This window comes from Salmo salar, chromosome ssa20 (genome assembly GCF_905237065.1).
Source record: "Salmo salar chromosome ssa20, Ssal_v3.1, whole genome shotgun sequence".
Taxonomy (NCBI): Eukaryota; Metazoa; Chordata; class Actinopteri; order Salmoniformes; family Salmonidae; genus Salmo; species Salmo salar.
The window spans coordinates 36,445,279-36,517,367 of NC_059461.1; the positions used below are offsets into that span (position 1 = coordinate 36,445,279).

At 42.1% G+C, this 72,089-nt stretch overlaps 1 protein-coding gene across 2 annotated transcripts; it reads right to left on the reverse strand.

Annotated features, from left to right (window-relative positions):
* Window positions 1-14,699: 14,699 nt before the first annotated feature.
* On the reverse strand, window positions 14,700-51,149 carry sfrp1 (Secreted frizzled-related protein 1). 2 transcript variants are annotated; one of them, NM_001140519.1, is given in 3 exon segments: window positions 14,700-16,345; window positions 38,577-38,657; window positions 50,361-51,089. In NM_001140519.1, coding segments are annotated over 3 exon segments (933 nt in total). In that variant the 5' UTR covers window positions 50,887-51,089; the 3' UTR covers window positions 14,700-16,019.
* Window positions 51,150-72,089: the final 20,940 nt, after the last annotated feature.

A 72,089-nucleotide genomic window follows, 5' to 3' on the forward strand; every position in this document is an offset into this window, starting at 1 on the left:
TAATTATATGCATATTCTAGTTACTGGGCAGGAGTAGTAACCAGATTAAATCGGGTACATTTTTTATCCGGCCGTGCAAATACTGCCCCCTAGCCCCAACAGGTTAACTGAACCAGGAACTGATTCGGGCCAGACTCCTGAGCCCTCCCAACCTTCAACTGGGCTACCTCCGCTACCAGTCTGCGGTTTTGTTGGTGCTGCTCCTCCAGTGCTTGCTCCTGGAGAGCCTGTTGCTTCTGCTGGCTGAGTAGGAACTGAGCCACCAGCTCCTCCATGGTAATCTCCGTACACTCGACCCCATGGTACCCAAAGCTACCGAGATGCCTGCATTCTCCAACATATGTGGTAAACCGTGGGGTGTTGGGTTGAGCGTGCAGAGATTGACACAGAGACAGGGAGGCTTTAGTCCGCAAAAACAACTTTACTAAGACAGAAAATAAACATAACAAAGAAAATCACTGAGGTTTGGCTCGGTCCTTCTTCTCTCCTTTTTCTTGGTGTCGATCTCTTCCCGTTCTCCCTCGCAGTGTGCCACCGTGCTCCTTTTATTTGGCCTAAACGGCTGGTTGGCACTTTCCTCTAATTACCTCCACTTGTCGGTGTCAGTGTGCCCAGCTCCCGTATTCCCAGCAGAGGGATCCAATGTCGCCTCACGTACCTCCCCTTTATTACCATCCCCCGGGGTAGACCTCCTGGGATACCACAACACCTATGTAGATATTCCATTAAAAATCAGCCGTTTCCAGCTAAAATAGTCATTTACAAAATTAACAATGTCTACCCTGTATTTCTGATCAATTTTATGTTATTTTAATGGACAAAAAATGTGCTTTTCTTTGAAAAACAAGGACATTTCGAACGGTAGTGTACATCATTTTTGTCCTGTGTGAATCTGCCAACAGATTACAAATGGCTAGAACAAATCACTTTGGTGTCATATGTTAACAGAATGTATAATATAGCCTATTAAACACATGTTTCAAGTGAGAATTAGACAGGTCTGAAGCCTTCTTCAACAAAATGTTATTTTGTCATAAAAGCAGCGTGTAGTTCCAGTAGTTAGCTAGACCGCTACATGGCTAAACAGGTAATTAACAAGTGAAAACACTACCTAGATCTGAATGTTGCTCAACTACCACCAAGCTACTGTAGAATGAAGTTAAACTACTAGTTGAACTACATCTAGTTCACTAGTCCCCAACACTGATAATAACACACAAAGACATACTAGTGAATGTTAACTTTCTGAAATAATGTATCAACAGAATTGACACATAACAGGAAATAATCCAAATAAGATTAAGTCAATGACCAATCTGACAATAAACTATGCTACAGTATGGTACAGGGCAACATTTCAAGTTGAAGTATACATTTGTGATGAAATGGTGAAGTGCTTTGAATTTAAACTTCAGTTCATGAGTGGTCTATGATACAATAACCTACATATAGTTCATGACTGGTCTATGGTATAGCCTACATATAGTTCATGACTGGTCTATGGTATAGCTACATATAGTTCATGACTGGTATATGGTATAGCCTACATGTAGTTTATGACTGGGCTATGGTATAGCCTACATACAGTGAGGTAATTTTTCATTTGGGGTACCTGCGAATCATCTCTGTGTCATGTACACTCTTCACTGCTGCCTATGGAAATTCTACATCATGCCCTTTCATGATTACAGCTACTGATTCTGTTAATGTTTTTAAAGACCACCTATAACTTTGTCCTGTTCCAAAGAGACGCTGCCAAGATAGAAAAGTAAATATGTAATGTGCTGAATGTTCATTTCAGATGGAAAAAAACTATAAAGCTGTCTTTTTTTTCATAAATATATCAAGATAACAAAGCAACCAGGCAGCTGAAGTTCAAAGCTGTTTTGGAAGGTGAAGGTAGAGTAGACATGGAGACGAATCACTGTGCAGAGCAGAGCAGCCCTGCAGATGTGATGTTAGGAGAAGTAGACCTCTCAGTGTAGCTACCTCTCAGGAACAGAAAACTGAAACAAGAGAAAACATGGTATGCGTCCCAAATTGGATCCTATTCTCTATTTACTGCACAACAGCCCTGGTTAAAAGTAGTGCACTAAATATGGAATAGGGTGCAATTTGAGACACATCCATGGATATAAATCAGCACTGTTTCTGGAAACAGGAAATATACTGCTCAAAAAAATGAAGGGAACACTTAAACAACACATCCTAGATCTGAATGAAAGAAAAAATCTTATTAAATACTTTTTTCTTTACATAGTTGAATGTGGTGACAACAAAATCACACAAAAATAATCAATGGAAATCCAATTTATCAACCCATGGAGGTCTGGATTTGGAGTCACACTCAAAATTAAAGTGGAAAACCACACTACAGGCTGATCCAACTTTGATGTAATGTCCTTAAAACAAGTCAAAATGAAGCTCAGTAGTGTGTGTGGCCTCCACGTGCCTGTATGACCTCCCTACAATGCCTGGGCATGCTCCTGATGAGGTGGCGGATGGTCTCCTGAGGGATCTCCTCCCAGACCTGGACTAAAGCATCCGCTAACTCCTGGACAGTCTGTGGTGCAACGTGGCGTTGGTGGATGGAGTGAGACATGATGTCCCAGATGTGCTCAATTGGATTCAGGTCTGGGGAACAGGCGGGCCAGTCCATAGCATCAATGCCTTCCTCTTGCAGGAACTGCTGACACACTCCAGCCACATGAGGTCTAGCATTGTCTTGCATTAGGAGGAACCCAGGGCCAACCGCACCAGCATATGCTCTCACAAGGGGTCTGAGGAGCTCATCTCGGTACCTAATGGCAGTCAGGCTACCTCTGGCGAGCACATGGAGGGCTGTGCGGCCCCCCAAAGAAATGCCACCCCACACCATGAGTGACCCACCGCCAAACCGGTCATGCTGGAGGATGTTGCAGGCAGCAGAACGTTCTCCACGGCATCTCCAGACTCTGTCACGTCTGTCACGTGCTCAGTGTGAACCTCCTTTCATCTGTGAAGAGCACAGGGCGCCAGTGGCGAATTTGCCAATCTTGGTGTTCTCTGGCAAATGCCAAACGTCCTGCACGGTGTTGGGCTGTAAGCACAACCCCCACCTGTGGACATCGGGCCCTCATACCACCCTCATGGAGTCTGTTTCTGACCGTTTGAGCAGACACATGCACATTTGTGGCCTGATGGAGGTCATTTTGCAGGGCTCTGGCAGTGCTTCTCCTGCTCCTCCTTGCACAAAGGCGGAGGTAGCGGTCCTGCTGCTGGGTTGTTGCCCTCCTACGGCCTCCTCCACGTCTCCTGACACTACGCTGACAGACACAGACACACACTACGCTGACAGACACAGCAAACCTTCTTGCCACAATTCGCATTGATGTGCCATCCTGGATGAGCTGCACTACCTGAGCCACTTGTGTGGGTTGTAGACTCCGTCTCATGCTACCACTAGAGTGAAAGCACCGCCAGCATTCAAAAGTGACCAAAATATCAGCCAGGAAGCATAGGAACTGAGAAGTGGTCTGTGGTCCCCACCTTCAGAACCACTCCTTTATTGGGGGTGTCTTGCTAATTGCCTATAATTTCCACCTGTTGTCTATTCCATTTGCACAACAGCATGTGAAATTTATTGTCAATCAGTGTTGCTTCCTAAGTGGACAGTTTGATTTCACAGAAGTGTGATTGACTTGGAGTTACATTGTGTTGTTTAAGTGTTCCCTTTATTTTTTTGAGCAGTGTATATGCAAAGTAACACTAAAGTTACGGATGAATGAAAGACTGCACATCGAACTACTCCCATAGAAATGCACTTTTTATCTTCACTTTTGTATGAGTATTAGGTTTAGTATCAATAAAGATGTAAGATGGCTCTGCTCACCCCATAATGCAACAGCTGTTGGTGGTTTCTCTGTTGGAAGATTGTTTAGGAAATTCCCTTAAAATTGTTGACATGCAAAGCTGCGGAACACATTTGAGCAATAACTGAACTTTATGATGTCAACATGGGGTAGGCTGCTTGAACGTAATGAATCTGTCCTCATGTGGCTACTGTGCTCTCTGGACAAAACATAGAAGACTTATAGGAGATTATAAACATGTCTTCTACTTGTAGCTGCATTCATCAACTTCATGTGGGCTGTATGGTCTAATGTAATATGAAATAACTGGCTATATGTAAGGCAATAGCGTGGTGTGGTCAAAGTGTCTGCTGTGTCCCTGAACACAATAAGTGATAATGCAAAATGTGAAGGAATTAATTTATCTAGTGTGTAAAATGAACATGCCTACTCGGGAATACAGTACTTATTGAAAAATAAAAGATTTCAGATTCCAGAATACAAAAGTGATCCTTGAATTCTATCACCTGCTATGTAATATGCTACAGCTATCAGAATTTAGTTTTGCCTACAATGCCTCAACCTACCCAGTCCTTTTCAGATTAGTGGTCATTGAAGACAACACACACTCAGGTGTGCTAGACTCAAGTCTAGGTCTTGAGTCATGTTGGCTGCAGCAATGTTTACATTTGAAGCCTGGATAGCAGTCTGTTTCTGCTCTCTTGCAAACTCCTAATGGAATTGTCACACCAAACGCATGACAAGGAGTGACAAGGAGTGACAAGGAGTGACAACAGAGAAGAAATAGACTGGCATCCAGAATAATAAAAAAATTGCGTAAACAGATCTGGGACCAGGCTATTAAATTTGCACACAATTACATAAATAGAATCTCCCACCAACATCATATCATCTGACACTGCAGCTGCAAAGGAATTATTCAGATTTTCATTGCTGTAGTTTAGACAGGTTTGATGCATTTTTCACTGACAAATTATTCAGTCTCATATTTTTACTCAAATATTTGAATAAGTCAGTCTGGAATTTTGGGGGTGGTTGGTCACACTGGTGACAAATATAGAAGAGCTTCCAAAAATAAAATGACTCTGTTGACATTGGCATCACCGCACTTTACTCAGAGGTGCTTATTTGCATTTGCCTTGCCCAGTGCTCAGTGACAGTGAGGAAAATAATCACTGAGAGACTGTTACAGGTAACTTAATGTTGAAAGCTGACAAAGAGGAGTTCTATAAATTAATCAAACTTCACAGTGTCGAAAAATGAGGTGCTAATGTTTTACTTCACGAGGATACAGATTCTTCAGAGCCAACCATTTTAAATTGAACTGGAAGGGTGGAGTGTGTAGCTTACACTGACCTAATGTTTTATATTTTTACTGCTAATATTTCCTTCCCTGTAAATGACATGGCAATGTAACAATCTTTCATGTATTTCGGGAATCCTATCATGTGAGAGAGCAGAAACAGGATGGAATGAAGGAATATAGTTACTGGAACAGCAAACCTACCATGACATCATACTCTTAAACTGAACGGCTATTACTCAAAAACACATGGCAGTTGGTGCAGTGAGTTTGCTTCAACATCCCCCTTCTCGCTGTGAACCATCTCAAATGCTAGCCTCATGTTTGAGAAAAACACCTCCCGTGTTTTAACAGAGGGCCATTCGTTGCTGTCTGCTTGAGCAAATGCAGAAGTTTAAAGGCATGATTAGATGCTGCTGAGAACAACAAGGAAACATTTAAAACTATTACAAGTCCAGAAAAGAAAGTGCCTTGGAGGCCTGAGTTGGTCAAAAGTAGTGAGATTAATATGAATGATCTGCCAAATTGACTCCATTCCAAGAATTCTACGGTTGGACCCAAATGCAGCCTGTATTAACCCATTCCTCCCATGTTAGAATGCTGTAGACAATCCCAGGAAAACAACATCAGAATAGCTGTTTTGAAATTAGGATACAGATACTACCTATTACATATCTATTACATTGTGTTTGTATGACAATGTTTTGGATTGTGTAACATGGTTCTCGTGAGAGGTTTGCATGCCAGATGGGCAAAGCAGAGTACACAGCGGAGAGCAGACCACCTCTATTGAAGCTTCATTGTTCATTGGAACATGTATATCGTATACGGTCGGTTCATGGCTGTAAAAGGTGTTGTTCAACTGCAAGAAAAGAACACAAAAAGCTTACTGGGTGGCAGGTAGACTAGCGGTTAGAGCATTGGGCCAGTAACCCAAAGGTCGCTAGTTCATATCCTCGAGCTGACAAGGTGAAAAATGTGTCTATTTTCCCTTAGAGCAAGGCACTTAATCCTAATTGCTCCAAGGTTGCCATTTAAAATGGCTGGCTGTGACCGCACTCTCTGAGGGTGTCTCAGGAAGAGTTGTGATATACAAACAAACTCAGTTCACATACAGTTGAAGTCGGAAGTTTACATACACTTAGGTTGGAGTCATTAAAACTTGTTTTTCAACCACTCCACACATTTCTTGTTAACAAACAATAGTTTTGCAATAGTAAGTCGGTTAGGACATCTACGTTTCTACATCTACAATTGTTTACAGACAAATTATTTCACTTATAATTCACTGTATCACAGTTCCAGTGGGTCAGAAGTTTACATACACTAAATTGACTCTGCCTTTATACAGCTTGGAAAACTACAGAAAATTATGTCATGGCTTTAGAAGCTTCTGATAGGCTAATTGATATAATTTGAGTCAATTGGAGGTGTACCTGTGGATGTATTTCAAGACCTACCTTCAAACTCAGTGCCTCTTTGCTTGACATCATGGGAAAATCAAAATAAATCAGCCAAGACATCAGAAAAACAATTGTAGACCTCCACAAGTCTTGTTCATCCTTGGGAGCAATTTCCAAACGCCTGAAGGTACCACGTTCATCTGTACAAACAATAGTACGCAAGTATGAACACCGTGGGACCACGCAGCTGTCATACCGCTCAGGAAGGAGACGCGTTCTGTCTCCTAGAGATGAACGTACTTTGGTGCGAAAAGTGCAAATCAATTCCAGAACTACAGCAAAGGACCTTGTGAAGATGCTGGAGGAAACAGGTGCAAAAGTATCTATATCCACAGTAAAATAAGTCCTATATCGACATAACTTGAAAGGCCGCTCAGCAAGGAAGAAGCCACTCTTCCAAAACCGCCATAAAAAAGCCAGACTACGGTTTGCAACTAAACATGGGGACAAAGATCAAACTTTTTGGAGAAATGTCCTCTGGTCTGATGAAACAAAAATAGAACTGTTTGGCCATAATGACCATCGTTATGTTTGGAGGAGAAAGGGGGAGGCTTGCAAGCCGAAGAACACCATCCCAACCGTGAAGCACGGGGTGGCAGCATCATGTTGTGGGGGTGCTTTGCTGCAGGAGGGACTGGTGCAATTCACAAAATAGATAGCATCATGAGGGAGGAAAATGATGTGGATATATTGAAGCAACATCTCAAGACATAAGTCAGGAAGTTAAAGCTTGGTCGCAAATGGGTCTTCCAAATGGACAATGACCCCAAGCATACCTTCCAAAGTTGTGGCAAAATGGCTAAATGACAACAAAGTCAAGGTATTGGAGTGGCCATCACAAAGCCCTGACCTCAATTTGTATTTGGTAGCATTGCCTTTAAATTGTTTAACTTGGGTCAAACGTTTCAGGTAGCCTTCCACAGGCTTCCCACAATAAGTTGGATGATTTTGGCCCATTCCTCCTGACAGAGCTGGTGTAACTGAGTCAGGTTTGTAGGCCTCCTTGCTCGCACACGCTTTTTCAGTTCTGCCCACTAATGTTCTATGGGATTGAGTGTATGTAAACTTCTGACCCACTAGGAATGTGATGAAAAAAATAAAAGGTGAAATAAATCATTCTCTCTACTATTATCCTGACATTTCACATTCTTAAAATAAAGTGGTAATCCTAACTGACCTAACAGGGAATTATTACTAGGATTAAATGTCAGGAATTGTGAAAAACTGAATTTAAATGTATTTGGCTAAGGTGTATGTAAACTTCCGACTTCAACCGAATGTGTATTAATACACACTAGAACATTTGTGAAAAAAAGAAAGATATGAGCACCAAATTAATACTACTAACCAACATTTATTTGAAATGGAAGTACTGTGGAAGTCATGTGCATGATTTACCGTTCAGCATGATTCCCTCTCTTGTCTCACATGTCTTGGTGTAGTTTATTTTACGGCTGCTTATATCATGGATGGGTGCCTACTCCAAACACCTAAAATGACCCTTTTATGTTGTTGGTTACTGATGGGGCTCCATAAAACAAGAGAATACAGCTATACCATTAAACACAAAGAATGTTTTTTACTGGAGTTCGAGGAATGGTTTTGATGCCTTTGAAGGCCCTTACGTGGATTAAGAACAGAGAACTAACTGCCTTACTTTTAAAAACCTGCAGGCTCAGCCCTGGTAAAGAAAAGAGAAAACACTCTTTAGGTTACAACGACACATTTGCTGCCAAAAAAAGTCTAAATAACACTTTACGGTTTCCTCCAGTTAATGTAAGGGCGTGGAGTTGCATCCTGAAAACAACAGATAGTAATTACCATAAGGATACAGATGTGGCGAGGAGGGCAGATTGTCTCCCAAATGTGCAGCATGGGCACCTCTCTAAACGGAACAATTCCATACCATGAAAAATACATTCTTCCCCAGCCTTTAATTTATTTCACAGTGGATATATCTGTAAGACTCATCTAACACACGTCACGTCTTAGCGTGAAGATAACATTTAGATTTTAGTCATTTAGCAAACGCCCTTATCCAGAGCGACTTACAATAGAGACCGCATGCATTTCCATACTTTTTTTCTTCACCTGTCTTATTTTTATAATCTATGCAGCCTACTCACTCACTTTTTATAGCTACTGTTTACAGGCCTCCTGGGCCATATGCAGTGTTCCTCACCGAGTTCCCTGAATTCCTATCGGATCTTGTAGTCATAGCAGATAATATTCTAATTTTTGGTGACTTTAACTTTCACATGGAAAAGTCCACAGACCCACTCCAAAAGGCTTTCGGAGCCATCATCGACTCAGTGGGTTTTGTCCAACATGTCTCTGGACCTACTCACTGCCACAGTCATACTCTGGACCTAGTTTTGTCCCATGGAATAAATGTTGTGGATCTAAATGTTTTTCCTCATAATCCTGGACTATCGGACCACCATTTTATTACGTTTGCAATTGCAACAAATAATCTGCTCAGACACCAACCAAGGAGCATTAAAAGTTGTGCTATAAATTCTCAGACAACCCAAAGATTCCTTGATGCCCTTCCAGACTGCCTCTGCCTACCCAAGGACATCAGAGGACAAAAATCAGTTAACCACCTAACCGAGGAACTCAATTTAACCTTGCGCAATACACTAGATGCAGTTGCACACCTAAAAACTAAAAACATCTGTCATAAGAAACTAGCTCCCTGGTATACAGAAAATACACGAGCTCTGAAGCAAGCTTCCAGAAAATTGGAACGGAAATGGCGCCACACCAAACTGGAAGTCTTCCGACTAGCTTGGAAAGACAGTACCGTGCAGTATCGAAGAGCCCTCACTGCTGCTCGATCATCCTATTTTTCCAACTTAATTGAGGAAAATAAGAACAACCCGAAATTTATTTTTGATACTGTCGCAAAGCTAACTAAAAAGCAGCCTTCGCAAATGGAGGATGGCTTTCACTTCAGCAGTAATACATTTATGAACTTCTTTGAGGAAAAGATCATGATCATTAGAAAGCAAATTACAGACTCCTCTTTAAATCTGGGTATTCCTCCAAAGCTCCATTGTCCTGAGTCTACACAACTCTGCCAGGACCTAGGATCAAGGGAGATACTAAAGTGTTTTAGTACTATATCTCTTGACGCAATGATGAAAATAATCATGGCCTCCAAACCCTCAAGCTGCATACTGGACCCTATTCCAACTAAACTACTGAAAGAGCTGCTTCCTGTGCTTGGCCCTCCTATGTTGAACATAATAAACGGCTCTCTATCCACCGGATGTGTACCAAGCTCACTAAAAGTGGCAGTAATAAAGCCTCTCTTGAAAAAGCCGAATCTTGATCCAGAAATTATAAAAAAACTATCGGCCTATATCGAATCTTCCATTCCTCTCAAAAATTTTAGAAAAAGCTGTTGCACATCAACTCACTGCCTTCCTGAAGACGAACAATGTATACGAAACGCTTCAGTCTGGTTTTAGACCCCATCATAGCACTGAGACTGCACTTGTGAAGGTGGTAAATGACCTTTTAATGACGTCAGACCGAGGCTCTGCATCTGTCCTCGTGCTCCTAGATCTTAGTGCCGCTTTTGATACCATCGATCACCACATTCTTTTGGAGAGATTGGAAACCCAAATTGGTCTACATGGACAAGTTCTGGCCTGGTTTAGATCTTATCTGTCGGAAAGATATCAGTTTGTCTCTGTGAATGGTTTGTCCTCTGACAAATCAATTGTAAATTTCGGTGTTCCTCAAGGTTCCGTTTTAGGACCACTATTGTTTTCACTATATATTTTACCTCTTGGGGATGTCATTCGAAAACATAATGTTAAATTTCACTGCTATGCGGACGACACACAGCTGTACATTTCAATGAAACATGGTGAAGCCCCAAAATTGCCCTCGCTAGAAGCCTGTGTTTCAGACATAAAGAAGTGGATGGCTGCAAACTTTCTACTTTTAAACTCGGACAAAACAGAGATGCTTGTTCTAGGTCCCAAGAAACAAAGAGATCTTCTGTTGAATCTGACAATTAATCTGGATGGTTGTACAGTCGTCTCAAATAAAACTGTGAAGGACCTTGGCGTTACGCTGGACCCTGATCTCTCTTTTGAAGAACATATCAAGACTGTTTCAAGGACAGCTTTTTTCCATCTACGTAACATTGCAAAAATCAGAAATTTTCTGTCCAAAAATGACGCAGAAAAATTAATCCATGCTTTTGTTACTTCTAGGCTGGACTACTGCAATGCTCTACTTTCCGGCTACCCGGATAAAGCACTAAATAAACTTCAGTTAGTGCTAAATACGGCTGCTAGAATCCTGACTAGAACCAAAAAATTTGATCATATTACTCCAGTGCTAGCCTCCCTACACTGGCTTCCTGTTAAGGCAAGGGCTGATTTCAAGGTTTTTACTGCTAACCTACAAAGCATTACATGGGCTTGCTCCTACCTATCTTTCCGATTTGGTCCTGCCGTACATACCTACACGTACGCTACGGTCACAAGACGCAGGCCTCCTAATTGTCCCTAGAATTTCTAAGCAAACGGCTGGAGGTAGGGCTTTCTCCTATAGAGCTCCATTTTTTATGGAATGGTCTGCCTACCAATGTGAGAGACGCAGACTCAGTCTCAACCTTTAAGTCTTTACTGAAGACTTATCTCTTCAGTAGGTCCTATGATTAAGTATAGTCTGGCCCAGGAGTGTGAAGGTGAACGGAAAGGCTGGAGCAACGAACCGCCCTTGCTGTCTCTGCCTTGCCGGTTCCCCTCTTTCCACTGGGATTCTCTGCCTCTAACCCTTTTACAGGGGCTGAGTCACTGGCCTACTGGTGTTCTTCAATGCCGTCCATGGGAGGGGTGCGTCACTTGAGTGGGTTGAGTCACTGACGTGGTCTTCCTGTCTGGGTTGGCGCCCCCCCCCTTGGGTTGTGCCATGGCGGAGATCGTTGTGGGCTATACTCGGCCTTGTCTTAGGACGGTAAGTTGGTGGTTGGAGACATCCCTCTAGTGGTGTGGGGGCTGTGCTTTGGCAAAGTGGGTGGGGTTATATCCTTCCTGTTTGGCCCTGTCCGGGGGTATCATCGGATGGGGCCACAGTGTCTTCTGATCCCTCCTGTCTCAGCCTCCAGTATTTATGCTGCAGTAGTTTATGTGTCGGGGGGCTAGGGTCAGTCTGTTACATCTGTTACATTCTCTTGTCTTATCCGGTGTCCTGTGTGTATTTAAATATGCTCTCTCTAATTCTCTCTTTCTCTCTTTCTGTCTTTCTCTCGGAGGACCTGAGCCCTAGGACCATGCCTCAGGACTACCTGGTATGATGACTCCTTGCTGTCCCCAGTCCACCTGGCCGTGCTGCTGCTCCAGTTTCAACTGTTCTGCCTGCGGCTATGGAACCCTGACCTGTTCACCGGACGTGCTTGTTGCACCCTCGACAACTACTATGATTATTATTATTTGACCATGCTGGTCATTTATGAACATTTTAACATTTTAACATCTTGACCATGTTCTGTTATAATATCCACCCTGCACAGCCAGAAGAGGACTGGCCACCCCTCATAGCCTGGTTCCTCTCTAGGTTTCTTCCTATGTTTTTGGCCTTTCTAGGGAGTTTTTCCTAGGGAGTTTTTCCTAGCCACCGTGCTTCTGTTTGGGGTTTTAGGCTGGGTTTCTGTACAGCACTTTGAGAATATCAGCTGATGTACGAAGGGCTATATAAAAATAAATTTGATTTGATTTGATTTATATTGACAGTGTAGTGTGTATGTGTAAAGATGTTATGTTATTGTTCCAGTGTTGAGTGGAATGATCTCGCCCATTTTAAAACCTTGTGCACCACGGGAAACATGCAAAATCTGCACAATTTTCTGCAAACAAATAATTTCATTTTGACAATTGATTAGACAGTGTTGCCTTATTCCCTCAGCATTTCACCGTCAACATGAGTTGTTAATGATGTATATCTCAATTAATTTTGTATAATATATACAACATACCAGGCAACCAACAGCCTGTGAATCCATACTGAATCTTAGTGGAAGAGACAAGAATCTGTATACTTTGAAAAACAAGGTCTGAAGAAAATAAATAAAAACAGCACGCATGAGAGATCAATTCTTTCTATAAATATGGAGATGTAAAAATGGCTTCACCAAGAACAACTCCAATCTGTTTGACAGCCATGACAGTCCTGCATGCCATGATGAAGACTGACTTTGAACTCCCACAAGTTATTCTGTCTGGCACAGGATCTCCTGTTTCTGTCTTTACAGCATCAGATAATGTGCATCACATCATTAGCAAAGCGGAAAATTTAAGTTTACTGAACATTAAGACTTCACACTGTTATTTTAAGATAGACTGCTAGGCTACTCTTAAGAGCAGTGTCAATGCCAAAGGTTTCTTCATACATAGCTGCAAGCTACAACTGAGGTCCTCCTCATGAAGTGGAACTAATTATACGGAAGCTGTAAATCCCTGACAATTAGGTCAGCATTAGCATTAAAACTAAAGTTCAGTATGTTAACCCATTGCATACATGAAGCATACAGTATGTGTGAGGGCACAGGTTTGTGTCAGCGTGTCAGTTCTTTAAGATAAGATAATGACTTTACCATCTCGTGGGGAAATTTTGTTTATGGCTCTGTGAATACTTTAACAAAACGGCAAACACACAAGCCTCAGGTCGCCACGGAGCAGAGCCCTTTGGAAGGTCTAGATTGTACCATGGTCTACATATACAGTACCTATCAGAAGTATTCACCCCACTTGGATTTCTTCACATTTTATTGTGTTACAAAGTGGGATGAAAATGTATTTAATTGTCATTTGTCAACACTCTACACAAAATACTCTGTAATGTCAAAGTGGAAGATTTTTTTTACAAGATTAATGACAAATAAAACACTAATATACAGTACCTTCATTAGATAAGAATTCACCAATACATGTTAGTGTCAATACATGTTAGAAACACCTTTAGCAGTGATTACAGCTGCAAGTCTTATTAGGTAAGTCTGTTAAGCTTTGCACACCTGGACTGTGTAATATTTGCCCTTTATCTTTTTCTAAATTCTTCAAGCTCTGTCAAGGTGTTGGGGATCATGGCAAGACAGCAATTTCCAAGTATTGCCATAGATTTTCAAGCACATTTAAGTCAAAATTGTAACTTGGCCACTCACTGAAACGTTCACTGTCTTCTTGGTAAGTAACCAGTGTAGATTTGGCCTTGTGTTATACGTTATAGTCCTGCTGAAATGTGAATTCCTCTCCCAGCCATTGAACTATGTAGCCGTTTTAAAATCACCAATGGCCTCGTAGTGACATCCCTGAGCAGTTTCATTCCTGTCCTGCAGCTCAGTTCAGAAGGATGACTGTACCTTTGATGTGTCTGGGTGTTTTAATACATAATCCACAGCATAATTCTTAACTTGAACATGCTAAAGAGATATTCAATATCTGATTTGTTATTGTTACCCATCTACCAATCACTGTGATTTTTATGAGGCTTTCAAAAAGCTCCCTGGTCTTTGTAGTTGAATCTTTGCTTGAAATGCAATACTTGACTGAAGGACCTTATATATGCTGTACGTATGGGGGACAGAGGAAGGGGTAGTCATTCAAAAATCATGCCAACCCCTATTATTTCACAGAGTGAGGGAGTCCATGTAAATTATGTGATTTGTTAAGTTAAATGTTACTCCTGAACTAATTTAGGCTTGCCTAAACAAAGGGGGTGAATATTTATGCAATGACTATATTTTATTTATAATTTGTTTTGTAATTTTTTTTTGAATTTTCTTTTCACTTTGACATTATGGAGTATTTTGTGTAGATCAATGACAAAAGAAATCACAATGAAATCTATTTCAATCCCACTTTGTAACGCAACAATGTGAAGAAAAAAAATCCAAGATGGTGATATCCACTGTATGCTTAAATCTTAGAACTGAAAAAATATCAAACTGTACAAGCATAGCCAAGAATTCTCAACATGTGCAAATAGTTTGGAGGTTTGAAAATAATTATGGACATTACACACAGGAAGCTGATATTCCATCAAATAAACTGTATAGTACTGTGCCATGTATGTGGTTTCCCATTTTATTACTGTGTTGAATGAGTATAAGCTGTGGGTATCATTGAAATACAAGCCACACTTGATACTTCATTCCAGCTTTAACTGCTTGAGAGCAAGCAGTACTGGGAGTAATATCTCTACAAAAATGGTATAGGTCACACAATCTGAAATGGAAAGAACATTCCAGACAATATGTCATTGTTTTCTATATTTATGTAAAATGTGTATGTACACAACAACGGGCAGCAATGCACTGCGGCCATAAAAAATAATCTGTCATTTAACATGATAGTGCTAAGATATACCAGCAATACTGAACAAAACATTCAAAAATACAGATTTGTCAAGCAACTATTTGCACTTTCAAAGTTGTCACAAACTTAATAAACATCAATCTGGAGGGACAGCAATTGAAGACTGCATTAACAAAAAAATTAAGAAAACTTTTGGTGAAATATTATCTGACATCATATACAAATGCAAGGGATTTATTTAATTATTCTATACCAGAGTGGCCACTCAAGAGACTGTTGTGCAATTGAATTGAAACACCGAACAACGCATGCATTACAACATACAGAGTTTGGCACACAGTACATTTCAATTACTGTACCAATAGGCAAAAGGTATTTTCACTCAGATGATGCAGTTGATGTACTGGAATTGATTGGATTGACATTTGTATATATTTGTTAAAGTCAAAGAAAATGTCAAACAAATGAGGCAACTGAAGAGAGGACGACATTCTTAATATCAACTGTAGTGCAGTCATTATTTTGATGAGACAATCAGATGAAGGCACACTATCATAATATCGTCAATAAGTTATTCAATGACCCTATCCGTGCCTCCTCTATGATGTGGCTTTTAAAGCTAAAATACACGTTATTATTGATTCTGTATAATCTATTCAATATGATCTAATTGATGATTCTATGATCTACTTATCCATGTTCAGAGCAAGAGAAGCAAGTCCATCCACTTCAGCAGAACTCACTGAATTGTGGTATTTTTACTGCACATTCAGGGAGTGCGTAACAAGTATCTACATACACGAAGTGGAAATGGTTTCAATAGAGGAGGAAGAGGGTGCAGTGTCATTAACTTTTTCAGATAACTGGAAACCACTATAGCAGGAGGTCTCAATGATCACAACGCTCCACTGCAAAATGGATGATGGAAAAATTTAAAGCAGGACTGTAAATATAGAAAGATATACAGTTGATATAGATATATGAACAAAAACAACATGTGGATTGTTGGTTGTGCAAGTTCTTGTGTATCATGATGATCAGATGCTTCTAAAAAAGTTGGGTCTGATTATTTAAAGACATTCTCGAAAGCTGGACACTTGTGGGTCTTGAGTTTCTTGATGGCCTTTTTGAACTCTTTGCTGGACTTGTCCCACTTGTGGATGCCCGTCAGGAGGAACTGCGTGTCCACCTTGCGCCCCATGATCAGGTAAATGTTGCCCAAGTTATCCAGCTGCTGGCAGGGGCAGTCGGCTCCGTTCTTCAGGTACAGAACCAGCTTTTTTAGGTCATTCTTCTTTAGGTTGCCCAGTTTCAATGGCTTCTTCCTCTTCTGCAGAATTACCTTGCGGTCCATGCCTTCCCGTCTCACCTCCTTGATCTTGGTCCTGATAGCTAAGATCAAAGAGACATCAAAAGAAAGAAGGTGGTTGTTAAAAACAATAATATATGGGCACAGACATCAGTTCAACGTCTATTTTTTTATTTACATTTGGTTGAGTTGTCAAGTAACGTGAATTCAACAAAAAAGATCACCATGACATTGGATTTAGGTTAAAAGTTGCGTGAAAGACAAAATTCCCTTACGTCGATGACTTTTTACAAATCCAATCAATTTTTCACGTTGATTCAATATTATCACATTGATTTTTTTTGTTATTGAAATGACAATGCTGATTCAACCAGTTCTTGCCTAGTGGGATGCGCCTTTAGAAAGTATTCATATACCCTTGACTTATTTCACATTTTCTTGTGTTACAGCCTGAATTCAACATTGATTAAATATATTTTCTCACCCATCTAAACACAATAACCCATCATGACAAAATGAAAATGTGTTTTTAGACATTTTAGCAAATGTATTGAAAATGAAATACAGAAATATCTAATTTACTTAAGTATTCACACCCCTGAGTCAATACTTTGTAGAAGCACCTTTAGCTTTGATTTCTGTATTTCATTTTCAACACATTTGCTAAACTTTCTAAAGACATGGAGTGTTTCTCAAAATGCATACAATCGTGCTCTGAGCACACAAATTGGAGCATGGGAGCGTCGGAGTCTAAATCAAAGTATTCGAAACGGCGCATAGAGGGCTCCGTTTGTACATATTTTGAAGCATGCGTCGATGCAAGCTTCAATGGAAAGTATGCAAAGAAATATGACGCGACCAGATAAAAAAAAAACATTTTTTTTCCCAATCAATGGCGGCCGTTATTTGAGCTGAAACGAGAGAAAATACACTCCGACTTCGGAATGAAATGATGCTTATTCAAATATCATATGTTGTCTGACTACAATATTTTATCTTGATACATTAATAAGTACATGCTGTGTTAATTGTGGCATGTTTACCTGCCTACCTACTTTAGATCGCAGGCCCATAATAAATAAATAGGGTTATCTAGTACTGTTATCTAGCTAGATAGCCACAAAGAATTGTTAGCTACCTACCCACGAAGAATTGACATCTAACTTGAAAAATATTAGTTTTAGGTCATTTTTGCCTGTTAAACTATCTGGTGAGCTAGATTATTACGATTCACATATAGCTAGCTGATAGTAATGAAGTAAAACGGTTGCTTAGTGTATATCTTGTTTAGTTTCTACTGCCATTGTTGTCCTGGCTGGAAGATGGTTCAGTGAATGGGTAAGTCCATAGTAAGTCAATAGGGCTAACCGGCTAGCTATCTAGCCATGAAGAATTGGTGGATACCCACAAAAAAAATTACATGTACCTTGGATAACAGTTTTAGGTCATCTTTGCCTGTTTAACTAGCTGGCTCGCTAGATTATTACGATTCACATATCTAGCTGATAATTATGAAGTAAAAAGTTTGCTTTCTGTATATGTTGGAAGAAAGTTCAGTGAATGGGGGGGTGAAGCGTGAGGTAATACATTACGGGGAGCATGAGATTGTGGAGCACGGTAGTACGCATATTGAGAAACACCCATTATTTAACTTTGTCATCATGGGGTATTGTGTGTACTGTAGATGGGTGAGAAAAACATATAAATGTAATCTATTTTGAAATCTGTCTTTAACACTACAAAATGTTTAATAAGTCAAGGGGTATGAATACTTTATGAAGGCACTGTGTGTTGCGGTAAATATGTAGCTCGTGGGCAAGTTCAGCATGTTGAATCAAATCTATGGTTAGCCTGAGGACTAGGAGTGTGCAGAGTAGTCGGACAAAACGAGTATCGTAACGAATTTGGGCAATTTTCTGGATGCGATTATGATCCGAGTATTTTTTTATTATCCTTAAATCGGGAAAAAAAATTGCTAGTTTGCCTGTCTGTAAAGAGAAGGGTGGGCTGTACACTGTACACTGCCCTGATTGGATAGAGTGATGCTCTATTTCTCCATCCACTCGCTTCATAATTTCACCCAATCACTTTTTCCTGCATGTTTTTGATCATTTAGATTGCTGCTGCCTGCTACTATATGAATCACATGGCGAGGACAATTGTTATCAAGCGATCAATGTGCATAATATCTAACAAGCAGGGCAAGGGCAGGGAAAACAGATGAAATGCTGATGTGCAATCTGACTTAGTGACAGGAAATTTGGCTGTCCGCTACAAGTTGAGGACACAGGCATACACACACACACACACACACACACACACACACACACACACACACACACACACACACACACACACACACCCCTCCCCACGCTGCTCCTAATCTGTAGATTTTTTGCAGTGAGAACATGCAAGGAGGTATTTTGCTAAAATCTATTTAAACATATTAAAACACTTCCGTTTTTTTTTTCTGATCACGAGTATCATCCGATCCGACTGTCAATTTACGGATACGATTAAGAATATGAGTATGCCCATGTCGGCACACCCCTACTGAGGACTATGGTTAGCCTGAAGACTGTGGTTAGCCACTTTCCTTTTAGCTGTGTTAATATTTCATGTCAGAACAGAATGACAGTCATATAAACATTGTGTATGCATTGGGCTGCGGAGCAGAGGGTATCAATGGTTAGATAGCTAGGCCCCAGATGCCCATGACCATTAAGGAAAGATAAGCGGGATTACACAGTGACTGCATCTGCATCTCAAATGGAACCCTATTCCCTATATATGGCACTAGTTTTAATCTAAGCCTTATAGGTCCTGGTCAAAAGTAGTGCACTATAAAGGAAATAGGGTGACATTGCTAGAGGTATGGCTATTCTATATCAACCTCACCCTGCAAGGTCTTGGGGGTAGTTAAGATAGGAAAAGTATTTATGTGTTTCATGGATATGATGACTAAGAGACAGCATCCAGGCGTATTCATCTCTATGGGAAACTGATCAGTCTACATTTGCTGTCCTTTTCCATTGACAGGAATGTTCAAATTACTGCCTGTCTGCCCTGTGCCCCTCCAGCTGTAACAGGACTTGTTTTTTTCCCACCTTGAGTACCTCCTCTCTCTGTCTCACAGGCTTTTAGGGAAGTGGCCCTGTACCTCAGTGAGCTAGACTTCAAATATACTGCTCAAAAAAATAAAGGGAACACCTAAACAACACATCCTAGATCTGAATGAAAGAAATAATCTTATTAAATACTTTTTCCTTTTTAAAATAATCAATGGAAATCCAATTTATCAACCCATGGAGGTCTGGATTTGGAGTCACACTCAAAATTAAAGTGGAAAACCACACTACAGGCTGATCCAACTTTGATGTAATGTCCTTAAAACAAGTCAAAATGAGGCTCAGTAGTGTGTGTGGCCTCCACGTGCCTGTATGACCTCCCTACAATGCCTGGGCATGCTCCTGATGAGGTGGCGGATGGTCTCCTGAGGGATCTCCTCCCAGACCTGGACTAAAGCATCCGCTAACTCCTGGACAGTCTGTGGTGCAACGTGGCGTTGGTGGATGGAGCGAGACATGATGTCCCAGATGTGCTCAATTGGATTCAGGTCTGGGGAACAGGCGGGCCAGTCCATAGCATCAATGCCTTCCTATTGCAGGAACTGCTGACACACTCCAGCCACATGAGGTCTAGCATTGTCTTGCATTAGGAGGAACCCAGGGCCAACCGCACCACCATATGTTCTCACAAGGGGTCTGAGGATCTCATCTCGGTACCTAATGGCAGTCAGGCTACCTCTGGCGAGCACATGGAGGGCTGTGCGGCCCCCCAAAGAAATGCCACCCCACACCATGACTGACCCACCGCCAAACCGGTCATGCTGGAGGATGTTGCAGGCGGCAGAACGTTCTCCACGGCGTCTCCAGACTCTGTCACGTCTGTCACGTGCTCAGTGTGAACCTGCTTTCATCTGTGAAGAGCACAGGGCGCCAGTGGCAAATTTGCCAATCTTGGTGTTCTCTGGCAAATGCCAAACGTCCTGCACGGTGTTGGGCTGTAAGCACAACCCCCACCTGTGGACGTCAGGCCCTCATACCACCCTCATGGAGTCTGTTTCTGACCGTTTGAGCAGACACATGCACATTTGTGGCCTGCCGGAGGTCATTTTGCAGGGCTCTGGCAGTGCTTTTCCTGCTCCTCCTTGCACAAAGGCGGAGGTAGCGGTCCTGCTGCTGGGTTGTTGCCCTCCTACGGCCTCCTCCACGTCTCCTGATGTACTGGCCTGTCTCCTGGTAGCGCTTCCATGCTTTGGACACTACGCTGACAGACACAGCAAACTTTCTTGCCACAGCTCGCATTGATGTGCCATCCTGGATGAGCTGCACTAGCTGAGCCACTTGTGTGGGTTGTAGACTCCTTCTCATGCTACCACTAGAGTGAAAGCACCGCCAGCATTCAAAAGTGACCAAAACATCAGCCAGGAAGCATAGGAACTGAGAAGTGGTCTGTGGTCCCCACCTGCAGAACCACTCCTTTATTGGGGGTGTCTTGCTAATTGCCTATAATTTCCACCTGTTGTCTATTCCATTTGCACAACAGTATGTGAAATTTATTGTCAATCAGTGTTGCTTCCTAAGTGGACAGTTTGATTTCACAGAAGTGTGATTGACTTGGAGTTACATTGTGTTGTTTAAGTGTTCCCTTTATTTTTTTGAGCAGTGTATATTGAGTGAGATTAATGATCTATTTGTGAAATGCACCACCTAGAGTTGGAAAATTCTGGTAACTTCCCCCAAATTCCTAGGGTTTTCCACAAATCCTGGTTGGAGGATTCCGGATTTCCTGCTTATCTCTTCTGGTTCAGGGAATCTTCCAACCAGGCTTTCTGGAAGACCTGGACATCTTGGGAAAGTTACCATTTTGCAACCATACCATACCTTTAAGTTCAATGGACGGGTGGGATGACAACTTTGCAAAAATGATGCGCACACATCTTGGAGGCTGAAGGCTGTGTGTTGTTAGAATTCTGAACGGTCACAATATGGCTAAAATTCGCTAATTGGCAAACAACCCACCCGTCAGTGGAGGCTGCTGAGGGGAGGATGGCTCATAATAATGGTCGGAATGGAGTAAATGGAATCAAACACATGGTTGTGTTTGATACCATTCACTCCATTCCAGCCATTACACCTCATTCCAGCCATTATTATGAGCCGTCCTCCCCTCAGCAGCCTCCACTGCCACCCGTCTATACCACTACTACTACTCCCACTTCAATACCACCACTGATTGGTTACTGGAAGAAAGTGGAACCTTTGATGCTACAGTACATTATAACCCTGACTCTCATTGTCCCTTGATATAAGGCCAAGTATTGCCACAATTTTAAACCCACCAAATGTCTGAATAATCATAATCTGTTTTTATTCACTTAATTCTCTCCAAATCTTACACCAGCCTCTGAATTGTCTTAAATCAGTCTGATCTTTCACTAAACTCAATTTAACCTCCTAATCTCCTTGTTTCCTCCACCTCACCTCTTGAAATGTTACACGAGTCTACCCCATGGTGGTCCAAATCTCAGCCACCATGGATGAGTCCCAAATGACACCCTATTCCCGACATATTGCATTACTCTTGACAAGGGCCCAAGTCAAAAGTAGTTTACAATATAGGGAATAGGGTGTCATTTCAAATCAAATTGAATTTGTCACATTCTCCAAATACAACCTTACCGTGAAATGCTTACCTACAAGCCCTTAACGAACAATGCAGTTCAAGAAAGAGTTATGAAAATATTACTAAATAAACTAAAGTAAAAATAGAAAGTAATACAATTCAAAATAACAATAACGAGGGTATATACATGGGGTACCGGTACCAAGTAAATGTGCGGGGGTACAGGTTAGTTAAGTTATTTTGAACATGTAGGTAGGAGTACAGTGACTATGCATAGATAATAAACAGTGAGTAGCAGCAGTGTATAAACAAAGGGGGGGGCGTGTCAATGGCCATTTGATGATTTGTTCAGCAGTCTTATGGCTTGGGGGTAGAAGCTGTTAAGGATCCCTTTGGTCCTAGACTTGGCGCTCCGGTACAGCTTGCCGTGCGGTAGCAGAGAGAACAGTGTATGACTTGGGAGTCTTTGACAATTTTTTGGGCCTTCCTCTGACACCGCCTATTATATAGGTCATGGATTGTAGGAAGCTTGGCCCCAGTGATGTACTGGGCCGTGAGCACTGCCCTCTGTAGTGCCTTGCGGTTGGAGCCCGAGCAGTTGCCATACCAGGCGGTGATGCAACCGGTAAGGATGCTCTCGATGGTGCAGCTATAGGACTTTTTGAGGATATTTTCAGTCTCCTGAGGGGGGAAAAGGTGCTGTCGTGCCCTCTTCACGACTGTCTTGGTGTGTTTGGATCATGTTAGTTTGATGGTGATGTGGACACCAAGAAACTCGAAACTCTCGACCCGCTCCGCTACACTAATGGAGGCCTGTTTGGCCCGCTTTTTCTTGTAGTCCACGATCAGCTCCTTTGTCTTGCCTACATTGAGGGAGAGGTTGTTGTCTCTAACCCCCTCTCTATAGGCTGTCTCATCGTTGTCGGTGATTGGGCCTACCACTGTTGTGTCAGCAGGAAACTTAATGATGGTGTTGGAGTCATGTTTGGCCATGCAGTTGTCGGTAAACTGGGAGTACAGGAGGGGATTAAGCATGCACCAGAGGGGCCCCAGTGTTGAGGATCAGCGTGGCGGATGTGTTGCTACCTACCCTTACCACCTGGGTGCGGTCCGTCATGAAGTCCAGGATCCAGTTGCAGAGGGAGGTGTTTAGTCCCATAAGTCCTTAGCTTAGTGGTGAGCTTTGTGGGCACTATGGTGTTGAACGCTGAGCTGTAGTCAATGAACAGCATTCTCACAAAGGTGTTCCTTTTATCCAGGAGCATGATTGCGATTGCGTCATCTGTGGATCTGTTGGGGTGGAATGTGAATTGGAGTGGGTCTAGGTTTTCCGGGATGATGACCAGCCTTTGAAAGCACTTCATGGCTACCGACATGAGTGCTACGGGACGGTAATCATTTAGGCAGGTTACCTTCGCTTCCTTGGGCACAGGGACTATGGTGGTCTGCTTGAAACATGTAGGTATTCAGACTCGGTCAGGGAGAGGTTGAAAATATCAGTGAAGACACTTGCCAGTTGGTCAGCGCATGCTCTGAGTACAAATCCTGGTAATCCGTCTGGCCCTACGGCTTTGTGAATGTTGACCTGTTTAAAGGTCTTGCTCACATCGGCTACCGATAGCGTGATCACACAGCCATCCAGAACGGCTCTCATGCATGCTTCATTGTTGCTTGCCTCGAAGCGAGCATAAAATGTATTTTGAGTTGCAGACTCAGCCATTATGGGTATAGGCCAACCTCTTCATCGCCCTGCGCAAATGTAATGTAGGCTACTGCGTGGTAGTAAAGAAGACTACTACACGAGTGAAGGTGAATTTGATACACGGTAATATAAGGAAAACATTTGGTAGGTTGCTGTGATGACCAGATTAGTGACCACCTTGTGATCTATTAATACAGGAATTTGCATCTGCACTTGGTTAAATGACTGCTGCTTGAGATTTTAGTTCTGACTGATCTGTCTTTGAATATCTGATTTAAAAAACAATTATATTCATAGGCATACATGTAATTAAAATAAATTACATTATTATCAGTGTAGCTAACAGGTAGGGGTAAAGACTGGTACAAGAAATACAGGCTACTATATCTGAACTAAATAGGCCCCTACTTAAAATGCAACATGGTCCTCTAAAAAGACTTGAATAGCTAAAGCATGAAACACCGAACATCTCACTGCCAATCGACTGCTGATAGATACCTATCACAGTGGGAGGCCGTTCCTTCTCTTGCAAGAAAAAAAAGTGGTACCTGCTCCGTGCCGACTCGGTAGTGAAGAATCTACTGATTCTACATGGAAAAGCAAACAAAAAAATGGATTTAAAAAATTGAATTTTCTAGCCAAGTGCACAGACACAATGCACACAACACTAAATACACTGCTCAAAAAAATAAAGGGAACACTTAAACAACACAATGTAACTCCAAGTCAATCACACTTCTGTGAAATCAAACTGTCCACTTAGGAAGCAACACTGATTGACAATAAATTTCACATGCTGTTGTGCAAATGGAATAGACAACAGGTGGAAATTATAGGCAATTAGCAAGACACCCCCAATAAAGGAGTGGTTCTGCAGGTGGGGACCACAGACCACTTCTCAGTTCCTATGCTTCCTGGCTGATGTTTTGGTCACTTTTGAATGCTGGCGGTGCTTTCACTCTAGTGGTAGCATGAGAAGGAGTCTACAACCCACACAAGTGGCTCAGCTAGTGCAGCTCATCCAGGATGGCACATCAATGCGAGCTGTGGCAAGAAAGTTTGCTGTGTCTGTCAGCGTAGTGTCCAAAGCATGGAAGCGCTACCAGGAGACAGGCCAGTACATCAGGAGACGTGGAGGAGGCCGTAGGAGGGCAACAACCCAGCAGCAGGACCGCTACCTCCGCCTTTGTGCAAGGAGGAGCAGGAAAAGCACTGCCAGAGCCCTGCAAAATGACCTCCGGCAGGCCACAAATGTGCATGTGTCTGCTCAAACGGTCAGAAACAGACTCCATGAGGGTGGTATGAGGGCCTGACGTCCACAGGTGGGGGTTGTGCTTACAGCCCAACATCGTGCAGGACGTTTGGCATTTGCCAGAGAACACCAAGATTGGCAAATTCGCCAATGGCGCCCTGTGCTCTTCACAGATGAAAGCAGGTTCACACTGAGCACGTGACAGATGTGACAGAGTCTGGAGACGCCGTGGAGAACGTTCTGCTGCCTGCAACATCCTCCAGCATGACCAGTTTGGCGGTGGGTCAGTCATGGTGTGGGGTGGCATTTCTTTGGGGGGCCGCACAGCCCTCCATGTGCTCGCCAGAGGTAGCCTGACTGCCATTAGGTACCGAGATGAGATCCTCAGACCCCTTGTGAGACCATATGCTGGTGCGGTTGGCCCTGGGTTCCTCCTAATGCAAGACAATGCTAGACCTCATGTGGCTGGAGTGTGTCAGCAGTTCCTGCAAGAGGAAGGCATTGATGCTATGGACTGGCCCGCCCGTTCCCCAGACCTGAATCCAATTGAACACATCTGGGACATCATGTCTCGCTCCATCCACCAACGCCACATTGCACCACAGACTGTCCAGGAGTTGGCGGATGCTTTAGTCCAGGTCTGGGAGGAGATCCCTCAGGAGACCATCCGCCACCTCATCAGGAGCATGCCCAGGCATTGTAGGGAGGTCATACAGGCACGTGGAGGCCACACACACTACTGAGCCTCATTTTGACTTGTTTTAAGGACATTACATCAAAGTTGGATCAGCCTGTAGTGTGGTTTTCCACTTTAATTCTGAGTGTGACTCCAAATCCAGACCTCCATGGGTTGATAAATTGGATTTCCATTGATTATTTTTTTGTGATTTTGTTGTCAGCACATTCAACTATGTAAAGAAAAAAGTATTTCATAAAATGATTTCTTTCATTCAGATCTAGGATGTGTTGTTTAAGTGTTCCCTTTATTTTTTTGAGCAGTATACTTCCTCCAAGCTAGCTAACCACTGTAGCTAGTATTGACATTATAACTAAATTACAACGTATTAGCTAGCTTCCATGAAACAGCTGCCTGTGTTAGCTACCGAGTTAGTGCAGTGTCCTTTGCAAGCTAGCTATGTTATGCTAGCTAATGAATATGTAGCATTGAATCTAGACCATAATTAACACTTATGGATACGCAATGCCAAACAACGCTACTGCCACCTTCTGGTTTGGAGTATTTTAACAAGACTGAGTGGCTGAGTGAACACAAAAGAGATTGACTGCTGACACTGTTCAGAGGTGCTAAGCACTGTCGGCAGGCAAACGTTTGACAATCCTTCCAGTGTGTCTTAGCTTTAAAAAGCATAAAATATATCAAAAGTTGTATACAAGCAACTCAAGTGAGACCAGTCTGCACGTTTGAAAGTTTGAACAGTGTTTCTATCTTAAACAGTGTAAGAGGAGAAGCATGCTCAAGAATAATAATAATGACTAAATTATAATTGTAAATTAAATACAATTGATGGGACTTTCTTTAACTCTTTAAAAGTATTTTTGTGGTAGTATTAAAAGTTTAAAAAGGTTTACTTTACTATTTAAATCAAAGCAGTTTTCAATGATTTATGGTTTTGAAAAACGTTATAGTAGTGGTAATTTCGGTTGCCCACAAGTAAAATTATTGCAAAAGTTGTCACTTTGCATATAACTTCTGGGGGGAATGATACTCACAATTGTGATTTCTGTTGTGTGAAGGAAGGAAGCGAAGTCTCCTCCCTCGCAAAAGGAAACTCTCGGCCAAATCCGTCCCTACTGCTAATTTCACCCGTGTTTATGATCCGTGTGGACACGTGCGAAGCAGTAAACATGGAAGAAGTGAGTGAGGATGTTTTCAACACAGCTATTTCCAATCTTATCCACTGTAACAGTTGTGCTTAAACATTTCGACAGACAAAGGGTATGTTTTAGAATGCTTGCCAACTGGCTATGACAAAAGTGTAATATATCAAGTGATGTATGGAGGAAAGTTATTTAACAACCGGGTTCAGCAAGCGGTTGATAGGCCTGGCAGTGGACGAGGTTCACACTGTTGTTCACTGGTAAGTCTACATTTCAGACAAACTCCTGGCTAGCCATTGCCATTTCAGCTAGCTACCTCTATCATTCATCCTACTTTACCATCAAATGGCCAGCTGTATCAGGCAGCTTTAGATGTCAGGGAAAACAAATATATTTGCCAACTATCCATCTGATAGATGACATTGAGAAAATGCACTTAACTAGTTCACTAGATTGAAACTGCTGAGGGAATGCTAGCCAACGTTAATTTCCACCATCAGTCGGAGTTGAGTTCACCATAGCTAGCTAAGTGGACTGCAGTTGGTTTCTATAAAAGAACTAGCTTTATAATTGCTAGCTATATTTTAAGAGCCGATTTCCGAGGCCCCATAAAAATCTGTCAGTTTAAGCTAGAGATATGTTTTCTTGCATTGGATGTGTCTCAATCCACTGCATCCACCGATGTCGCACTTCCGCATCTGGGGGGGGGCTGGGGGGGACTATATGCTATCTGTTGTTCCATGTAGTGAATGTTGTGTTTGTATGGGCTCATACCATGTTTTTGTTTTTCTAAAGTGTACAAAACACTAAGAACACCTGCTCTTTCCATGACATAGCCTTCACCTAGATTCACCTGGTCAGTCTATGATCCCTTATTGATGTCACTTGATAAATCCACTTCAATCAGTGTAGAGGAAGGGGAGGATACAGTGAAAGGTGACAGAGCTAGAGTGGTGCTTGTCAGACCATGATACATCCTGAAAATCGGTGTTCTCACAAAATCGTCTGTAGCATCTGAACGGTTAGGCCTACAAACTATTATGGAAAGATGAGACTCTCATGAACATGATGGTGTTCTCCGTTTTGCTCTACGACCCCTACAGGCGTCTTGGGACTCATCTGAAGTCAGTACAGCCAATTTGCCAACTTCTGTCTGTAGCGTTCAAACAGTTTGGGCTACACACTAATATGAAAGGTGAGACTCACGAACATGTACATGTCGGTTGTGTTGCCCATAGGCCTCACAAGACACGTTTGAAGGTCCCCAGTACCAGTTGAAAAAAATGTATAGAAGTATACTGTATATGGAGACGTTTTTGTGCCAGACATAAGGGCTTAAATATATGTGGGGGGAAAAAAATGACTTCTTGATCTTAAATCTCTCAGATATAGCACAGACACTTCTGAACAAACTTCCATTAGATTTTTTTTTTTTTGGGGGGGGGGGACCATCTGTTGTTCCATGTAGAGAATGTTATTCAATCTGTTTGTATGGGCTAACAGCAGTTTTTAAATACATGTAAAAAAAATAAAAAATAAATATATATATATATAAAAGAAATGATACAATTTCCTGATCTTCTATCTCTCAGATATAGGAAAGACACTTCAGAACCAAATTCCTTTAGATTTTTTATTTTTTTTTGGGGGGGACTATCTGTTATTCAATGCATTTGTATGGGCTATGCGTTTATAGTTTACAAAACACTAAGAACTGACCAGGTGAATTTGGTAAAGCTATGATACCTTATGGATGTCACTTGATAAATCCACTTTAATCATAGCTTTCCTGTGGCTCAGTTGGTAGAGCATGGTGTGTGCAATGCCAGGGTTGTGGGTTCGATTCCCACGGGGGGCCAGTACAAAAAAAAACATTTTTTTTTTAAAGTGTGAAATGAAATTTATGCATTCACTACTGTAAGTCGCTCTGGATAAGAGCATCTGCTAAATGACTAAAATGTAAAAATGTAATCAGAGTAGAGGAAGGGGAGGATGTAGGTTGATGGATTTTTGAGACAACAGAGACATGGATTGTGTATGTTGCCATTCAGAGGGTGAATGGAAAAGACAAAAGATTTAAATTCCTTTGAACAGGGTATGGTAGTATGTGCACTGGTTTATTTTCAAGGACTGAAACGCTGCTGGGTTTTTCACATTCAACAGTTTCTTATGTGTATCAAGCATGGTCCACCACCCACGCAAAGGACATCCAGCACAACTGTGGGAAGCATTGGAGTCAACATGGGCCAGCATCCCTGTGGAGTGTTGACACCTTGTAGATTCCATGCCCCAACGAATTGAGGCTGTTCTGAGAGCAACTCAATATTAGGAAGGTGTCCTTAACGTTTTGTACACTCAGTGAATATCAGAACTCTGAATAGGCCTCTACATGAACTAACACTACCAGGATTGAGGGTTCATCTATTGCCCCCTTCACGTATGCTCTCTCTCCGGCGCTCTAGGTCGCCATGCTTCCGCACCTCAGCAGGATCGACAGGTTCCCACGCCTCAGCAGGTGACCGGTCCACTCCTGATCTCTGGGATCGTCATTTTGGTAGGCGTCCTGCGGCTGAAGCCGCGCGTCAGGGAGGGGGTACTGTCACGTGTGCTCCCTCTCCGGCCTCGAGGTCACCAGGCTGCTGATTATTGCGCACACCGGTCACCATCGTCACGCGCATCAGCGCCTCATGACACTCACCTGGGCTCCATCACCTCCTTGATTTCCTGCCCTATTTATGTCGCTCCCCTTGGTTCCTTCCCCAGGCGTTATTGTTTCTGTTTCAGTTTCATGTCTGTGTGTTGTCCGTGTTTTGTGCTATGTTTCATTATTTTATTAAATTATTCACTCCCTGAACTTGCTTCCCGACTCCCAGCACACACGTTACAGAATATTGCCTCACCAAAGGGAAGCATCAAAGAGTGTTTTTTGTTTGGAGGTGATGTCGGGTCCGTGTATCAGTACCGGAGCTACCACGGAGGCCTCAGCGGGCTCGACAGGCTCCCGTGCCTCAGCGGGCTCGACAGGCTCCCGTGCCTCTGCTGGGTGAACTGGTTCCCGTACCTCGGTCGAAGCAACCGGGGAGTTTTCAGCCGGCTTATCAGGCTCTCACGCCTCATCCGGTTTGTCAGGTTTCTGTGCCTCAGCGGAGGCGACCGGTCCACTCCTGATCCCCGGGATCGTCCCTTTGGTTGGCGTCCTGCGGCTGGAGCCGCGCGCCGGAGAGGGGTACTGTCACGTATGCTCTCTCTCTCTCTGAAGCTCTAGGTCGCCATGCTCCCGTACCTCAGCCGGATCGACAGGTTCCCACGCCTCAGCAGAGGTGACCAGTCCACTCCTGATCCCCATCATCATTTTGGTCACCGTTCTGTGGCTGGAGCCGCGCGTCAGGGAGGGGGTACTGTCATGTGTGCTGCCTCTACGGCCTCTAGGTCATCAGGCTGCTGATTATTGAGCACACCTGTCACCATCGTCACATGCCTCATGACACTCACCTGGACTCCATCACCTCCATGATTACCTGCCCTATTAATGTTGCTCCCTTTGGTTCCTTCCCCAGGCGTTATGGTTTCTGTTTCAGTTTCATGTCTGTGCGTTGTTCGTGTTTCTTGTTTTGTATTATGTTTCGTTCTTTTATTAAATGATTCACTCCCTAAACTTGCTTCCCGACGTTACACCCCCTATCTTCCCATTGCCAATTAAAGTGTTAGAAAATGAACAGTCCCAGTGGTTTTCCAGGTATTAACAGTGCCTATGGTCGGGATTAGGACCTTCATCAACCATCTCTGGTCCCTGAAAAGTCTCTGTGAGGAGGCTTAGTGTTAAAGGAAACCAAAATTGGCAGCTTTCATAATTAGCAAGTCATAAAATAATTTCTATGCCACCCCTGAAACCACTTTATCTGGATAAATCTAGCTCAAACTGGATCCAGCTGAACTTTCTTTGCACCTTGGTTGTTTGTGTGCATAATCTCCCTTCCAGCCAAAGTGACTGACCAGCTAGGCTATGGCACTTAATGTTTTAACTGTTAAGGGCAAAAGGCTCAGCCATTGATCAGTTGTTCCTTCGGGGCAGTTAAACTAGAAGTTAATCTAACACATTCTGGGCATGTGCTTTGGAAAACTATTCTCCCCAAACTATCATCTGACACTAGAGTTATAATCATTTCACAATTTTCCTTTCAATGTTACCAGGGTGAAAATAGGAAATAATGCAAAAACAGCAAGCTTCAACTGTCATTCTATATTCAACATCATCTCCATCTGTCAGAGGTCTCAGGTTTGGACAAATTCAGAGCACTTAAACTCTCTCCATCAATCGGCAATGCTGTACATTTTGTGGACATCTAGGCTGCAATCTTTGTCTCCGAACCTCAACCTGATTTCCTCTCCTGGTTTAGAAGGCAAGACAAGCTTTCAGCCAGCTCAGATGGTGTCATAAACCCAGCAGGAAAACAACCATGGAATAACACAGCTCTGGCCCATTCACAACCATGGAACCTGTCTGCCCCATGACCCAAAGTCTGCGTCCCAAATGGCAACCTATTCCCTACATAGTGTACTACTTTTGACCAGGCTGCTATGTTCCCTGGTCAAAAGTAGTGCACTATATAGGGAACATGGTGCCATTTGGGAAGCAACCTATGTAATCAGTTTATAGCAGGGCCAGGGCAGCTGCACTTTTATTTAAAGCATTAGAATGGGGAGGGATGGATGGTGCAATAGCCTATACCACCAGAGAGAAAGTAATCTGTCTGAAGTAGAGCAGGGTGGGTTTGAATTGAAGTGTTCTGACACTGTAACAAAGAGCTGCAGTAATAAAAGCTTAAGTATGGAGATAAATCACAGTGGGGAAAAAGTGTTGAGTTGGATGTACCATAAAACCATCAGCAGGGAAGAAAGCACCAATTGCTCTGTTAAGAAACAGATTCATGAAATCAAAACTGGTTGGTGTTCAGAGATAGATGGGAGGGGTTAAGTGGAGCTGAAGGGTGGGACTAAAAATGACAAGATAACTAATGAAAAATATACTGTGTCCGTAAAATGTATATACAGCGCATTTTGTTACGTTACAGTCTGATTCTAAAATTGATGAAAAAAAGTATTTAATCAATCTACACACAATACCCCATAATGACAATGAAAAAGAGGTTTTTATAAATGTTTGCAAATGTATACATTTAAAAAAAAACTGAAATACCTTATTTAGATGAGTATTCAGACCCTTTGCTATGAGACTCTAAATTGAGCTCATGTGTATCCTGTTTCCATTGATCATCCTTGAGATGTTTTTACAACTTGGAGTCCACCTGTGGTAAATTCAATTGATTGGACATCATTTGGAAAGGCACACTCCTGTCTATATAAGGTGCTACAGTTGACAGTGCATGTCAGAGCAAAAACCAAGCCATGAGGTCGAAGGAATTGTCCCTAGAGCGCCGAGGCAGGATTGTGTCGAGACACTGATCTGGGGAAGGGTACCAAAAAAAATGTCTGCAGCATTGAAGATCCCCAAGAACACAGTGGCCTCCATCATTCTTAAATCGAAAAAGTTTGGAACCACTCCTTCTAGAGTTGGCAGCTCGGCCAAACTGAGCAATCAAGGGAGAAGGGCCTTGGTCATGGAGGTGACAAAGACCTGGGGGTCACTCTGACAGAACTCCAGAGTTCCTCTGTGGAGATGGGAGAACCTTCCAGAAGGACAACCATCTCTGCAGCACCCCACCAATCAGGCCTTTACGGTAGAGTGGCCAGACGGAAGACACTCCTCAGTAAAAGGCACGACAGCCTGCTTTGAGTTTGCCAAAAGGCACCTAAAGGACTCTCAAAACCATGAGAAGCATGATTCTCTGGTCTGATGAAACCAAAATTGAACTCTATGGCCTGAATACCAAGCGTCATGTCTGGAGGAAACCTGGCACCATCCCTACGGTGAAGCATGTTGGTGGCAGCATCATGACGTGTGGATGTTTTTCAGTGGCAGGGACTGGGAGACTAGTCACGATCAAGGGAAAGATGAACGGAGCAAAGTACAGAGAGATCCTTGATGAAAACCTGCTCCAGAGCGCTCAGGACCTCAGACTGTGGGTGAAGGATCACCTTCCAACAGGACAACGACCCTTAGCACACAGCCAAGACAATGCAAGAGTGGCTTCGGGACAAGTCTCTGAATGTCCTTGAGTGGCCCAACCAGAGCCAGGACTTGAACCCGATCAAATATCTCTGGAGAGACCTGAAAATAGCTGTGCAGTGACGCTCCCCATCCAACCTGACAGAGCTTGAGAGGATCTGCAGAGAAGAATGGGAGAAACTACCCAAATACAGGTGTGGCAAGCTTGTAGCGTCATTCCCAAGAAGACTCGAGGTTGTAATCACTGCCAAAGGTGCTTTAATAAAGTACTAAGTAAAGGGTCTGAGTACTTATGTAAAATGTGCTTTTTAAGTTTTTATTTTTTTATACATATGCAAAAATGTATAAAAAACAGTTTTTGCTTTGTCATTATGGGGTATTGTGTGTACATTGATGAGGGGAAAAAACTTTAATCCATTTCAGGATAAGGCTGTAACCTAGCAAAATGTGGAAAAAGTCAAGGGGTCTGAATGTTTTCCGAATGCACTGTAGGTTCATAACTTTTGTGAAGCAGCACAGTTGAAAAATATATGGCAAATAGAAATCAAAACTGCATGGTCTTCAGAGATAGATTGGAGGGGTTGAAGGTAGCTGAAGGATGGGACTAAAAACAAACAAAATATAACTATTGTAAAATATACTGTGTCTGTAAAATGTATATAGTATGTATAAGCTGGAAGTAGAAGCCTAAGTGTTGTTGTCGTCCATTAGTTTACTCTAATTAGGGAAGGGGTGGTAGGGTTACGGGAAAATAATAAAGGAAAATATATATACACACATACATACAATAAAAATAAACAAATTAATCATGATCTCTGAGGGACCAGGGACTGGGAGGGGTTTAACTAGCTAGACTGTTATTTTCCTCATGGTTGATCATGGTCACCAACACGTAACATTTGGTTAACTGAACTGTTGATTTTGTTGTTTGTCTTTGCATCACTCTTCAATTGGAGCTGAAAATGCAGTTCAGTTACTCAGTCAAACTGTGGTCACTACTCAGGTCACTGCTAAATGGCATATATTATAGTACATACAGCATGGTCACACAGACCTTCAAGAAACATCCCATTCTACCTAATAAAAAATAAGAAAATGTATCTATTCCTCCATGACTTCTTTAAACACATGTATTCTTCCTCTGCCCGATTGTCTTGTATCCAACCACAAAGCATAAAACAACTCTTGCCTCATCTCAAAATACTCCAACTTTATCAAGATAAACTCTCCTGAGAATGTCAAAACTGATTGTGAGATTGGAAGGAGGCAATTATTCATGACTTCAAACAATGGCACACAATATTAATAAGCCTCTCGTTCACACTTAACTTTCATGTTAAATGAGAACAGACCTTTCGCAATGAGATGTTTCCAGGAACTGAGTGTTTCAGTGAGCAAAAATGCTCATTCTGTGCCAGCGAAGGCATTTTTTTGACATGATTAGTCCATGCAGATGAATAAAACTGACCTCGATGTAAGTCTCAGATTCCTCCAGCTTGCTGCCCTGACTGAGGTAACCTATCAACTACACAGTCTGAAGTTAGTCAAAATGTACCTTATCCAGGCCTAAGGTTATGATGTTGTCTCTACAGTACATGTAAATATATGGGAATATACAATTACCCTTTATGTGAATAGTAGTGATAAAAAGTGATACATTCAGCATCCCTTGCTTGCCAGGCAGGCAGGATATTTCATAGTGAAAGTCTAGAGTAGTGCATTTAACTTATAAATCTGTGTCTATTATAAGCTATCCCTCCCTCTGATCCATTTTGGTCTGACCAAAAGTGGCTTGATGAAAGCATAATAATAGATTGGCTCACAAGTCACGACTGACATGACCAGATGCTTTGTTGAGGTCAAAACAGATCAAATCATGTCATAGTTGCTTCCACATTTTACTCATATCTCCCTCCTCTGACAAAAATGAATGACAGATCTTTCACACCATATAATAGTTGTTTTCGAGTCAAGCCCATCCTTGCATCAGTTTTAGAGCAAAATAAAAGGGCTCAAGCCAGTTCGTGGGAACATCACGTCAGACAAATTATAATGAAAATGATCTAAATCTGCACAATGTTAATGCTTTAAAAAAAACATGACCTAATTTTTGTCCCTCCAGAAGTTTAATCAAGCTAAAACCATAGGTTACTGCTTACATTATTGATTAACCTGTGGCAGCCATCTTAGAAGCCTGCTTTCTCATTTCTTTAGTCAATTAGAACATCTCTAGGGAGCATAAACATTGCTTGTTTACATGTTGCCCAACCGGTAGAGCAAAGCAAAGTAAACTAACCACCTTATTGCCCATGGCATTGCCACACTGCAAGAAGATCAGCTCATCAGCTCCTGACAGTGTCCCAAATGGCACCCTATTACCTACATAGTGCACTACTTTTTAACAGGGCCTTTTGGGCCCTGGTCAAAAGTAGTGCACTTTATAGGGAATAGTGAGCCATTTGGGACATAAGCCCTGTTTTTTCTCATGGGCGTTGGAACTCTCCCTTTGTGGGCCACTCCTGCTGTGATTAGGTCTTATGGCTGCAATAACAGTCTCATTTAACCCCCATTGTCAGCGGCCATGCTCAGTCTGCCTGGATAAGCTCAGGCATCAAGCGTTAAAGAGATTATGACAAGAAATCAAAACAACATCTATCTTAATCATAGATGAAACAGAACAATAATGTGCCACTCTCTTGGCAAACCATGGACGGTTTCTGAGGACAGAAAAGTGAGGCCCATCATTACAGTGTAACAATGGGACACTTCATTTAAAATACCTAACTTTGTATTAGCTGTTCCTGAGAACCACTCTGAAAGAAAACTTGTTTTTAATGCATAAAGTCTTTCTTCCCAACGTCTGCTGCTTGGAATTGATTTGGAAACCACCAAAAATGTGAGAGGCCAGCAACAAGCAATAAAAAATAAGGCACAGCATCCTGTAAACTTGTGCACATTCTCACTGCACACAATCAATGTCTCAAGGTGGGTCAAATTTACAGTGTCCCTGCATGCGAGAAACTATCAACGCATTTTAATTGCATTCAAAAACAAAACATTCCAACAGCTGTTGCTACTCTGCATTGACACCCTGTGGATAGAATGGCATAAAGACATGTCCATACATGTGACATCACTCCCATGTGACATCAGACAGTCTGTGATATGGACCAATAGGAATTAAGCTTTAAAGTACAACCCTCCTGACACATCCAGAAGGACAGACAGCAAAACAAACATACTGATTTACAGCTTTAAATACCTGCCAAATAAAGACTTTAGGGCCCCAATTCAATAGTTACAGAATATTCGCCTTTAAAATAGTATTTTATTATTTATTTTTATTTAACCTTTATTTAACTAGGCAAGTCATAACCGTGGTAATATAAACCGTGACATGGATTCACAGTGGTTAAAAACTCCCCAGCTCTGTTTTTCTTTGCAATTGATATGTAAAGCTATGAGAATTAAGCATCAGTTGTATGAGCAAGAAAACAAGTTCAACTGTACTTTCTCAAGAAATCTTTCACGTCAGTTTACTTGGTGGTCAGTTGGCGGATCAATCTCTTAGATCTGAAGGAATGATCCTCAGAAGTATACAAATTGTCAATCTTTTCAATTTCACATTCACATCCTAGGATACTTATACTTAAATCTAGAATCGGCTTCCTATTTCGCAACACAGCATCCTTCACTCATGCTGCCAAACATACCCTCGTAAAACTGACTATCCTGCCAATCCTTGACTTCGGCGATGTCATTTACAAAATAGCCTCCAACACTCTACACAGCAAATTGGATGCAGTCTATCACAGTGCCATCCGTTTTGTCACCAAAGCCCAATATACTACCCACCACTGCAACTTGGTTGGCCCTCGCTTCATATTCATCGCCAAACCCACAGGCTGCAGGCCATCTATATGTCTTTGTTTGCTAGGTAAAGCCCCGCCTTATCTCAGCTCACTGGTCACCATAGCAGCACCCACCCATAGCACGTGCTCCAGTAGGTATATTTCACTGGTCACCCCCAAAGCCAATTCCTCCTTTGGCCGCCTTTCCTTCCAGTTCTCTGCTGCCAATGACTGGAACGAATTGCAAAAATCACTGAAGCTGCACTCATATCTTCCTCACTAACTTTAAGCATCAGCTATCAGAGCAGCTTACAGATCATTATGCCCACCCAACTACCTCATCCCCATATTGTTATTTATTTTTTTGCTCCTTTGCACCCCAGTATCTCTACTTACACATTCATCTTCTGCACATCTGTCACTCCAGTGTTTAATTGCTAAATTGTAATTATTTCGCCACTATGGCCTATTTATTGCCTTACCTCCCTAATCTTACCTCATTTGCACACACTGTATATAGACTTTTCTATTGTGTTATTGACTGTACGTTTGTTTATTCCATGTGTAACTCTGTGTTGTTGTTTGTGTCGCACTGCTTTGCTTTATCTTGGCCAGGTCGCAGTTGTAAATGAGAACTTTGTTCTCAACTGGCCTACCTGGTTAAATAAAGGTGAAATAAATAAAATACTCAGACAGAACAACTACCCTGAGCACTGTAGGGTCTGTAAAATGTTGGTCAAAGCCACATAATTTCTCCGATAATGAAACTTTGTTTAAAACAATAATGTCCCATCCATCCAACAAGCATGAAATTGAGCAAATCGTCTAAAAAAATGAAACTATTCTTTGCTGAAAATATGCTAGGACCTTTGACACGTAAAGCATGTTTATGCTCATACATCACTATGCTAGTAAAGCATGTTTATGCTCATTCATCACTATGCTAGTAAAGCATGTTTATGCTCATACATCACTACGCTAGTAAAGCATGTTTATGCTCATTCATCACTATGCTAGTAAAGCATGTTTATGCTCATTCATCACTATGCTAGTAAAGCATGTTTATGCTCATTCATCACTATGCTAGTAAAGCATGTTTATGCTCATTCATCACTATGCTAGTAAAGCATGTTTATGCTCATTCATCACTATGCTAGAAAAGCATGTTTATGCTCATTCATCACTATGCTAGTAAAGCATGTTTATGCTACAGGGTAGTAGAAGAAAGTAGGTTTGTTTTCTTTCTTCACCTTGTAAATCTACAGTCAGCTCGAACTAAATCCATGAGCCTCTATGAGACTTAATGTCGAACTGATCCCTTTTTCTGTTTTTGTTACAGTTAATCTACATTAACTGGCTTTTCTTTTCAGAACCCTTTTGTTTCCAATAGACTGATTAACCCCACTAAAGACCTCACTTTTAAGATCATACAAAGAGATGACTGTGCGGTGCTATGGGCCATCATCTATAGCTGGGATAAAGCTCCAAGCTCATTACTGTAACCAGAATGGCAAGAGTCAGGAATGCTTGTAAGTAAGAAAACCTAGTGGCAAGAGTGTCACTTTAACTTCTCTAAGCTTGATATGTTACTTACTATGTACTTTGTCGACATAAGGTGGGTGGGAGGAAGGGATCATTAGGTCTGTCTGGGGCATATATTTCAGAGCTGTAAGGATAAACATACTGCTGTAGCCTACTGTATGTTGTTCCAGGTGTATAGGCTACTATCCTGTGGTGTTGGCAAACATGATCCACAGGTATGGTAGCCCATAGGAAAACATGTCATGACAAAACGTGTGTGTGCATGTGTATCATCGGTATGTAAATGGTAGTGTTAGGGTTAGGAGATGCTTACCAAACTCGCTGGCACACATGTGCTCTAGAATGATGTCTGTTTTCATTTCATTGTCACATGGGGGACATATGGGGGAATAACCTGTGAAAGGGAGGGAGGAGAGACAGTCTATTTAGAGGGTAAGACATGTAGCACTGACACAGTAACCTACCAGTTAACATAGCTCTGAGAAAAATGGAACAAGACTGAAAGGATAAGCAGGAAATCCGGTATCCTCTTAACAGGATTTCGAGAATACATACCAATTCAAACAGCTGTCAGGCAACACAACTGAATCCCTAACAGACCCTAGCATTGTTCACACCTCTATTTACTTCAACATCAGTTCATTTCTCGTGGTAGTAACACTGTTTTACCACCTATCTCCCTGCCTGTGCTTCACATCAGTCTTGCAGACAAAATCTTATGTAAACACCTACAGCACAGTTCAAAAGTTTGGGGTCACTTACAAATGTCCTTCTTTTCAACCACTGCCCCCTACACCTGTCAAGGTGTAGGGGGCAGTATTTTCACAGCCGGATGAAAAACGTACCCAAATTAAACTGGTTACTACTCTGGCCCAGAAACTAGAATATGCATATTATTAGTACTGAGGTTTCTAAAACTGTTTGAATGATGTCTGTGAGTATAACAGAACTCATATGGCAGGCAAAAACCTGAGAAAAATCCAACCAGGAAGTGGGAGATCTGAGAATTGTAGTTCTTCTTTTGAAACCCTATCGAAACTACAGTGTCTATGGGGTCACGTTGCACTTCCTAAGGCTTCCATTGGCTGTCAAAAGCCTTCAGAAAGTTTTCATCATTCTCCTGTAACCGGGCAGAGAATAGGAGCTTAGTCAATGAGTGGACTGCCTGGGGACCAAGGACTTGGTGATGGAATATTATCGCATTTTTACGTTAAAAATACCATAAAGATTGATTGTAAACAACGTTTGGCATGCTTCTACGAACGGTAATGGAACATTTTGACTTTTCGTGTCTCGAATTACGCTCGTGCATTATGCCTTTGGATAGTGACCTGAACGCACGAACAAAACGGAGGTATTTGGACATAAATATGGATTATTTGGAACAAAAACAACATTTCTTGTGGAAGTAGCAGTCCTGGGAGTGCAGCCTGACGAAGATCAGCAAAGGTAAGAGAATATTTATAATACAAATTCTGAGTTTAGGTGACCCCAGAACTTGGCGGGTGTCTGTATAGCTTGCTTTGATGGCGAGCTATGTACTAAGAATATTGAAAAATGTGCTTTCGCCGAAAAGCTATTTTAAAAATATGACACAGCGATTGCATCAAGGAGTACTGCATCTATAATTCTGAAAATAATTGTTATGTATTTTGTCAACATTTATGATGAGTATTTTTGTAAATTGATGTGCTCATTCACCGGAAGTTTTTGGTGGGAATACATTTTCTGAACATCACACGCCAATGTAAAATGCTGTTTTTGGATATAAATATGAACTTTATCGAACAAAACATACATGTATTGTGTAACATGATGTCCTAGGAGTGTCATCTGATGAAGATCGTCAAAGGTTAGTGCTTCATTTAGCTGTGTTTTGGGTTTTATTGACACATCTCCTTGCTTGGAAAATGGCTGTGTGGTTATTTTTGTCTATGTACTCTCCTAACATAATCTAATGTTCTGCTTTCGCTGTAAAGCCTTTTTGAAATTGGACAATGTGGTTAGATTAACGAGAGTATTATCTTTAAAATGGTGTAAAATAGTCATATGTTTGAGGAATTGAAATTATGATATTTTTGCTGTTTTGTATTTCGCGCCATGCTATTTCACTGGCTGTTGAATAGTGTGGGACGGTCACGTCCCACCTAGCCCAGAGAAGTTAAACTACAGTTTTGGCAAGTCGGTTAGGACATCTACTTTGTGCATGAAACAAGTAATTATTTTCAAAACATGTTTACAGACAGATTATTTCACTTATAATTCACTATATCACAATTCCAGGGGTCAGAAGTTTACATAGACTAAGTTGACTGTGCCTTTAAACAGCTTGGAAAATTCCCCAAAATTATTTCATGGCTTTAGAAGCTTCTGATTGACTCAAATTATGTCAATTACCTTCAAACTAAGTGCGTCTTTGCTTGACATCATGGGAAAATCAAAAGAAATCAGCCAAGACCTCAGAAAATAAATGTAGAACTCCACAAGTCTGGTTCATCCTTGGGAACAATTTCCAAACGCCTGAAGGTACCACGTTCATCTGTACAAACAACAGTACGCAAGTATAAACACCATGGGACCCCACAGCCGTCATACCGCTCAGGAAGGAGACGCGTTCTGTCTCCTAGAGACGAACGTACTTTGGTGCGAAAAGTGCAAATCAATCCTGGAAAACAGCAAAGGACCTTGTGTAGATGCTGGAGGAAACAGGTACAAAAGTATCTATATCCACAGTAAAACGAGTCCTATATCGACATAACCTGAAAGGCCGCTCAGCAAGGAAGAAGCCACTACTCCAAAACCGCCATAAAAAAAGACAGACTACGGTTTGCAACTGCACACGGGGACAAAGATCGTACTTTTTGGAGAAATGTCCTCTGGTCTGATGAAACAAAAATAGAACTGTTTGGTCATAATGACCATTGTTATGTTTGGAGGAAAAAGGGGGACTCTTGCAAGCCGAAGAAACCATCCCAACCGTGAAGCACGGGGGTGGATATATTGAAGCAACATCTCAAGACATTAGTCAGGAAGTTAAAGCTTGGTCTCAAATGGGTCTTCCAAATGTACAATGACCCCAAGCATACTTCCAAAGTTGTGGCAAAAATGGCTTAAGGACAACAAAGTCAAGGTTTTGGAGTGGCCATCACAAAGCTCTGACCTCAATCCTATAGAAAATGTGTGGGCAGAACTGAAAAAGCGTTTGCGAGCAAGGAGGCCTACAAACCTGACTCAGTTACAACAACTCTGTCAGGAGGAGTGGGACAAAATTCACCCAACTTATTGTGTGCAGCTTGCGGAAGGCTACCCGCAACGTTTGACCCAAGTTAAACAATTTAAAGGCAATGCTACCAAATACAAATTGAGTGTGTTTAAACTTCTGACCCACTGGGAATGTGATGAAAGAATTAAAAGCTGAAATAAATAATTCTCTCTACTATTATTCTGACATTTCACATTCTTAAAATAAAGTGGTGATCCTAACTGACCTAAGACAGGGAATTTTTACTTTGATTAAATGTCAGGAATTGTGAAAAACTGAGTTGAAATGTATTTGGCTAAGGTGTATGTAAACTTCCGACTTCAACTGTACATGCACATTCCCTGTTACTTTACACTTTTAAGGAAGATTAGGCCTTATTAATCACAGGAGTCACGTGTATCCTCCGTCACAGGAGGAGACGGTGGCAATGGAAACATATGTCTCCAAATCCCTGAGGCAGGGATACATTCGGCCCTCCACTTCACCTGCCTCCTCAAGTTTATTTTTTGTGAAGAAGAAGGATATGGGTCTGCGCCAGTGTATTGACTATCGAGGTATCAATCAGATCCCTGTGAGGTACAGCTACCCGCTGCCTCTCATCGCCAGTGCGATCGAGTCAATGCACGGGGCGCGCTTCTTCACAAAATTGGATCTCAGGAGCGCTTACAACCTGGTGCGTATCCGCGAGGGGGACGAGTGGAAGACGGCATTTAGTACCACCTCAGGGCACTATGAGTACCTCGTCATGCCGTACGGGTTGATGAATGCTCCATCAGTCTTCCAGGCCTTTGTGGATGAGATTTTCCGGGACTTGCAGGGGGAGGGTGTAGTGGTGTATATCGACAACATTCTGATATACTCCGCTACACGTGCCGAGCATGTGTCCCTGGTGCGCAGGGTGCTTGGTCGACTGTTGGAGCATGACCTGTACGTCAAGGCTGAGAAATGTCTGTTCTTTCAACAGTCCGTCTCCTTCCTAGGGTACCGCATTTCCACGTCAGGGGTGGAGATGGAGAATGACTGCATTTCAGCCGTGCGTAATTGGCCGACTCCCACCACGGTAAAAGGAAGTGCAGCGGTTTCTAGGGTTTGCCAACTACTACCGGAGGTTTATCTGGGGTTTTGGTCAAGTAGCAGCTCCCATTACCTCACTGCTGAAGGGGGGACCGTGCGGCTGAACTGGTCGGCTAAGGCAGACCGGGCTTTTGGTCACCTGAAGGCTCTGTTTATCTCGGCTCCCGTGCTGGCTCATCTGGAGCCCTCTTTGGCGTTCATAGTGGAGGTGGACGCGTCCGAGGCTGGGATAGGAGCCGTGCTCTCTCAGCGCTCGGGCACGCCACCAAAGCTCCGCCCCTGTGCTTTCTTTTCGAAGAGGCTCAGCCCGGCAGAGTGAAACTATGATGTGGGGGACCGGGAGCTGTTGGCTGTTGTCAAGGCTCTGAAGGCGTGGAGACGCCGCCCATGTGCACCTGCAACGGGCCGTGCGGCGGCAGAAGGCGAGCGCCGACCGCCACCGCAGTGAGGCCCCGGTGTTCCCACCCGGGGACCGGGTCTGGCTCTTGACCCGAAACCTGCCCCTCCGCCTGCCTTTCCGGAAGCTGGGTCCGCGGTTTGTGGGGCCATTTAAAGTCCTGAGGAGACTGAACGAGGTAAGATACAGGTTACAGCTTCCCCCAGATTATCGCATTAATCCCTCCTCAGGCCAGTGGTGGCTGGTCCACTCCAGGAAGCTGAGGTGCGGAAGGTTCCTCCGCCCCCTCTGGACATCGAGGGGGCCCCGGCGTATGCTGTTCGAGCCATCCTGGACTCGAGGCGTCGGGCGAGGGGCCTTCAGTACCTCGTGGAGTGGGAGGGGTACGGTCCGGAGGAGAGACGCTGGGTGCCGGTGGAGGACGTCCTGGACCCTTCGTTGCTACGGGATTTCCACCGTCTCCATCCGGATGGCCCTGCGCCTCATCCTCCGGGTCGTCCCTGAGGTCGGTGTCAGCGTGCTGCTGGAGCCGCGAGTCAAGGGGGGGGTACTGTCATGACTTCCGCCGAAGTCGGTCCCTCTCCTTGTTCGGGTGGCGTTCGGCGGTCAACGTCACCAGCCTTCGCCGATCCACTTTTCATTTTCCATATGTTTTGTCTGTCTTACACACCTGGTTTCAATCCCCCAATTACCTGTTCATTATTTAACCCTCTGTTCCCCCATGTTTGTTTGTGAGTGATCGTTTCTATGTAGGTCGGTCCGTTATTGTGGGTTCTGTTTTTGGATTGCATTTATTATATGTTGAGTAAAATACGTTTACTTACTCTTATCTGCTGTCCTGCACCTGACTCCTATACACCAGCTAGCTACACATAGACCACCTGACATCAGGAGCCAGCTAACCTGGAGTTCGAATCAATGAGACGAGGTTGGAGATGTTGGTTAGAGCTGCCTTTCCCTATAAAAAAAACACTCACAAAATTTGAGTTTGCTATTCACATGAAGTATTGCCTGATGTGAACCATGTCTCGAACAAAATAAGTCTCAGAAGACCTAAGATAAAGTATTGTTGACCTGCATAAAACTGGAAAGGGCTACAAAAGTATCTCTAAAAGCCTTGATGTTCATCAGTCCACGGTAAGATAAATTGTCTATAAATGGAGAAAGCTCAGCACTGTTGCTAATCTCCCTAGGAGTGGCTGTACTGCAACAATGACTGCAAGAGCACAGCGCAGAATGCTCAATGAGGTTAAGAAGAATCCTAGTGTCAGCTAAAGACTTAAAGAAATCTCTTGAACATCCTAACATCTCTGTTGACGAGTCTACGATACGTAAAACACTGAACAAGAATGGTGTTCATGGGACCCTCCCATGAAACAAAAACATTGCTACACATCTGAAGTTTGCAAAAGTGCACCTGGATGTTCCACAGCGCAACTGGCAAAATATTCTGTGGACAGATTAAACTACAGTTGAGTTGTTTGGAAGGAACACACAACACTATGTGTGGAGAAAAAAAGGCACAGCACACCACCATCAAAACCTCATCCCAACTGTAAAGTATGGTGGAGGGGGCATCATGGTTTGGGGCTGCTTTGCTGCCTCAGCAAGCTGTCCAGGCCCTTTCATCGACGGAAAAATGTTAGGCTATCTGTCCGCCAATTGAAGCTCATCAGAAGTTGGGTGATGCAACAGGACAACGACCCAAAACACAGAAGTAAATCAACAACAGAATGGCTTCAACAGAAGAAAATATGCCTTCTGGAGTGGCCCAGTCAGAGTCCTGACCTCAACCCAATTGAGATGCTGTGGCATGACCTCAAGAGAGCAGTTCACACCAGACATTCTAAGAATATTGCTGAACTGAAACAGTTTTGTAAAGGAGGAATGGTCCAAAATTCCTCCTGACCATTGTGAAGGCCTGATCCGCAACTACAGAAAACGTTTGGTTGAGGTTATTGCCGCCAAAGGAGGGTCAACCAGTTATTAAATCCAAGGGTTCATGTACTTTTTCGACCCTGCACTGTGAATGTTTACATGGTGTGTTCAATAAAGACATGAAAACGTATCATTGTTTGTGTGTTATTAGTTTAAGCAGACTGTGTTTGTCTATTGTTGTGACCTAGGTGAAGATCAGATCAAATTTTATGACCAATTTATGCAGAAATCCAGGTATTTCCAAAAGGTTCACATACTTTTTCTTGCCACTGTATGCACTGATTGTGCAGATGGAGAGATGACTGAATGAAGCTGGAAAATCTTCCACTCAGGGTTCGAGATACATTTTCAGTTACAGGAGCCAAGTTACACATGAAATGTTTAGAATATTTTGACATTATGATTTAAAACAATGAACGATTGTGACTGTATAGTGTAACAACTATGGATAGTGTCTTTGTCAAGTGACGTTCATGAATTTTCTGATAATAACTTTTCTGTTCTTTCTCAAACAACATTTGGAAGGCTGCAAGGTTTAACTTCTAAATTCTGAACAAATGAACAGATGGTGAAATATAAATCAATACATATTAACACACACTTATCCTGTTTTGTTGTGATTGCTAGTTGTCCATGATGTGTGTTTGACAAAACCTTGTGAAAGTTACACCCAGGTGGAAAGAGCTTGTGAAAACAGGCACTGTTTACAGAGTCAGAGAGTCACTATTTTCTATTTCATCTTGTTTCTACTTTAAATCAATTACTGCTTGCTTTATACATGTTCAACAGCAGTGGAGAGGCTCTTTAAATGACTTTCTCAAAATACATGACCACTGGGCAAAACCTGGTTGAATCAATGTTGTTTCCACATCATTTCAAGACAACAAAAAAATCAATGATGACGTTGAATGAACGTGGAAAATGAATTGGATTTGCAAAAAGTCGTCAACGTAAGGGCATGCGTTCCAAATGGCACCTTATTCCATATGTAGTGCACTACTTTTGATGAGAGCCTTTGTGGCACACATTGTGGATCTCTGTGTGGTCCCAAAGCTCCAACAGTAGACTTTTCTAAGGCTGCTGGGCTACTGCCCAAACAGCACACACACCACCGTGTTGGTTCCACAAACACCACCATGTTGGCCCTCCTCAACCCAACACGTCCCAGTAACAGAGGGACTACCTCAGATATACAGTAAGTGCTGTGTAACTGCAGCACCAAGGAGTGAGAAAGACCGCTTCATCGGGTGCTGGACTGTTAAGTCACCAGTCACCATATCAATTCTGTAATCCTGCTGTAAGACAAGTCATTCATGTTCAGAATGGAGGAAATGTTTGAACACTAAGCTAACACTGTTTTGCAGCATGCATATGTTATACAATGTAGATCAAAACGTAAGGAGGTTGATGATGGAAAGTCCCTTTTAATTTATGAGCAAATCTGGATGAGGTGGTTGTACTTCCCCTTCTCTGGGACACCTCTAGTTAAAGAGCAGAGCAGACTTTCCAACTCGCTCCAAGAGACATTCTACTAATTCCTGCCAGGGACACTGGTATGGCAATAAACTACTACAACCCATGGCAGGAACAAGAATTTTAGACAAAACTTGTCCTTTCATTGTGAAAGGCCTTTCGCAGCATTGATTTCTGTTGTATTTTCGTGATTTTTGTTTTGTTTGTTTCCAAAACATATCTAAACCATTGTTACTACCAAGCTGTTAGGTCATTTTTGTCATTTTGACCATAACTCAGTCCAGAAACTGAAGCTGCATCCCAAATGGCACTCATTTCCCTTTATAGTGCACTACTTTTGACCAGAGACCTAGACAGAAAGGCAGCACGGGCCTGACGTCTTTTGGAGTTCACTGTAGCCTTGAAACACCGTTTATTACATTAGCGAAATTGACATGGCCTGTTTTTTTTTTAATCTCTCCTCATCGTTGTCCCTCTGGTATTCACTTTTACAAATACCACTGTACCTGCTCTTCAAATTAAGCTATAGGGTAATTCCACATTAACAACGTGATACCGAGACTCCGATTCTTCACTTTAAAATGTATGTCAAACAAAACCAATGATTGCAAAGTTAAACAAACCATACAACTATATGCAGAAGGACTACTTTAATAATTTCTACTGAATGTTTGACAAAAACACATGTGTTTGAAGATCTTGGTAACAGAATGACGGCACAAACAGCACAAACTGTTTTCTGTTACTAAGCTTTGCATCTGCACTGCTCTTCACCAGAAGCGGGCGGGCAGAGCAAACAGAGCGAGGCGGTGGAAATGGACGGGACAGGCAGAGCAGTGACTGTATGGATAGTCCATATCTCCAATCATCTTTGTTTATAGTGATGTTGTGTTTCCATAAGTGAATGAATTGGTCTAATTTACAGTGGCTTGCGAAAGTAAGTAACCCTTGGCATTTTTCCTATTTTGTTGCCTTACAACCTGTAAATAAAATAGATTTTTGGGGGGTTGTATTGTTTGATTCACAACATGTCTTTGAAGATGCAAAATATGTTTTGTTGTGAAACAAACAAGAAATAAGACAAAAAAACTAGAAAACTTGAGCGTGCATAACTATTCACCCCCCAAAGTCAATACTTTGTAGAGTCACCTTTTGCAGCAATTACAGCTGCAAGTCTCTTGGGGTATGTCTCTATAAGCTTGGCACATCTAGCCACTGGAATTGTTGCCCATTCTTCAAGGCAAAACTGCTCCAGCTCCTTCAAGTTGGATGGGTTTCGCTGGTGTACAGCAATCTTTAAGTCATACCACAGATTCTCAATTGGATTGAGGTCTGGGCTTTAACTAGGCCATTCCAAGACATTTAAATGTTTCCCCTTAAAACCACTTGAGTGTTGCTTTAGCAGTATGCTTAGGGTCATTGTCCTGCTGGAAGGTGAACCTTCGTTCCAGTCTCAAATCTCTGGAAGACTGAAACAGGTTTCCCTCAAGAATTTCCCTGTATTTAGCTCTATCCATCATTCCTTCAATTCTGACCAGTTTCCCAGTCCCTGCCAATGAAAAACATCCCCACAGCATGATGCTGCCACCACCATGCTTCACTGTGGGCATGGTGTTCTCGGGGTGATGAGAGGTGTTGGGGTTGCACCAGACATAGCGTTTTCCTTGATGGCCAAAAAGGAACATTTTAGTCTCATCTGACCTTCTTCCATATGTTTGGGGAGTCTCCCACATGCCTTTTGGTGAAAACAAAATGCGTTTGCTTATTTTTTTCTTTAAGCCATGGCTTTTTTCTGGCCACTCTTCCGTGAAGCCCAGCTCTGTGGACTGTACGGCTTAAATTGGTCATATGGACAGATACTCCAATCTCTGCTGTGGAGCTTTGCAGCTCCTTCGGGGTTATCTTTGGTCGCTTTGTTGCCTCTCTGATCGCTTTGTTGCCTCTCTGATTAATGCCCTCCTTGCCTGGTCTGTGAGTTTTGGTTGGCGGTCCTCTCTTGGCAGGTTTGTTATGGTGCCATATTCTTTCCATTTTTTTTATAATGGATTTAATGGTGCTCCATGGGATGTTCAAAGTTTCTGATATTTTTTTATAACCCATGTACTTCTCCACAACTTTGTCCCTGACCTGTTTGGAGAGCTCCTTGGTCTTCATGGTGCCGCTTGCTTGGTGGTGCCGCTTGCTTAGTGGTGTTGCAGACTCTGGGGTCTTTCAGAAAGGTGTATATATACACTGAGATCATGTGACAGATCATGTGACACTTAAATCCACCTGTGTGCAATCTAACTAATTATGTGACTTCTGAAGGTAATTGGGTGCACCAGATCTTATTTAGGGGCTTCATAGCAAAGGGGGTGAATACAAATGCACGCACCACTTTTCCGCTTTTTATTTTTTAGAGTTTTTTGAAACAAGTTATTTTTTTCATTTCACGTCACCAATTTGGACTATTTTGTGTATGTCCATTACTTGCAATCCAAATAAAAAGTAAATTTAAATTACAGGTTGTAATGCAACAAAATAGGAAAAACGCCAAGGGGATGAATACTTTTGCAAGGCACTGTAGCATGTACAGTATGGTAAAGCCTTAACCCTTAGATAAGTTAATAATGACATTCTGTTTATTGTTTTAATTGGAATTGAGCGAGACAACAAAGCGGACAACCAATCGTCTGCCTGCCCGGGTGGGTCATTACAACTCAAAACAATACATTCTAAAATAAATGGCACACACCTTTGGTGAGTTTAGGCCATAAATGTGTTTTTGTAAAATGTTCTGTGGAAATTGTTAAAAGTAGTCCCTAGGTGTGTTTAACTTTGCAATCATTGGTTTTTGTTTAACATACATTATAAAGTGAAAAATTGGAGTCTCAGCATCACTCACTGTTACCGTGGAAATGCCCTATGCAACTTTCTTGGGGGTTCTAAAGGAAGAGGTCAGTAGTTGAGAGGTCAATACAAAATGGTCATTAATAGATGTATTAGTTATTTGGCTGGACTCCCAGTATTCAACAAACACCTTGAAATAAATTGCTACCATCTGTTAAGGAGTATTACAATATAACTTGTTTGTCAATAGCGAGCAACTTAACATTTGCTCAAAAGAGAGGTTATCTCTTGGTAAAGACAGAGGAGCGTATATTGCTCTGAACTAACTAAATAAATGCTTTACTTTCTCACTCTCATATTCTTTGAGATAATCTAATCGAGAAATAATCTAAGCAGTCATGGGAAAAATGATCCCAAAAGGTTGGCAATGGTCATTTGCATGAGGTTTGAGATCAACAAACAGATTTTAACCCCTGAAACAACATTCTGCTGCCTGTAGAACTACATGGGTGTTGATTCTCACACTATGTCAAAGCAGTGACTGAGTGTTATCTCAGTCAAGTACTGCAGCTCTGTATAGCCTGCCCTATAGAATAATATGTTGAGCCTGCCCTATAGCATAATATGTTGAGCCTGCCCTATAGCATAATATGGTGTTCACATTAGTTTGTGTTTCCCAATCCAGATATTTGATAATGATTAATACAGATTATCACGTTTTATCCACAAAATTGATTCAAAAAATGTTCTAAAATTGAAAATAAATCATAATAAAAACTGCTTCCAAGTGAAGAATGTAATGTCAATTGAACAATACAGTGTACAAACTCCTAGCCAACACCTCAGTTATTTAAGCATCATGCCAAGCAATGGCTCAGTTTCAGATCTGGTACTAGGCTGAGAGATCTTATAAATCACATAGGGATTTTATATATATATATATAGATAGATAGATAGATAGATAGATAGATAGATAGATAGATAGATAGATAGATAGATAGATAGATAGATAGATAGATAGATAGATAGATAGATAGATAGATAGATAGATAGATAGATAGATATGATGACAGGCATGATGCCTGCTGGTAGGTAGGTAGGAAGGTAGGTAGGTATAGCCTTACCTGTGGGCTTGGTAGCTTCAGTGGCATTGGGTGCAGTCATGGCAATGCACACGTCATCCTGGGGAAACTTGTCACAGGTGAGCATCTCAGGCCAGGGGAAGCCGAAGGACTCCATGATAGGGGTGCAGCCATCCCGTACAGCCTCACACAGCCAGCGGCAGGGGTATATGGGGCGCTCCAGGCACACTGGGGCAAACAGGGAGCAGAGGAACACCTGGGTACCCGGGTGGCAGCTCTTATGCACCAGGGGCACCCAGCTGCCCGCCTGCTGCTTCACCTCAGCCATAGTCTCATGCTCCAGTAGGTTAGGCAGCAGCATCTGGTTGTAGCCCACATTGTGGCACAACCTCAGGTCCTCTGGGATATCCACACACTGAGGAGGCTTGCCATAGCTGCGGCCACCATTGTACAAGTCCGATTTCCAGCTCAGGTATTCATACTCAGAGGCTCTGCTCATAGACACCACTGCCATGGTCAAAGCCAGAGGGATGATTCTCCAACCGCACAAACGTTCAATGGACCTCATTTTTCACAACAGAGGAGAGTCTACAGGATAAAAGTAAAATGCAGCTCACTGGAGCTTTCAGTATAGAATAGAACAGACCTGCTACAAGAGAAAAAATAAATGGTGAAAAGCTTCAAGAGTCCAGTGGATAAATGTTCTCTGAATCGAAAGTTTCAGGTTTCAGTACAACTCCACTCCTGCCTCCTCTTGTTGCACCCCCGCTGTTCCGTTCCCTTCTGCTGCGACTGACTCACACAACCGCCTGTAAAGATAACTGCCTGGAGTAGCTTGGAAACAAGAGGAAATTGTGAAGTGTGCTTCGGCCAATCCGAAATCGTCTGCGCCTTTTGGCACTCACATGTCAATCAAAGTGCTCAATTACCCACTGCGTAGAAAACGGCTCAACTTTCCCTACCCCCTTCATTAGCCTTTCTCTGCCTTTGTCAAAACAAAGACCTTGCCTTGACACCAAACAAAAAAATGATTTAATAGTTGGTCAAACGGACGCGCGCAATCAATTGACAGCCATTACGCACAGTAGCCTACATTTTTAAAATGATTTTGGACAGTTATTTGGAGAATTATATTTGACAAGAAACCGTATTTAGTTCCAACGTCAATATGCAGAAATACAGTATGCTCAAGAAATATAAGGAACTAGGCGAAAAACTTTCAAAAGTTTTAAGTCAAAGTTTTAACTATGTTAAATATATCTGAAAACAAAATTAGTTCAGACCAGTAGTGTTTAAAGATACATAACGTCACACATTCTAAATGTAAATGACAGTCATATTGTCCTGACGTGAAGAACAGATAATACTGTTAAATTAAATATACATTGTTATTTCAGTCTAGGCTACTTAGATGTAATTCGATTTTGTTAAAGTAAAAGTGGCCATCTGCATGTCACTCCAAGTCTTAACAGTTTTCCCAGGTTAGACAGGACTAAGACAAGAGGTGGATAATCTACCAATTTAAATGTGCATTCATTTCCATGCCATTGTCTTGTTAATGATGATAACCCAATTAAACACTCCACATTAGAAAACAAAGCAGACAAAGGTGGTCCCTGTAGCCTAAACATTAAATAGCCTTGATCTTTACTTTTAGAAGAAATACTGTGAGCTTTAAAATAAAATAAAAATGCAACTAGATTTGACATCACAGAGGACATGGTCTCCATTGCCTCATTATAGGCTACATTATAATATAAGAGAAGGGATGTTTTATGCTATACCATTTTGCCATACCAAATATATAATGTTGTACATTTAATGTGATCTAATATACATTGTTTCACAGTCATACCATGTAAACAGGTCTTTTAAAAGTCATTCCTGGAGAACATATTGTTATTTTTTGCCATGTGAGCAGAATATTGTCTACAACTATAGCCACATGTGATTACTTTAGGTGACATGTACTTTTTCATTTATTACACAATTCCAATCTACAGGATCATCGTAGAACTGCCAGTGCCATGGCCATATGATAGGAAGGTTTACAAAAGTATTTTAGAGATTGTACATTTCCAATAAACTGGGATGTAATAAGGGTTATGCTGACACTATGTCTGTTTAGCAGTGCTGCTACATAGACAGCTTAATGAGGTTCAGGCACCTAACTACAGTTTGCACACAGTAGGGATTGCTAAAACAAACTCCAAGTATTTAAGACTGGGGTGGAGGTGAGGGGAGTTTTAAAAAATGTATTTTCTTCTCTCATCTCTAGACCTGGCTTCCTTGGCTGCAATCCCAAATGGCCCCCTATTCCCTATAAAACGTATACTACTTTTGTCCAGGGCCTGTAAATCTCTAGTTAAAGGAAGTGCAATATGTAGGGAATAGGGTGCCATTTGGGATTCCTACCATGTCTGTCAGGAATAATGTGCCTAACTGTGAAGCCAGCAGCTGAAAACAGTCTGTGACTGGGATGTTCCACATACATGGAGCTAGATAGCAGCAACCTAAAATCAGTTCAGAGTACAGCCAAGACTAAACACAAAATTACTATAGACCAATATGTCAGCTTATGTGACATTGGACGTCAGAGTCTGGACAATTTCTAATGATACCATGTTGAGTCTAAACATACAGTACCAGTCAAACGTTTGGGCACATCTTCTCATGCAAGGGTTTTTCTTTATTTTTACTATTTTCTACATTGTAGAATAATAGTGAAGACATCAAAACTGTGAAATACACATCATGTAGTAACCGTAGCCACCCTTTGCCTTGATGACAGCTTTGCACACTCTTGGCATTCTCTCAACTAGCTTCACCTGGAATGCTTTTCCAACAGTCTTGAAGGAGTTCCCACATATGCTGAGCACTTGTTGGCTGCTTTTCCTTCACTTTGCAGTCCAACTCATCCCGAACCATCTCAATTGGATTGTGGTCAGGATATCTGATGCAGTGCTCCATCACTCTCCTTCTTGGTCAAATAGCCCTTACACAGCCTGGAGGTGTGTTGGGTCATTATCCTGTTGAAAAACAAAAGAAATTCCCACTTAGCGCAAACCAGATGGGATGGCGTATCGCTGCAGAATGCTGTGGTAGTCATGCTGGTTTGGTGTGCCTTGAATTCTAAATAAAACACTGACAGTATCACCAGCAAAGCAACCCCACACCATCACACCTCCTCCCCCACGCTTCACGGTGGGAACCACACATGCAGAGATCATCCATTCACTTACTCTGCGTCTCACAAAGACATGGCAGTTGGAACCAAACATCTCAAATTTGGACTCATCAGACCAAAGGACAGATTTCCACCAGTCTAATGTCCATTGCTTGTGTTTCTTGGCCCATGCAAGTCTCTTCTTCTTATTGGTACCCTTTAGTAGTGGTTTCTTTGCTGCAATTTGTCCATGAAGGCCTGATTCACGCAGTCTCCTCTGAACAGTTGATGTTGAGATGTGTCTGTTACTTGAAATCTGTGAAGCATTTATTTTGGCTGCAATTTCTGAGGCTGGTAACTCTAATGAACGTATCCTCTGCAGCATAGGTAACTCTGGGTCTTCCTTTCCTGTGGCAGTCCTCATGTGAGCCAGTTTCATCATAGCGCTTGATCGTTTTTGCGACTGCACTTGAAGAAGCTTCTTGAAATATTTCACATTGACTGACCTTCATGTCTGAAAGTAATGATGGACTGTCGTTTCTCTTTGCTTATTTGAGCTAGTATTTCCATAATGTGGACTTGGTATTTTACCAAATAGGGCTATCTTCTGTATACCACCCCTACCTTGTCACAACAAAACTGATTGGCTCAAACGCTTTAAGAAGGAAAGAAATTCCACAAATTAACTTTTAACAAGGCACACCTGTTATTTGAAATGCATTCCAGGTGACTACCTCATGAAGCTGGTTGAGAGAATGCCAAGAGTGTGCAAAGCTGTCATTAAGGCAAAGGGTGGCTACCTTTTGCCAAATATAAAATATATTTTGATTTGTTTAACACTTTTTTGGTTACTATTCCATATGTGTTATTTCATAGTTTAAATATCATCCCTATTATTCTACAATGTAGAAATTAGTACAAATAAAGAAAAACCGTTGAATGAGCAGGTGTGTGCAAACTTTTGACTGGTACTGTATGTATATTTTTTTATTATAGAAGTAGACATTACATCTGTGAAGTGGCTTGCAATCTTATCTTACGGCACACCACAACAGTCATTTGCAATGTAGATATGCTGGTTTTTGACAGAGAAGAAAAGGATATTCAATATACTATAGGCCTAGTTCTCCAGTGGAAGTCATTGTCATCAACACATTGCTAAGCTAGAAAGCTAGACTGATTCATATTCATGTTGTATGAACTTCAAAAGGAGCACTTAGATTGGGGTTGCATATGTTTTAACAATAGAGAGACTAAATATTTGAACTTTCAGGGCCCAAGAAAAATTTGTTTGCCATTAGATCTTTAACAATCATCCATCTCAATTCAACAGTGTTTAACTACATAATCTCACATACAGTACATGTTCATGCATAGTATCCTCATTTTGGTTGAGCAGAGCTAACATATATGTTGCCAAACATCAGTCATTAGTGACTGTTAGCTAAACACCAGATCTCCTCTAGGCCATAATTTCTTAGTAAGTGTGACAAGTTGTATGTACACTGAACAAAAATATATGTTTATTGAGCTGAAATAAAAGATACCAGAAATGTTTAATACACACAAAAATATTATTTCTCTAAAATATTGAGCACAAATTTGTTTACATCCCTGTTAGTGATCATTTCTCCTTAGCCAAGATAATCCATCTACCTGACAGGTGTGGCATATCAAGAAGCTGATTAAACAGCAGGATCATTACATAGGTGCACCTTGTGCTGTGGACAATAAAAGGGCTCTCTAAATGTGCAGTTTCATTACACAACACAATGCCACAGATGTCTCAAGTTTTGAGGGAGCTTGCAATTGGCATGCTGACTGCAGGAATGTCCACAATATCTGTGGCCAAATAATTGAATGCTAACTTTCTACGATAAGCCACTTCCAATGTTGTTTTAGAGAATTTGGCAGTACATCCAACCGACCTCACAAGCGCAGACCAAGTGTATGGCATTGTGGGGGCCGAGCGGTTTGCTGATGTCAACGTTGTGAACAGAGTGCCCCTTGGTGGTGGTGGTGGTGGTGTTATGGTATGGGTAGGCATAAGCTATGGAAAACGAACACAATTGCATTTTAACGATGGCAATTTGAATGCACAGAGATAACGTGACAAGATCCCGAGGCCCATTGTCGTGCCATTCATCTGCCTTCATCACCTTACGTTAGTAACGTTCAAAGAGTGTTCTAAGAATGTTATTTTAAAACATACATTCCATTCTCATCTTCAACAACACTCTCTCCATCCTCTATCTTATTAGGTGTGTTCAGGTGTGTTGGCCATGCCCACTAATTGGCCACACCTGATCTTAATGAGTGCTTGTTTCCTTTGAAATGGGGTCTGTTTGAATAGACTAAAATGAACAGCTTTGTATGAGTTAAGAAAACATGGCATGCTAGCTCCATCCTGGTGGTGAATTGAGCTAATTACATGTATCGAATACAGTAAATCTCAGCCTCCAGCCTCCAGTATTTATGCTGCAGTAGTTTATGTGTCGGGGGGCTAGGGTCAGTCTGTTACATCTGGAGTATTTCTCTTGTCTTATCCGGTGTCCTGTGTGAATTTAAATATGCTCTCTCTAATTCTCTCTTTCTCTCTTTCCTTCTTTCTCTCGGAGGACCTGAGCCCTAGGACCATGCCTCAGGACTACCTGGCATGATGACTCCTTGCTGTCCCCAGTCCACCTGGCCGTGCTGCTGCTCCAGTTTCAACTGTTCTGCCTGCGGCTATGGAACCCTGACCTGTTCACCGGACGTGCTTGTTGCGCCCTCGACAACTACTGTGATTGTTATTGTTTGACCATGCTGGTCATTTATGAACATTTTAACATCTTGAACATGTTCTGTTATAATATCCACCCGGCACAGCCAGAAGAGGACTGGCCACCCCTCATAGCCTGGTTCCTCTCTAGGTTTCTTCCTAGGTTTTTGGCCTTTCTAGGGAGTTTTTCCTAGGGAGTTTTTCCTAGCCACCGTGCTTCTTTCACATGCATTGCTTGCTGTTTGGGGTTTTAGGCTGGGTTTCTGTACAGCACTTTGAGATATCAGCTGATGTACGAAGGGCTATATAAATACATTTGATTTGATTTTGATTTAAATCGCAAGTTAGAATCTCACCGATGATGTGCCACAATAAAAAATAAAAGTGCTTTCCATTTGTCCTATCTGTGCTTGCAGTTCAAAACAGTTAACCTATGCTAGTCTTATTGAAATAAAGTTTTAAAGTTTTAAGGAAGAAATTCTAAAACCTCAAATTCAAATAACCTTTACATTTACTTTACCATTGCATTTCATGGGTGGCAGGTAGCCTAGTGGTTAGAGTGTTGGGCCAGTAACCGAAAGGTTGCTAGATTGAATCCCTGAGCTGACAAGGTAAAAGTCCCTGAACAAGTCAGTTAACCCACTGTCATTGTAAATAAGAGTTTGTTTTTAACTGACTTGCCTAGATAAAAAAAATGTTCTGAGAACATAATTACAACCTCCCAGGTAAACTTTCAGGGAACCATAGTAAAATGTTCTCAGAACCCCAAAAAATTCAGTTCCCAGAGCACGTAAAATGTTCACTTCTGTTCTCAGAATGTAAAGAAAAGTTTTGGCGGTCAGGAAACGTATGGCTTCGTTCCCAGAACCAATGGGAAACCAAAAACATACATTCCCACAACTTCCTAGGAACCAAATGTGCTAGCTGGGATAGCCCTGATACTGTATGTTGTGGCCAGGCACTCTCTACACAATGTGGGCCAGATAAGCAGTGTGCTCTCCCCTGCTGAGCAGTAATCCTGGAGTTATGTGAGAGGTATTTTGGCCCCAATCTTCAGGAGAACAGAAGCTTCTGTAACCTTGAGTAACTGGAGCAGCCTTTTTTTGTATCCAATCAAAAATCTCAAATCACCTGCATTAGTCATGGACAGGGCAACGCATCCAGACAAGCCATCACAGGCCGGCCGCGCTGCCATGCTACCTTACTGTCTTGTGAAATTCCCTCAAGGTATAACAGAAACATGTGCTTTGATTTGGCGATCACAACCCTTTAAGTAGCAGCAGAATGGAAATACAATGGCAAGGTGTGGGGTTTTCAGTATTCCTCTTCTTCTGCACAAACAGACATTTAAAAAAAATGTCAATGCATATTTTGATAGGATTGTGATCTGTTTCAGTTCTATTCACTTCTACCAAGTTAAAAGTTCTATTTATCTTTACAAGCTTATCATTGTAAAGATAGGGATCCAATCTGCATTTTACCCCCTAATTGACCTTTCACAATGGGCCAGCTTCCTATGTGTCAATACTGTTTGCGGTAAGAATAAATGGTTTTGTTATCTTAGCAAGAAGATATGCATAATTTGATAAGGATCTTCATCATTACTCCTACAATAGCCTTACTTTAACATTAATGGACCATCAGCATGGACCTCCAGCTGTTAATCTTTGTTTATTCTAATGTCATGCAAAGAGTCTTATCAAGAGGCTGTTTTCCGTCTTATGATAAGTCAAATACCCACAATGCAGGTATTAAGCAGTAACGTTAGCTTAACTATCTCAGACTCTACTCAATGCCCATGAGCACAACCCACAAATGTTGTCAACTCTGACAGAGACAACACTTGACTCTCTAAAGTAAGACATGAGAGAGGGCCACAGTCTCCCAGCGTTAAGGGAAAATTCCACCCCAAAACTATGTTTTGGTATTTGTTTTGTTAGTCCATTGTTGATACAGTCCTATAATATTTTGCATGTCAGCAATCAAGTTTTCAAAATGTAGATCTTTCAAAATACAGCCGGAATAATGCATTATGTATGACACATTTTAGCATTTGGTTTTCCTTTACGTGGTACCTGACAAAAAGCACTTGTGGTTGCTGTGCCAAAACATTTAGATTTTTCTCTCCCCCTCAGACGTTCCAGAGTTATCCAAGCTGATAATATTCACGTATACAGTCTCAAATCTCTGGAAGACTGAAACAGATTTCCCTAAAGAATTTTCCCATATTTAGTGCCATCCATCATTCCTTCAACTCTGACCAGTTTCCCAGTCCCTGCCAATGAAAAACATCCCCACAGAATGATGCTGCCACCACGCTTCACTCTGGGGATGGTGTTCTCAGGGTGATTTACAATTACATTTTAGTCATTTAGCAGATGCTCTTATCCAGAGCAACTTACAGTAGTGAATGCATACATTTCATCCATTTTTTTTTCTGTGCTGGTCCCCCGTGGGAATCGAACCCACAACCCTGGCATGGCAAACACCATGCTCTACCAACTGAGCTACAGGGAAGGTGATGAGAGGTGATGGGTTTGCACCAGACATAGCATTTTCCTTGATGGCCAAAAAGCTACATTTTAGTCTCATCTGACCAGAATACCTTCTTCCATATTTTTGGGGAGTCTCCAACATGCCTTTTGGTGAACACCAAATGTGCTTGCTTATTTTTTTCTTTAAGCAATGGCTTTTTTCTTGCCACTCTTCCGTAAAGCCCAGCTCTGCGGAGTGTGCGGTTTAAAGTGGTCCTATGCTGTGGAGCTTTGCAGCTCCTTCGGGGTTATCTTTGGTCTTTTTGTTGCCTCTCTGATTAATGCCCTCCTTGCCTGGTCTGTCAGTTTTGGTGGGCGGCCCTCTCTTGGCAGATTTGTTGTGGTGCCATATTCTTTCAATTTTTTTAAATAATGCATTTAATGGTGCTCCGTGGGATGTTCAACATTTTAGATATATTTTATAACCCAACCCTGATCTATACTTCTCCACAACTTTGTCCCTGACCTGTTTGGAGAGCTCCTTGGTCTTCATGGTGCCGCTTGCTTGGTGGTGCCCCTTGCTTAGTGGTGTTGCAGACTCTGGGGCCTTTCATAACAGGTGTATATATATACTGAGATCCTGTGACAGATCATGTGACACTTAGATTGCACACAGGTGGATTTTATTTAACTTCTTTGGGATCGGTGTCCCTTCCACGAGGCTGCTGAACTAACATAGGCTAATGCAGTTAGCATGAGGTTGTAAGTAACAAGAAAATTTCCCAGCACATAGACATATCTGATATTGGCAGAAAGCTTCAATTCTTGTTAATGTTCTGAGAACCTGACTTTAAATAGTACCATGAGGAAATCTGCAAAAAAGTAATGAAACACCAAGTTCCGTAAAGCAGAAATCCGCTGGTCGCGGGTGACCCTATTCCGCCCCACTTCTTGTGTAGTGGTTTTATTTTGAACAAAATTAACTGGGTTGAGCCCTGAGTCTTTGGGCTGGCCTTCTGGGCAAGGTGTGTCTTTGCGCTAATCAAGCCTACTCGAATGACCCTGCTGCCTTGGAGCTGGAGAGGAAGTGAAAGTCAATTACACCCTAACGTTACAGCCACGAGATACAAAAAGAGCATGCAGACGAAGCCAACAAGCATCATTCTCTGTTCTTGGATCTGAATCAACTTGACCCCAAAAGAGAAGAAGAAGCAAGAAAAATACCTTTCTCACCAAACTATAAGAAACATATGGTTCTCAGAACGTTATGTGCTAGCTGGATTTACTGCCTGTTGTGTAGACTGACTCACCAATGGAGCCCCACAGTGGAGGTGTCATAATACCCATAAAACCTAGCGGTCAAACAGGGAAATGTTTTTTCCACCCTTCGTACTGTGGTACTATATAAGGCCCTATGATATCAATTCCCAATTTCTGTGGAAATGATGGGTCAAGTTAGTTTGCATGTTAAAGTCATAAATGTGAAAGAAACAACTCGAGTTGACAGAATTAATTAGAACAAATCTAATCACACTCTGAAACAGAAACCATAAAGTGGATGTTCTGTAGGTCTATTGAGTAAGAAAATCCTCTCGAACATATTATCTTTTACTTTAAATAAAAAATGTCCTTGACCTCACTGCAAAGTCAGCTTGAATGACATATTCTGAAGTGAACTGCTCTTATAATTGATTTGGGATGTACTATTGATCTGCACACATAAATATTTCAAGTAACCACATTTAGGCCTAATTAGGTTTTTTGAGCTAATTGAGCTAATTGTGACAATATCCTGATTCATGGTGAAATCACTGAGACCATGCATTTTATATGATATATATTTCAGTTGAGCACAATGCACAGCATGCTATCAGGGGTTGCCAATACCAGACACTGGTTATCTAACCCTCTCCACGTAAAGTATCTTGACACAGCACATTTTTTAATTATCCCTCAGACAGAAATGACAGATTGGTTTGTGTAGAGGAAAAAAACAACAAACAAGTCTTTGCTTTTATTTCTTATACACTGGTATAATCTGTTAGCATTGGCTGTCCTGAGATACCATTCAACTGAGAAAACATAATCTTTTCACCCAGCTAGCCGCACAAGGTGGAAGGACCCTGAGCAGGTCTCTGGGTCACTGCCTAAGCCTGGACTATCAATGGAGGTACATCCCAGCTAGCACATAACATTCTGAGAACCATATGTTTCTTAGAGCTTGATGAGAGCGTGATTGTCCTATGGTTATTTTGTATACAGCCAGTTGTGGAAAAAATGTACTAAATTCTCATACTTGAGTAAAAGTAAAGATACCTTAATAGAAAATGACTCAAGTAAAAGTGAAAGTCACCCAGTAAAATACTACTTGAGTTAAAGTTTTAAAATATTTGGGTTTAAATATACTTAAGTATCAAAATTAAATGTAGTTGCTAAAATATACTTAAGTATCAAAAGTTAAAGTTAAAAAATTCCTTATATTAAGCAAACCAGACGGTACAATTTTCTTGTTTTTTATTTATTTACGGATAGCCAGGGTCACACTCCAACACTCAGACATCATTTAAAAACAAAGCATTTGTGTTTAATGAGTCCGCCAGGTCAGAGGCAGTGGGGATGACCAGGGATATTCTCTAGATCTCTCTCATCACTCAATGCCTAGGTTTACCTCCACTGTATTCACATCCTACCATACCTTTGTCTGTACATTATACCTTGAAGCTATTTTATCGCCCCCAGAAACCTGCTCCTTTTACTCTCTGTTCCAGACGTCATAGACAACCAATTCTCATAGCTTTTAGCCGTACCCTTATCCTACTCCTCCTCTCCTCCTCTGTTCCTCTGGTGATGTAGAGGTGAATCCAGGCCCTGCAGTGCCTAGCTCCACTCCTTTTCCCCATGCGCTCTCTTTTGAAGACTTCTGTAACCATAATAGCCTTGGTTTCATGCATGTTAACATTAGAAGCCTCCTCCCTAAGTTTGTTTTATTCACTGCTTTAGCACACTCTGCCAACCCGGATGTCCTAGCCGTGTTTGAATCCTGGCTTAGGTAGTCCACAAAAACTCTGAAATCTTCATCCCTAACTACAACATTTTCAGACAAGATAGAACAGCCAAAGGGGGCGGTGTTGCAATCTACTGCAGAGATATTCTGCAGAGTTCTGGCCTACTATCCAGGTCTGTACCCAAACAATTTCAACTTCTACTTTTAAAAATCCATCTCTCTGAAAACAAGTCTCTCACCGTTGCCGCCTGCTATAGACTACCCTCTGCCCCCAGCTGTGCTCTGGACACCATATGTGAACTGATTGCCCCCCATCTATCTTCAGAGCTCGTGCTGCTAGGTGACCTAAACTGGGACATGCTTAACACCCCAGCCATCCTACAATCTAAGCTTGATGCCCTCAATCTCACACAAATTATCAATGAACCTACCAGGTACCAGCCCAAAGCCGTAAACACGGGCACCCTCATAGATATCATCCTAACCAACTTGCCCTCTAAATACACCTCTGCTGTTTTCAACCAAGATCTCAGCGATCACTGCCTCATTGCCTGCATCCGTAATGGGTTAGCGGTCAAATGACCTCCACTCATCACTGTCAAACGCTCCCTTGAATCATTTCAGTGAGCAAGCCTTTCTAATCGACCTGGCCCGGGTGTCCTGGAAGGATATTGACCTCATCCCGTCAGTAGAGGATGCCTGGTTATTTTTTTTTAAATGCCTTCCTCACCATCTTAAATAAGCATGCCCCATTCAAGAAATTTAGAACCAGGAACAGATATAGCCCTTGGTTCTCTCCAGACCTGACTGCCCTTAACCAACACAAAAACATCCTGTGGTGTTCTGCATTAGCATCGAACAGCCCCCGTGATATGCAACTTTTCAGGGAAGTTAGAAACCAATATACACAGGCAGTTAGAAAAGCCAAGGCTAGCTTTTTCAAGCAGAAATTTTCTTCCTGCAACACAAACTCAAAAATGTTCTGGGACACTGTAAAGTCCATGGAGAATAAGAACACCTCCTCCCAGCTGCCGACTGCACTGAGGATAGGAAACTCTGTCACCTCCGATAAATCCACTATAATTGAGAATTTCAATAAGCATTTTTCTACGGCTGGCCATGCTTTCCACCTGGCTACCCCTACCGCGGTCAACAGCACTGCACCCCCCACAGTTACTCACCCAAGCCTTCCCCATTTCTCCTTCTCCCAAATCCAGTCAGCTGATGTTCTGAAAGAGCTGCAAAATCTGGACCCCTACAAATCAGCCGGGCTAGACAATCTGGACTCTTTTTCTAAAATTATCTGCCGAAACTGTTGCAACCCCTATTACTAGCCTGTTCAACCTCTCTTTCGTATCGTCTGAGATTCCCAAAGATTGGAAAGCAGCTGCTGTCATCCCCCTCTTCAAAGGAGGGGACACTCTTGACCCAAACTGCTACAGACCTATATCTAACCGACCCTGCCTTTCTAAGGACCGCAGCTTCTCCGCTATGCAATCTGGTTTCAGAGCTAGTCATGGGTGCACCTCAGCCACGCTCAAGGTCCTAAACGATATCGTAACTGGCATCGATAAGAAACAATACTGTGCTGCGATATTCATTGATCTGGCAAAGGCTTACGACACTGTCAATCACCACATCCTCATCGGCAGACTCAATAGCCTTGGTTTCTCAAATGATTACCTCGCCTGGTTCACCAACTACTTCTCTGATAGAGTTCAATGTGTCAAATCGGATGGCCTGTTGTCCGGGCCTCTGGTAGTCTCTATGAGGGTGCCACAGGGTTCAATTCTTGGGCCAACTCTTTTCTCTGTATACATCAATGATGTCGCTCTTGCTGCTGGTGAGTCTCTGATCCACCTCTACGCAGACAACATCATTCTGTATACTTCTGGCCCTTCTTTGGACACTGTGTTAACAACCGTCCAGATGAGCTTCAATGCCATACAACTCTCCTTCCGTGGCCTCCAACTGCTTTTAAATACAAGTAAAACTAAATGCATGCTCTTCAACCTATCGCTGCCTGCAAAGCATTCTTCACTCATGCTGCCAAACATACCCTCGTAAAACTGACCATCCTACCGATCCTCGACTTCGGCGATGTCATTTACAAAATAGCCTCCAATACCCTACTCAATAAACTGGATGCAGTCTATCACAGTGCCATCCGTTATGTCATCAAAGCCCCATATTCTACCCACGACTGCGACCTGTACGTTGGCTGGCCCTCTCTTCATACTCATCGCCAAACCCACTGCCTCCAGGTCTTCTACAAGACCCTGCTAGGTAAAGTCCCCCCTTATCTCCGCTCACTGGTCACCATAGCAGCACTTACCTGTAGCACGCGCTCCAGCAGGTATATCTCTCTGGTCACCCCCAAAGCCAATTCCTCCTTTGGCAATCTCTCCTTCCAGTTCTCTGCTGCCAATGACTGGAACGAACTACAAAAATCTCTGAAACTGGAAACACTTATCTCCCTCACTAGCTTTAAGCACCAGCAGTCAGAGCAGCTCACAGACCACTGCACCTGTACATATCCCATCTATAATTTAGCTCATACAACTACCTCTTCCCCTACTGTATTTCTTTATTTATTTTGCTCCTTTGCACCCTATTATTTCTATTTCTACTTTGCACTTTCTTCCACTACAAATCTACTATTCCAGTGTTTTACTTGCTATATTGTATTTACTTTGCCACCATGGCCTTTTTTGCCTTTACCTCCCTTATCTCACCTCATTTGCTCACATTGTATATAGACTTATTTTTCTACTGTATTATTGACTGTATGTTTGTTTTACTCCATGTGTAACTCTGTGTTGTTGTATGTGTTGAACTGCTTTGCTTTATCTTGGCCAGGTCGCAATTGTAAATGAGAACTTGTTCTCAACTTGCCTACCTGGTTAAATAAAGGTGAAATAAAATAAACAAACAGAAAAGTAAATAAAATAAAAACAGTATGGGGATGAGGTAGGTAGATTGGGTGGGCAATTTACAGATGGACTATGTACAGCTGCAGCGATCGGTTAGCAGCTCAGGTAGCTCATGTTTAAAGTTGGTGAGGGAAATAAAAGTCTCCAACTTCAGCGATTTTTGCAATTCGTTCCAGTCACTGGCAGCAGAGAACTGGAAGGAAAGGCGGCCAAATGAGGTGTTGGCTTTGGGGATGATCAGTGAGATATACCTGCTGGAACGTGTGCTACGGGTGGGGGTTGTTATACTGACCAGTGAACTGAGATAAGGCTAAGCTTTATCTAGCATAGACTTATAGATGACCTGGAGCCAGTGGGTCTGGCGACGAATATGTAGCGAGAGCCAGCAGACTAGAGCATACAGGTCGCAGTGGTGGGTGGTATAAGGTGATTTGGTAACAAAATGGGTGGCACTGTGATAGACTGCATCCAGTTTGCTGAGTAGAGTAATGGAAGCTATTTTGTAGATGACATCGCCGAAGTCCAGGATCGGAAGGATAGTCAGTTTTACTAGGGTAAGTTTGGCGGCGTGAGTGAAGGAGGCTTTGTTGCGAAATAGAAATCCGATTCTAGATTTGATTTTGGATTGGAGATGTTTAATACGAGTCTGGAAGGAGAGTTTACAGTCTAACCAGACACCTAGGTATTTATAGTTGTCCACATATTCTAGGTCGGAACCGTCCAGGGTGGTGATGCTAGCCGGGCAGGCAGGTGCGGGCAGCGAACGGTTGAAAAGCATGCATTTGGTTTTACTAGCGTTTAAGTGCAGTTGGAGGCCACAGAAGGAGTGTTGTATTGCATTATGTTCTCAGCAATAACAAAACTCTCTCTATCCTCTATCTTGTTAAGTGTGTTCAGGTGTCTTGACCACACCAATGATGTCTTTGCATCATTAATACCTAAGGAAATTCATTTCCATGTGTCCTATCTGTGCTTGCAGAATAAGCTAGCAGTGTTATTAAAAGTCTTACTGAAATGTTTGGCTAAAGAAAAGGAAGTTATTAAAAAACCTCCACATAACCCTGTTCTCTGTTCTCAGAGCGTTAATAAAACCTCCCAGGAAAACATTTAAGGAGCCATAGTAAAACCCTCTTAGAACCTCCCTGCAACCATTTTCTTTTTTTTTACAGAACACGCGAAATATTGACTTCTGTTCTCAGAATGTTAAAAAAATGTGTTTTACCGGTCAGGAAATGCATGGCTTCGTTCCCACAACCAAAGTGAAAACAAAAACATACTTTCCCACAACTTCCAAAGAGCCAAATTTGCTAGCTGGACAAACATTTAGTGGCTTCTTCTTCTACCTTTTTCAGTGGATGTTTTAGGTACCTTCTTGAAACTTTAGTCTTCCCTGTGGCTCAGTTGGTAGAGCATGGTGTGTGCAACGCCAGGGTTGTGGGTTCGATTCTCACGGGGGGCCAGTACAAAAAAAAAAAAAAAATGTATGCATTCACAACTGTAAGTCGCTCTGGATAAGAGCGTCTGCTAAATGACTAAAATGTAAATATTTTGAAATAAATGGCTCTCTTGTTAGACATAATATTAAACAGTGGGGTGTTTATTACAAGTGAAGTTTGTTGTCGAACAGTAAGCAGACTCAAAATGTGGTGACTACCAAACTGCTGAATATCAATATGCTATTAACGATGACACAAAATCGCACGATGAATGACTTGACTTAGAAAGCACAGACATAAAATATTAGATTGTTTCTCTGGCTACATTATGCTGTTCTGGATATTATCATTCACACACAGCAACTAACATTTCCTGACTGGGAAATGTCTCTGAAAGTTCTCTCCAGGCTGACAGCTAGTTGTGATGAGTTACAGATTTATTAACTGCCTCAGAGAACAGTGTGGTGGTAGTCGTTTGGGGCGTGACTGTAGCTTTTGACATCCTCTATATATGTAATTACTTTTGCTCTTCATGACCATATTTGGATGTATTTATTTTCATCTGATATTTATCTTTGCGTCATTTATTGCCTTTTTAGTAATATGAATCTATTACAATCCTTTAAGTGGAAATCAGCCAATAAATAAAAGAGAGACATTTTTACTAGAGGGTGACTGCCTAGCTCCTGTACCTTTCCTTACTACTTATTTCAGTGTAAATCATTTGTTGCATTCAGGCTCAGCTCACTATTATAATGATACAGATTACAACATTTTCTTCAGTATAAAAAATATACAGGTTTTGAGTTTGAGGTAGTTTTATCAGAATTCAGGGAATCCTCACTCACTATCAAAGAGTGTAAAGGCCCATGTAAGAGTAGAAAGCAGCTGAACACTTGTAAAATGCACAGAGCATGATCATGATGTGAGTGAGTGTGGACAGAGCCAGAGAGAAATGTGCCATGGCTCCTTGGCCCAGTGCATTCTGTAAAGACATTAGACCACAGTTCTGGCCTCTAGGCTCCCCTCTCTGTCACATGCACGTTGTCTGTTTGACACAAAGCAGTGCTTGCAGGGCACTCTGGTTAACATTAACATGCATAAACATGAACATGAATGGGTCTTTTGTGACAGCGTAAGGCTAACACAACTCTCCCCCTAAAACAAATGTAGTGTCATTTTTCATGCAATCGATTTTACCCCATCCTTCACCATGAGGCTAATACTACTACAGCCCTGTAAATTATAAGCAAACCCAGCCCACCCCCAACCCTCACCCCCAGGCTATTTGGGCTCCCCCCCACTAAGTGATTGTATGGTGTCTTTACTAGTTTTCCTACACATAGGATGAGGGAACTGGCCAAAGTGAGCTCACAATGAATGGACCTGCCAACTTGAGAACAGTAAAACAGCAGTTAAATCCTGCAGGTCGGTCGACCAGCCCTGTCTGCACCCTACTAACACGATCTGGCTAATCTTCCCCCGATTACACTGTTTGTTTAACATCAGCTGGGGCATATACTAATGCACACACGCGCACACGCACACATGCACAAACACACACACAGAGAGTGAGAGAGAGTCATCATGTTTTCTCACTGCTGGAAAACTGCAAATGCTTCTGACATTTATTAATGGCTGTACTGATTGCATTGCTGGTAGGGGGTAGAGTTAGTATTGTTGTACTATTCGCTCCAAACTATACACAGTATATGTGATATACAGTACTGTAGCTTTATATAGAAAACATTTGATTTCCAGTGTTATAAAAAGCAATGTCTTCAAGAGTGCGTCCCAAATGGCACCCTGTTCCCTACAAAGCACATTGGCCCCTCTCAAAAATGAGTGTCTCTATCAGGACTGCAGACTATGATCAGTAATTGGTGACATAAAGCAAATAATGATGTCATAGGCCAGTTTGGTAACAGCATCATTAGCCTCATCGTCCTACAGCAACATCACATATGAGCAGAGTTAAGACAGTAATCAAGAGCAGATTTTTACTGGACATTTTGTCACACGCTGGTAAGTAACACCAAAGGAAATTGAGAATGTCTCATCCTTCCAACTTTTGTTCTTTTTTTCCCTTACATAGCAACCCCAATGTGGTTTCATTAGGAACCCATTGCAGTTAACAAGGAAAGCATGTTGCCTTGAGTTTAGTCATCCCCACCACTGGATGTTTCTACCTACCCCACTCCCCACCCTATACTTGATAGAAATCATGTTACAGTGTTGAAAGTGTGTAACACAAACATTTTCTTGGACATGCAAATTCCACTGCATCTCATTGCAACCATCACATTTCATATACTGTAATTTCACAGTTAAAGTTTTTGTGTCAATTGCTTAGATCAAAGATGAATCCATTGATACGTATTGTACCTGTAACTACTGTATGTTATCAACTAGTTCTTTGTGTGCACCTGTGTAATGTCTCACATAAAATGTCACACACAGTCAAAATGCTCAACATGGGTGCTATAGCGAGATGACTAAAGAACAGCATTGGTTCCATTTCACTTTGCAGTGTCTCTCAAACACAAGAGGCTTCCACCATGCAAGCAGCACTGACTGACTGGCTGAGCTATGGGGACAACAGGACCAGGGTAGTCATTCCCAGCCCTTGAGCACCATGGGAAAGCCAGCCAATTGAGTATGGGTCAGGTCAAACTTGTCTCCTCGCCTGACTGTCAAAATAACAGTACTTCTCCCTCAGGCAGGCAGCACGGTCCCTTAAGACACAGCTGCTGAGTGCTATGGCACCGAGGGCTGGAAAAGCAATTAAATCAAACATGGGTGAGTGGCTGCAGGACAAATACCTCGTCAGCGTTTTTCAGCTCAGTCAGAGAAAAGCCTGTGGGGTTTTTGAAGGAGGGGTGTTGAATGAAAAAGGAGTATTGAAAGTGAGAAAGAGAACCCCCAGGGAAAAAAAGACTAAGACATTTTGTGTCACCAGGCGACCAGTATAGGCTAAGCTATAGTAAAGGGGTAAGACAGACATTGGTCCAATTCAGCCCCTCTCTTTCTTTCCTCTGGATGGCCTAAAACTTGGGGTCAGACACATTGTCTGACCTTCAGCCCCCTGGTTCTCATCTCCTCTTAATTATCTTTGCGCATCAACTCTCCCGCCACCCCCAATGAAAGACAATGCAACAATTTGTATTTTCAATTGTCTGTCACTCTCTCTCTTACAAACCTTTTCAGTGGGCGTATGTGGTTTCTTTTTCCATTTGTATTTATTTATTTATCTTGCTTGGAGAAGTGGGGGATGTCTGGTCCCAGAAACAGGGAGTCTTTGTTTGGGCAGGTTTCACTTGAATATACGCCCCCTCTTCTTCTACCCATGCCTTCACTCCAGCTCTAGACATTCAGGTTTTTCCCTCGGTTTGTTTAGGAGACAGCCTAAAACAGTCTAATCTCAGGGTCATTGTACATGGGATTTCCATGACCATACACAAATGAATTAGGCTTTTCTCTTGATTTACCCGCAACTCATGGGGCAGCATGCATTTGTAAGCTGTGTGAACAAGGATGCCCTTCTCCTTTCCAACTAACTTTCAAATTATGAGTCAGCATAGAGGTTCTATAGGTAGCATGCATAGAAGGCCTATTATAAAATATACACCTAAAAGTTTGACCTCAAAAACTGTAGCTAACATAATAACAAACTGAGGTTATACACTCCCTCCTCCTTTGCTCCCAGACTTTTATAGAGTTGAACAAGGAACACAAAAATCACGGTCGGTTTTCGTATGCCAAACCTTTCTATCTCCAAATGCTTGATCACAGGCTTTGTACTGTTCATCTATAATATGGCTTATGGACAGTCTCAATCCAAGGCCAAGTCTTTGATGCAGAATTCATGGTAAGTTCTCTGGCTTCTTACGGATCTAAGCCCTGCAAACAATCCTTACAGACAGAGCCATTTGGCAGTTCCTCTATCCAATACAGTACAATACACAGAACACACAACACACATGCTGATTCATTTTGGGCTCCATTTTCCAACGAATGTCTCATGGTGGATGGGCCTCCACTCAGGTTCACTATTTGACGTACTATTTGCTGTACTCTGGTATAGATAAGCCAATATAATAGCCTCAACATCTGACAGCCAAGGTCCCACACCGACTAGTATAGTTAAAAAGATGTGATATCGACACGGCTGCCTGTCATGCTGTCTATCAGGCACTAAAGTTAAATACTGTGATTTGGCAGGACGTTGCATACTTGCTTATGGCCGAATGATGGCATGCCATAGCTCTCTGTGGTTCATGATAGCTGGTAGGTCCTCTGTTCTGAGACCAGTGTCTCGACAAATGTTGTCCATGTATGTTTCATGCGGTCTTCCAGGAAGTTTTCGGCCATGAGAGGGTATCCACAGTATGAGTCTCTAGACTGCTGGCAGCCAGCTCAGAATGCCTGAAACAGCGACCAGTGAATATCAGACTCACATAAATTATTTAATGGACACTCATTCTTAGTAACAGTATTTTAATCAGCTAGAGCAGGTATTCCCAAACCCCCAGGGGTACGTGCAATGCTATCGTGGGTTCGACAAATAAAAATGTGATTCACATTTATATATTTTTATTAAAAAAACATCCAATATACATTTGGGTGAGGTTTTTTTCTCACTTGAGTAGCCTCATTTCACTGCCAAAAATAAAATTAAACCATCTAGTGTTCAGCAAAATAACAACACAATGTCAAATACAGGAAGCCTAGTCAAATAATTAACATCCAATCACATTAAACGTCACTCTCTCGCGGGAAATCCACTTACGGTCTGTATGTAGCCAAACATAGCTGCTGCTCATTCCGTTTGCTTGAAAATTGATAAATGGTTAAAAAAAGTAAGGCCCACGTCCATAGAGACACATACCATCTCTACTGGTAGTACAAGTTGTTCTGCTTCCATGAGCACATCAAATGCTAGCATCGGAAATTCCACATGTGAATCTGATGCAGCCGAAGAGCTACTGCCCCTTTACCCGGGAAAGCACCGAACAACAGACAGGGACGTTGGACCATCGAATAGGCACAAATATGATGATATTGGGAGTAGTGCCTTTCCTAAGCCACAGTGTGTTATATGTGCAAAACTACTATATCACAACTCAATGAAACTTTCACTCTTGCACAGACATTTAGAAACATATATGCCAATTTCAGTTTTTGGAGCGAGAATTAAGATGACTTTCGAGTAGTAAGTAATGTATAAAAGCAACAGATACCATTAATAAGAAGGGGCTAGAAGCGTCTTATATGGTGAGCTACTGAGTGGCTAGGACAGGCAAGCCCCATGCTATTGTGGAGGACTTAATTCTTCCTGCTGCCGCAGATATGGCTGGGACAATGCTGGGGGAAAAGGCCCAAAAAATATATACAGACAATGCCATCAAACAACATTGTTTCACAACGCATCAGTGACATGGCAGGAGATGTTTTGAAACAATTGTTGCTTCGCATACAAGCCAGTAAATTCTATGCGTTACAGCTGGATGAGTCAACAGACTTGCGGGCCTGGCACAGCTCCAGGTATATGTCCGTTACGTTTATGGGGGGTCAATTAAGGAAGACATCCTCTTCTGCAAACCACTGGAAACCAAGACAACAGGAGATGTTTAAAGTACTGGACAGCTTTGTGACATCAAATGGACTTTGGTGGTCAAGATGTGTTGGTATCTGTACTGATGGCACAAAAGCCATGACAGGGAGACATAGTGGAGTGGTAACACGCGTGCAAGCAGTTGCTCCCAATACCACTTGGGTACACTGCAGCATCCACCGAGAGGCTCTTGCTGCCAAGGGAATGCCTGCCAGCTTGAAAGACGTTTTGGAGACTACAGTGAAAATGGTTAACTTTGTTCAAGCAAGGCCCCTGAACTCTTGTGTATTTTCTGTACTATGCAATGATATGGGAAGCGACCATGTTGCGCTTTTACAACATACAGATTTGCCCTGTTATCAAGGAGCAAAGTATTGGCACGT

Bases quoted from the DNA above. Each gene is read 5' to 3' on its own strand.
- sfrp1 (XM_045702916.1), bottom strand. From the start codon at position 50,886: ATGAGGTCCATTGAACGTTTGTGCGGTTGGAGAATCATCCCTCTGGCT. The intron at 16,346-50,360 runs GTAAGGCTATAC...CTTTGATCTTAG, and splicing joins TGAAGCTACCAAGCCCACAG to CTATCAGGACCAAGATCAAG.